Here is a 60,948-nt window from a genome sequence, read left to right as displayed (position 1 = left end):
TATTAGAACAAAATAATAATAATAATAAATGACTGCCACGGAAAGAGATATTGCTGTTAGACAGCGTTTTGGTTTAGGGGTCACTATAAATTTTGATTGGTTCATTACATCTTCCCAAGAACTCACGAAACACTATGTACTTTTTTTTATTTTTTTCATCTAAGGGTCGATTTGAATACAACTTATTTTTACTAAAATTGAAAATTAAAAACACTATAATAAAATAATTTTTAAAAGTATGAATAATAATTTTTAATGAAAAAGTTATTAAAAAATGAGGATCGTGGGTCTCATCAACAATATCATACGCTTATTTTGCTGTGAACAGTTACGGGTTGAAAAGTCAAAAACAACGGCTGAAAAAAAAGGAAAAAGAAAAAGAAAAACAAACGTAGACGCAAACGATGGCAAAATGATCCGGATCCAAACCGCACCTAAAACACAACCCACAGCCTCTCTGCGGGTTTCTCCACACATATTCAAAATCTCACTCAAACACCGATCACTTCAATCCTATTCAAGTCCTTACACAACCCCCGTCTCTCTCAACTTTCAATGCCTCTGCAATTTAAGGTCAGATAAGTAACAATTTTGAAGTTAGGGTTCCAATTTTCTTCAAAGTAAAGATTCTAATTTGTTTTTAAATTGTCTAAGATCAGGGTTTGCTATCAACTACGGATTTAAACGATGTTGGCTTCGTTGAACCTGGGGAAACCCTATAGAAGATCAGATTCTACGTGTGCTTCGTCTCTTGGCGTTTTAAAGAATGGTTTGTGATTGATTTCAGGTTCAGGTACTATGTTTTTGCCCTTCTGATTGATTTCTCATAGTTCCGAAAATCCCCCTACAAAATTCTCTAAGCAGAAACCAATGGCTGTCTAAGTGGGTGTGTATTTCTTATTTGAATTTTGATTGTGGGAATTATTGTTGATTGAAGAGATTGCCAGTAAAGATTGGGTTTTTAGGGTCGTTTTTGAGAAAATTCAAATAAATTTTTTGGTGTGTTTTGTTTGATTCTTTGTTTTGTTTCATGTGTTAACTTATTAATGCTTTGGGATGTCATATAAACTTCAAACTTTTTTTTTTTTCGTTTATGAATATTGATATAGGGAAAAAATAAACTATTTCTACCCAAAATCAAAACATAAAACAGTTTATTTTATGTTTCAAACTATTCGACTCTTTAAACACAGTTTGCTCTCTCCATCTTTTCTCAATCTCCCAAGTCACAACCTCAATCTCTTTCCATTGTTTAACCCAACTCTCTTCAGTCTCTGCAACTCTGCCCTTATGGTTATGAACACTGCAACAAATACGTTAGGGACACATGAACCATATTGTGAGTTTCCTTTTTGTGTTTTTCTTACTTTATCTTTGTTTTTATTGCTCTTGGTATTTGAAATTTTCTGTATACTTAATTGTATGTGTGTTTGTGAGATAATTTGGAGTGGTTAGATAGTAAATACTTAGTAACTATTTATATCAAATTGAGACTTGAGAAACGTAGCCTGCTTTCTGCCTGATTTTGCTCACCTACCTCTGTCTCCTCATTTATGCACTGCTCCCTCCTATCCCCTCCTCCCACCACCATCTTATTAGGCTTGCCCACCGGAAAAACCCCCACCTTGGCACCTGTAAGTTTCGGATTCACCACCAACTTCTCCTTTCTTAACTGTGTCATCTTCCCCTTGACAGTGGTACCTAACTGCTTTAGCTGCTTTCTATCCTTAACTTTTCCATGAAAGCCTTGCACAGCTTTAGCAAAAGTTCTAGAGTTTTGAGCCTCCAAATAATGCCTATGCACCTGAGGAAAAAATTTTGGAGGACCAGTTCCACCCACCACATATTGGGATGGATACAACATCTTTCTAAGTTCAAGGCCAAAAGCCCTCCAACCATTTTTCTCTATGCCTACAGGGATAATAATCGACCTCCTAGACCTGCCAGCTTTGAGTTCAATCAATAGTAAGAACTGACCAAAAGAATTGGTGCTCCGTTGGAGGGTATAAGCAATGTCACTGTCCCTGAATGTAAAAAACTGTTTGGAGTTAACCCCAACAATAGTGTGTTTGATATTCTTCATCAGCCATTGTGCTGCATTCTTGCCCATGAAGACTAATCTCATAAAGTATTTGCTCCTCTCAAAGATCCGTAGCAAGAAAAAACGTCCCCCCTTCCTCTACAACTAATTGAAAAAACTTGGATTCAATGAAAAAGCTATGAAATCCCCCCATGCTCTTATAGAAACTTATGGTGCATGCAGATCTACAAATGCTTGCAATCCTTTAGCAAACTCAATCAAAATATGAGCAAATATTATGTTCATACTAACGATCATATCATGGCTTTAAGCCAACATCAATTATTTGCTTTTCAATGATTTTTACACTTTTTTTTTTTGGTTGCTCAAAACCTAATTTCCCAACAGCAAGATGTGATTAGGCTAACTATATATTACAAATTGCAGATGATATGCATTTGCTACACCTATTCTTTGAACTTGCTTTCAAGTTTCATATGATTGTATTCTTTAAGAAAACATATATTAAAAATTTGTTGTTTTTGATTTATAACTATTATGCTACTATTTTAAAGTTGAGTATGGACATTTTTAATAATGTTCACTTTCGTGTTGTTTGTTTTACATGTACACAAGGTGTTTGATGAAATTTCTTATGAGTTCTAGAAGCCATAATACATGGAGAGTCGTAAGGAGGAAGATAGGTAAGAAATGTGATGCTCTATTGTTGATCTAATCAAGGTAAGTTGTGTTTGATTCTTATTACTAATTATCAGTTAAAAATGTATTGTATATAAATGTTTTTTAACAAGGGGTTGCTGATATTTCCTAGAGGTATGAAAGGTTTGATTAAGCATGGACAAAAAGTAGATGATTCAAAAAAAAAAATTATGATCCTGCTTTCATGGAGGAATTGAGGACAAGAAGACAAACATTTCATGAGTTTCTCATACACAATTGTAGAACCAGTTCATAAACCATAGAAATATGGAATATGCAAATGGACAAATGTCCATGTACAATGATAGATTTGCTAAGAAGTGTTCATAAAAGAAATATTCAACTTGTGGTGGTGTTCATAAAAGTAACATTCAACTAGCATTGATAACACCTACTCTTCTAAGTTTATGAAATTTTACATGTATTACTTTTGTGATCTTTTGAAATTATGTTGTTTTAGGTTTCTACAAGTTTTGTGTTTATTTTTATTTTTATGTGAACTTTTATTTTGAACAAATTGTTTTTATTTTCATATATTTTCAAGTCAATACCTTGAACAAAATAAATATATTTAATTTCTATTTAGCAATCCCGTACATCGCACGGGTTAGCGATTAGTTCTTTTAAATGCCAACCCTTTCTTCTTCTTCTTCTTCTTCTTCAGACCTTTAGTATGACTAACGCCAACCTCTCTCTCTTCCAAAGACAAATTCAATAGATACTTCAGACCTTCGGCTTTCTAACTCCAACCTCTCTTCCCTCCTTCATCTCTTCCTCTCCTTATTTAAGTGAATCATTCCTTTTGCTCTTCCTATCTTTCATGGTTTCAAAACTCCTCATTTAATTGAATAAGAAAACATCATATTTGAAGAAGAGCTTAGAAATTCTGACAGAATGTGGATGATTCACTTCAGGTATTTCACCTTTGTTCATGTTTCATTTGGGAGTGTTTCTTCTGAATGATTTGCTTAGATTGATGGGTTTGGAGCCCTGTAGTGGGTTTTGCTAATTTCAATTATTGGACGCATTGCTCTCTCTTTTGTATTTCAGTAATTCAATCAACACTCCGTTTCCTTTTGCGAGAGGCAAATTGGTCCAACCACAGGCCCAGGTTCAAGGCCACCGTCAACTTTAATGGCAAGGAGTTGTTAGCTGCCTCCTCTCCTCTGTACGAGCCGTCGATATCTACATCCGCTGCAAGGTCTATATATCAAGTTGAGATATACTTAAATTTTATTTTCTATGTATATTTAAAATTTTTAGGGCTAATTCTTCTGTGTTTTCCTGTTTGGGTATTGTGTTTATGGTCTATAGTTTTTTGTATTTTTAGTTGTTGCCGTTGGCTGTAAAGAAAAGCTCAGAAATTAGGGTAAGGAAAATTACCCCAATTTGTGATTATTTTAATTAGGCCTATATGAAGTTGAGGTTATACTAGATCTTTAGGGAGATCAGAGGAAGTATGTTCCCACCTTCCTTGTGCAGGCTGGCATTGCGAAGAAGGAACATATCAAGATTCGTTGTTTTTGAATAGCTGCAGCCTGTAGGTCAATCTCCTTATGTGGTTTACATTATTCTCGTCACGCTATAGTGGATAGTTTATGATCTGAACCTTAGATTATAGCCATAATACACGTGACTTTGTTATATATACGTATATCTTCTGTATCAATTTGGTAGTTTTGCTACTTGCTGAGTTGTGTGGGAGGGTCATTATGGATTGTACCGAAGCCTTTATCCATACCTTAATCAATAATACTAATTTCTTGTTTTATATAGATGATTGTGCATTGATTGGATGTATTTAAATGTCTAATTGATTTAATTGTCATGTAATTAGGTATTGCCACATTCAGCTGTGATAAATTGATAATAGAGTAGATAAACTAACGAAAAAGGCCAAGAGTTATTCAAACAAGAGATGAACACCTTAATAACTTCTTCTTTCATTGCAGATGCTTGCATTTTTTTTATTTTTCATGTTTGTAGTTGTACAACATTAAGCAGGGGTTACATATAATTCTTTATTAATTGTTTTTTTTTTGGTAGTAAGCTTAATTTAATTACTGCATTTTAAGTTTTTTGGGGTTACATATAATTCTTTATTAATTGTTTTTTTTTTTGGTAGTAAGCTTAATTTAATTACTGCATTTTAAGTTTTTTTTCTCCTTCGTTCTTTCTTATTTTTATTTTATTTTATTTTTTGTTTGCTCCAAAAGAATGTACTACTATATATGTAGTATGTTAGTTGGAAAAGTTAAATATTATGTTATGCTTGGTTAAATGAGATTTTTACTTATATATTTTTTTTTGGGTTTCAATTTTTATAATTTTTAGTTGTATGTTCTGCAAGGCGAGTTTCTTTGGGATTTTGTGCACAATAAATCTCTCTCTCTTCCTCTTAAATTTGCTTATTTTATAGAGTTTACCCAAAAAGTTTTTTTTTTTTTTTTAAATGAAAGAATTTTGATTTTGTTAATTTTTAAATTTTGAGCATGTTATTGGGGTTTTAGTTCATAAATTTTGCAGTTAGAATATTGTTTCAAATTTGGTGAATTTTGAGGAATGTAAGTGTGAAAATTTTATAAACTTTTACTGCTTAGGAAGCCAACTTGAGTCTAACAAGAATGCCATGAACAACTTAAGTCTAGCATGAAGGCCATGAACATCCAGGTAGTTTGTTGGCATGTTTTTGTTTCAATTCTTTTCCTTCCCCTAATATAGCTTTGTTGTTTGATTTGTTTGTTGAAATTGAAATAACACAATTTTCTTATTCTAGATAAAATTGTTTGGGTTTTTATTTTATGTATAGTTTTCAATGCAAATAACATCAATTCAATACACAAACATGAAGATGGAAATGAGAGTTCCTGATGCTCTTTTTTAAAGCTCTCTCTGATTTATTAATTTCTGTTGCTTACTGTTTCAATGTTAAGGATTCTTTGTACTATTGTTTTACTTGTGGGGAAAATTTGATGAGTTTTCTATGTTTGTGTTTTGTAGTTCGTATTGATTTGCTGGATGTGAATGATGATGTGGGGGGACTTAGACGAAGATAATGAGCTACCTGTCTTTTATCTCAAGGTTTTTGTTTTTCCTTTATATTAAGCTGTAAATGCGTAATAATTTCTTTGAAATATTATATAAATTCTATTTATAGTCATAAGTTCAACATAATTTATTTAAAGAAACTCCTATTAATTATTTTTTTTACTGAGTTATTGAATCAAACATGCATCCAAAATCTGTTTTAAATGGAAATAATTCAACTGATGATTATTTACCTTTTTTTTTCTAGACTATAGACGAATGTTTACATTGAATTGTGTACCTAATGGTGCACTCCCACACATAGATAGAGTGGAAGAAAACCATAATTTGGAGTTCTTGAAAACTTATCTCAAGTTATGATTAGGAGTTCTATGATGATTATATGTAACTTATTATAGAAAATGGTGGAAAAATTGAATATAAAGGAAAGAGGAACCGTTTTGGATTAGTGCATGTTGACAAGTTTGGGGTTTGATGGTGCCATAGAAGTTTTAGTGGAAGTCTTTTCTTAGTTGCTAAGCTATCATGTATGTAAATTAGGCTAGATATTGAAAGTTCTTGCTGAATGCTATAGTTACTAAAAGCTATGTTTAGTTACTAAACTACTTGAGATGTTCCTTTAAATTTTGGGATATAAGTTAATAAGAAATGTCTTTTACATTATGTTTTCAAATACAATTTTTATTCAACTTTGATGTTGGTTTTTATTCCCTTTTAGATTTTATAGAGAAGTAGGAACACAGGTTTGTATTTTAATTTTGTGTGTTTTTGTGTATGCATATCCATGTTCCTGCACACAATAAATACACTATCAACTTATATAGTTGCATGGCTAGATAGTTTAGCAAATACCTATTAGTCTTAAATGGGGTTTTGCATTTTAATAAAATTTAATGAATTCAAAGTGGAATTTTGTTAGATAGCACCGATTGTGTTTTCAACCAATTGATTTTTCAAGAAACATTTGACATTTTTTTTAATGTGTTAGCTTATATAACATGCCTCGTTAAATAGATCAATTTTCAAATATTTAGAAACAAAAATGTTCAAAAAGAAAATCCTATATGGTCTTTGCAGTTATTATACTTCTTCATATGCATATTTCAAGTGCTGCATTATGGGTGGTGTTCGTAGTTTTTTTATTGAATCCAAACTTTTTCAACTAGTGGTAGAGGAAGGGGGATGGTATTTTTCTCTAAGGATTTTTGAGCGGAGTAGGTACTTCATGAAGTCGGTCTTCATGGGTAAGAAAGTGGCACAATGGCTGATGAAGAGTTTAGAGCAAATAGTTGTTGGGAGCAGTCTGAAGTATTTTTATTCATTCAGGGAAGGTGATTTAGCCTACACCCTCCAATGGAGCTCCAATTCTTTTGGCTTGTTCCTACTGTTGATTGAACTTAAAGTTGGCCGGTCTAGGAGGTCCATTATTATTCCAGTAAGCAGAGCAAAGAATGGATGGAGGGTTTTTGGGTTAGAGCTAAGGAAGATGTTGGAACCTGCAAACTATGTGAATGGTGGGACTGGGCAGTCGAAGTTTGTGGCTCAGCCTCATAAGGTTAACTCAGGGGTTCAACCTTTTAAATCCTTTGCCGATACGGTGCGTGGGCATGAGATGTAGGTCAGGGGTAGAAACCAGTCAAAGAAGCATAACCTAGTAAGTAAACAAAAAATGTTGAACGAAGCGTCGATGAGCTTACTAGGTCCGGCGACTCTAGAGGGTAGAGTTGTGGGTTCTCGGCGTAGTGTAGAGGAGTTTTACGTTGGAAAGACAAATCTGGTAGGATATAATAGGGGATCTTTGTTGAATTTCAAATAAAATTGGCTTGAACATGGTTATGGAAATAAATGTGAACTGGGGAGTTCTGACTAGGCAGGAAAAAGCTTGACTGTTGAAGTGAATGGGGAAGGAAAAAGGAGGGTGGCATGGAATAAAGGTGGACTGAGGACTTCCTTATGGGTAAAAAGGGATCAGGAGCACGTGCCTAGTTCATGAGTTCACAAATCTCCTTTGGTGGGCTCAGGTACTCAAGTGGGCCTTCCAGTGTTCTTTGGTCTAGAGCCCATTGGCCCAATGAGGCTAGAAGTGGGTGAAAGGCCAACTATGGGGGGCTCGAGACTTTTCAGGCAGGAAGCCCACGCACCGGTGATGTTCAAAGCTCCTCACGAAGCTTCGAAGGCTTAGGACATCACAAGTGCTGATGTCAATCTCGTTATGGAGTCACTGATGCCACTGGTGAAGGCCGGCACGGTGCGACACCAAGCTCTGACGACGGTGGCGAGCTCGGTGACCCAAACCAAGATGGATCATTGTCCGGCGAAGGCATCGATGATGGTAGGTGGTCCTTTTTTCAATGGGTTTCATGCCGAGGCTTCATTGGCGACACGGGATAGGGCCGATACATCTCTTTTCCACACCACGAGGACAGATTTGGTGGCTATTCCTCCAACCGAGCTTCTGGGTTGCCTTGCGGAGACTTCGACGGAGGTTGATAGTCTTATTTCTGGTGGGCTTTGCGCCGATGAGCCTCCGTCCACACTGGGTAAGGCAGAAACAAAGGGTGACAGGGCATTAATAGGTCTTGAGCTTTCCAATTACGTTCTGAGTCCACCGAGAGTTGGGTTTGAGGAATGGGGTGTTTTGGGTGGAGATGAAGGTGATCGGGTTGAGGGTGCAAGTGATATTCAGGGGATAGACACCTCCATTCAGGCTAACCAGTTGGTGTCGGAATTGACTGATGTCAAAACAGCTTATGTAGTTGAGGCCCTGGGTGATGTGGAGAGCTCTTCCCCCTTGATGTCTATTAATCCCCTGGGGGAGGGGGGGGGGGGGTGACGGCTGATTTGAATTGTAATACTAAGGTGAGGAGGTTGGATAACACATCGACGGTGTCTAATTGGGTGAAATATAAACTCCCCGGTTTCAGTAAGATAATGGGGCTTTCTTTGGGTCCACATGAGAAGAGGTGTATTATGGTATTACAAAGACTTGAGACAGGGATTGAGGCAGCCAAGCTGGTGCATAGGAAAGATGTTGCCTACCAAAAAGCTGTCTCCAAGGATAAAACGAAGAGGGAGTTGAGGAATTTGATTTCCTCGGTTAATTATGATGGGAGATAGTTTTCCTTTCTTTGGCTGCTTGATTGAGGTTGTAGTAGGGAGTTTACAATTTCAATGAAGTTAAGAATGGTGTGATGGAATGTTCGAGGTTTGAATGATGCGCGGAAACGTTTGGTAGTTAGAAATTTATTACGGGCATGGAATTGTGATGAAGTTTTCCTTCACAAGAAACTAAGCTTGTAGGCATGGATAGACAGTTGATTTGCAGCTTATGGAGTTGTCCTTATGTAAACTGGGTAGCCTTGGATGCGGATCAGACAGCTGGTGGGGTTTTGATGATGTGGGATAGGAGGGTTTTAGAAAAGCTGGAGGTAATGGTGGGTCAATTTTCCGTATCAATTTGGTGGCAGGGTTTGGGGGATGGTTTTATTTGGGCTTGTTTTGGGGCTTATGGTCTGAATGATAATAACTTGAGGGGGCAGTTGTGGGATGAGCTGATTGGAATTCAGCAACTTTGGGAAGTTCGACGGTGTTGCATAGTATTTCAACATTGTTCGATTCCCTAGTGAACGGTTGGGGGGATCACGACTGACCCCAGCTATGAAGAATTTTTATGAGTTCATTGAGGAGCTTAGCTTGATAGATTGGCCATTGGAAGCAGGGAGTTATACATGGTCGAGTGGCTCGGATCAGCCTTCGATGTCTAGGATAGATAGGGTTCTGGTTTGTCATGATTGGGAGGATTACTATCTGGATATGACCCAACGGGTTTTACCTCATCTTATTTTTGACCACGTCCTCATATTAGTGGAGGTAGGAGGGATATTAAGGGGGAAAAGTCCTTTTAGGTTCGATAACATGTGGCTAAAGTCGGATGGGTTCAAAGATAGGGTTCATTCTTGGTGGAATCGATATTCTTTCTCAGGTACCCCCAGTTTCATACTTGCTAAGAAGCTGAAGGCATTGAAGGAAGATATTATTTAGTGGAACCGGAGTGAGTTTGGAAATGTAGAGCGTCAGAAAAAAGATTTGCTGGAGGCTTTGAAATTATTGGATGTTAAGGAAGGGGAGCTCGGCCTTTTTGAAGTGGAGTTAGGTGAGAGGGCTGAGTTGAGATCTCAAATACAGAACCTTCTCTCATTGGAAGAAGCCTCGTGGAGATAGAAATTGAGGATGCTTTGCATTAAGGAAGGAGACAACAATACCAAATTTTTCCACAAGATGGCCAGTTCTCGGAGAAGGCATAATCATATTAGTATGTTGGAGGTGGATGGGGTTATCTATGAGGACGAATCCGAGATGGCTGACCAAGCTGTACAGTTTTATAAAAAATTGTACAAGGAGACAGAGGAGTGGAGGCCTTGTGTGGAAGGTTTGGAGTTTGATCAGATAGAGGGATTGGAGAGGGATTGGCTTGAACGGAGGTTTGAACAGGAGGAGGTTCTTTGAGTTGTCAAGGAGACGGAAGGAGATAAAGTACCAGGTCCTGATGGCTTCTCTTTGGCTTTCTATCACCATTGTTGGGAAGTTGAGGAAAGAGATGTCTTAGTCGTGTTTGAAGAGTTTTATCAACATAGTAAGTTTGAAAAATCTATGCAACTGTGATAGCCTTAATCCCTAAGAAGAATGGTGCTTCCAATATTCGAGATTTTAGACCTATTAGTTTGGTGGGGAGTGTTTACAAGATTTTGGCTAAGGTGTTGGCAAACCGCTTGAAAGAGGTTTTGGATCAGCTGATATCGGAGTCTCAGAACAATTTTGTGGGTGGTAGACAGATACTTGATTCAGTTCTCATTGTTAATGAGTGTGTTGATAATAGGGTGAAGAGTAAGATTTGGGGGGTTATTTGTAAATTAGATATTGAGAAAGCCTATGACCATGTGAATTGGGAGGCCCTTCTTGATTTGATGAAGAGAATGGGATTTGGGGTGAGGTGGTGTAGGTGGATCCGCACTTGTATATCTACAGCCCAATTCTCTGTCTTGTTTAATGGGTCTCCAATTGATTTTTTTGGGAGCTCGAGGGGGTTGAGACAAGGGGACCCGCTACCCCCCTTGTTGTTTCTAGTTATGATGGAGGTCTTCAGTAAGATGATGAAAGGAGCTGAAGGGGCTGGTTTGTTTTGAGGCTTTAGGGTTGATGGTATATGGGGTGGAGGGGTATGTGTCTCGCATCTTTTGTTCGCAGATGATACGATTCTATTTTGTAATGCTGATGAAGGGCAGATTCTACATCTTAGGATGCTTCTTCTTTGTTTCTAGGCAGTGACTGGTTTAAAGGTTAATGTGCTGAAGAGTGAGATGGTTCCCATTGGGGAGGTTGATAATGTCCATGTCTTGGCAGAGTTTTTGGGATGTTGGATTGGGTCTTTGCCCATAACCTATCTTGGTATGCCATTGGGGGCGTCCCGCAAGTCCCCTAATGTTTGGAATCCTATCTTGGAGAAAATTGAGCTCAAGTTGGCTGGTTGGAAGAAGTTGTATTTGTCAAAAGGTGGAAGACTAACGTTGCTTAAAAGCACTTTATCTAGTCTCCCCACTTATTATTTGTCTCTTTTTACCATCCCTACGCATGTGGCCAATAAAATTGAGAGGTTGCAAGGGGATTTTTTGTGGGGGGACTCCAAGTTACACTTGGTGGGGTGGGATAAGGTATGTGCACCTTTGAAAAATGGTGAGTTAGGAGTGAGGAAATTAACTACTTTTAATAAAGCCTTACTAGGGAAGTGGTTATGGAGGTTTGGGATTGAGTAGACAAGGCTTTGGAGAAGGGTTGTAGCTCTCAAGTTTGGGGAAGAATGAGGGGGATGGACTTCCAAGCTAGGTAGAGGGGTTCATGGGTGTGGCTTGTGGAGAAGTATCCGCATGGGATAGGAGGATTTTAGCAAGAATATTCGCTTTGAGGTAGGGGTGGGGGATAGAGTGAAGCTTTGGATAAATCAATGGTGCGGGGATTCTCCACTTCAATTGACTTTTCTGAATGTGTATGGGATTGCATCCAATAAAGGGGCATCGGTGGTCGCTTCTCTTGAACGGTTGGGGATAGAGGAGCGGAGAAGCTGGGATGTTCATTTTACTTGGAGGCCAAATGATTGAGAAATGGGTGGTGTGGATGATTTTCTCCGTACCTTGGGCTCAAATCTACCTCCCATTGAGAACGGAGATCGTATGTGATGGAAGTAGACAAAGAATGGGGACTTTGATATTTGATCGTTCTACAATAAGTTAAGAAGCCCCTTGCCCATTATTTTTCCTTGGAAAGGTGTTTGGAAGGTTAAGGCTCCTCGGAGTGTTTCCTTTTTTGTGTGGACTGCTGTATGGGTTAGGATCCTTACAGGTGATAATTTATGGGGTAGAGGGTTAGATTTTGTTGACTGGTGTATCATGTGCCGCAGTAATGGGGAGACAGTGGATCATTTGTTACTACATTGTAGAAAGGCTTATTGGTTGTGGACTTTGGTGTCTAGATCCTTTGGGTTCTCTTGGGTCTTGCCAAGATCGGTTGCGGATACTCTATTTGGTTGGTGGAATTGGCTTGGAAAGCATTTGTTTAGCATTTGGAATTTAGCCCCATTATGCTTGATGTGGTGTCTTTGGAGGGAGCGAAATAGGAGGATGTTTGAGGACATGGATAGTTCGGTTGACTAGCTATTGGCCTCCTTCAGTGGCACTTTGTTTGACTGGTTTAGGGCTTGGGGACTCACCTCTAGTGATTCTCTCCCTATGTTCCTTTGCTCCCTCCTGTGTACTTAGTATCTTTTCCTTTCTTTATCTTTAGACTCTTTCTTTTCCCTTTGTATTTTTCTCTCTGCCTTATGTTTTTCTGCATAAGTTAGTGTTCTTGAATATAAACCTTTATTACCTATCAAAAAAAATATTTAGGAACAAATTATGAGTAGCATGTAACTTTGCAATATGAACTAAACATTAGACTTGCATCTCTCTTTTCCAACTACAAAATGTACCAATATTGAGAAACACTATTTGAAAGGAAATTTAATTAGAAAATAATTGTGCTTGCTAAAGGAGGAGTAAAGATTCATAAATTTATTTTTGTGAGTCTGGAATGAAGTATTTTTAAAGGTTATGATTATGGATTCATCAAACTTGCAACATTTAACCATTTAAACTTGCTGTTTAAGTACATGAATAATAGGAATTAATCTTACAGCTTTCATCAATCTAGAGGAAGATGAATTAAAAAAAATGAATTTCTTGAACATTTTTCTGAATTTTCCCGTGTATCGCATGGGTTAGTTACTTGTTAAAACATAATTTCCATGTCAAAGCATTAAAACCCAACAGTTTTGCTACAATTAATTTTAGAGAGTAAATGAACATACATTTAACACTAGCATATAGAATTGTAGATTTGACATACTAGCTAAAGCAGAAGTATGTTGAACTCACACAAATACTGACCTGGTCCTGCAACTCCACCACTTCCTGGTTTTTTTTAACTAAATGTAAATCTCTGACAAAATCCTGCAAAAATAATACGTTCAAAAGATAAATATTCACAAGTCAATGAACAAGCAAACTTGTTGCTAAAACCAGCCAATTAAATTAAATAAGCAAAAAAAATTCATTATTAACCCTTATATCTTCTATCTGCTTGTCTCTTTCTTTAAGTTCCTCATTCAGTTCATCTATCTCCAATTCCATCTATACAAGGAAAATACAAACACAGAATAATCCGTCAGCTTTGTTAGAATCACCTAATGAACCCCAAACACAGGAAATACAGAGATAAGCAAGAATAATTCATTATTAACCTTTATGTATTCTATCTGACTGTCTCCTTTTTCAAGTTCCTCATTCAATTCATCTCTCTCCATTTCAATTTCAGTCTATACAAGGAAAATACAAACACAGAATAATCTGTCAGCCTCATTAGCATCATCTAATGAATCCCAAACACAGAAAATACAAAGGCCCAAATATCATAAGCAAGAGGACAATGTAACAGTAAATGATCCACAGACCTTAGAATACACTTACATGCAACAGCAATTAATAAGATCAACTAGTGTCAAGATTTTTCCCAAAGAAGCTGTTCACACAAAAATACTCGTCCACAGAAAATGACCTCAACATGCACCCATTTTTATAAAGAACGGACTGTGAGCTTATAATTACCATTCAACATCCATCTCAGCCAGATGCTCCAACTTACAATCATGGAAATCTCAAATAAATCTAAGGTTCCATTGACGTGGTCCATCCATCCCCCCTCTTAAATTCAAGGGGGAAGATTACTCATCTTTATAGTCAGTTATCAAATATAAATTAGGATACAAATCCTTTAGCACCTGCCCCCATGCTACTCATCATGTTAGAATTTGACCTTCCTCCTTTTCCCTATTTGAAATAGATATTATCAACAAATTTCTTCCAACCAGCTCTTATACCTTTCCAAAGACCACAATCATAATGTCTTCTAACCACCTCAAAAGTCCAATCCCCCAATGACACCCATATTACATCCCAATAAAGTGTCTTCAAAACTGATGGCTCTCCTCATCAAACCTTCATAACCACCCAACAAAAATATATTAGTAGTATCAACTTCTTCATCCTCAAACCCCAGATGGGATACCGCATTCAAGTGGCATGTGAATTCCCCATCTTCTAATCCCATATAATATTCCATTGAAGCTTTCCATTCTATTTTTTTTTTTTTTTGATAGGTAATAAAGATTATATTCAAAAACACTACCTTATGCAAAAAAACATAAGGCAGAGAGAAAAATACAAAGGGAAAAGAAAGAGTGTAAAGATAAAGAAAAGGAAAGATGCTAAGTACATAGGAGGGAGCTAGGGAACATAGGGAGAGAATCACTAGAGGTGAGTCCCCACGCCCTTACCCAGTCAAACAAAGTGCCACTGAAGGAGGCCAATAGCTGGTCATCCGAACTATCCATGTCCTCAAACATCCTCCTATTTCGCTCCCTCCAAAGACACCACATCAAGCATAATGGAGCTAAATTCCAAATGCTAGACAAATGCTTTCCGAGCCAATTCCACCAACCAAAAAGAGTATCCGCAACCAATCTTGGCAAGACCCAAGAGAACCCAAAGGCTCTAAATGCCAAAGTCCACAATGTAGTAACAAATGATCCACCGTTTCTCCATTATTGCGGCACATGATACACCAGTCAACAAAATCCAACCTTCTACCCATCAAATTATCACCTGTAAGGATCCTATCCCATACAGCAGTCCACACAAAGAAGGAAACACGCCAAGGAGCCTTAACCTTCCAAACACCTTTCCAAGGAAAAATAATGGGCAAGGAGGAGCTTCTTAACTTATTGTAGAACGATCGAATATCAAAGTCTCCATTCTTTTTCAACTTCCATCGCATACGATCTCCGTTCTCAGTAGGAGGTAGATTTGAGCCCAAGGTACGGAGAAAATCATCCACATCATCATTTCCCAATCATTTGGTCTCCGAGTAAAATGAACATTCCAGCTTCTCCGCTCCTCTATCCCCAACCATTCAAGAGAAGAGGCCACCGATGCCCCTTTATCGGAGACTATCCCATACACATTTGGAAAAGTCAATTGAATTGGAGAATCCCCACACCATAGATTTGTCCCAAATCTTCACTCTATTCCCCACCCGTACCTCAAAGCGAATATTCTTGCTAAAATCCTCCCATCCCATGCGGATACTTCTCCATAAGCCACACCCATGTACCCCTCTACCTAGCTTGGAAGTCCATCCCACCCCATTATTCCCCAAACTTGAGAGCGACAACCCTTCTCCAAAGCCTTGTCTCCTCAATCCCGAGTCTCCATAACCACTTCCCTAGCAAGGCTTTATTAAATGTAGTTAATTTCCTTACTCCTAACCCACCATTTATCAAAGGTGCACATACGTTATCCCATCCCACCAAGTGTAGCTTGGAGTCCCCCCACAAGAAATCCCTTTGCAACCTCTCAATTTTATGGCCACATGCGTAGGGATGGTAAAAAGAGACAAGAAATAAGTGGGGAGACTAGATAAAGTGCTTTTAAGCAACGTTAGTCTTCCACCTTTTGACAAATACATCTTCTTCCATCCGGCCAACTTCCGCTCAATTTTCTCCAAGATAGGATTCCAAACAGTAGGGGACTTGTGGGACGCCCCCAATGGCATACCAAGATAGGTTATAGGCAAAGATCCAATCCAGCATCCCAAAAACTCTACCAGGACATGGACATTAGGAACCTCCCCAATGGGAACCATCTCACTCTTCAGCACATTAACCTTTAAACTTGTCACTGCCTGGAAACAAAGAAGAAGCATCCTAACATGTAGAATCTATTTCTCATCGGCATCGCAAGACAGAATCGTATCATCCGCAAACAAAAGATGCGAGACACATACCCCTCCACCCCGTTTGCCATTAACCCTAAAGCCTCGAAACAAACCAGCCCCTTCAGCTCTTTTCATCATCTTATTGAAAACCTCCATTATAACCAGAAATAACAAGGGGGATAGTGGGTCCCCTTGTCTTAAACCCCTCGAGCTCCCAAAAAAATCAGCTGGAGACCCATTAAACAAGACAGAGAATTGGGCTGTAAATATACAAGTCCAGATCCACCTACACCACCTCACCCCAAATCCCATTCTCTTCAGCAAATCTAGAAGGGCCTCCCAGTTCACATGGTTATAGGCTTTTTCAATATCTAATTTACAAATAACACCCGGAATCTTACTCTTTACCCTACTATCAATACACTCATTAGTAATGAGAACTGAATTAAGTATTTGTCTACCACCCACAAAACTGTTCTGAGACTTCGATATTAGCTGATCCAAAACCTCTTTCAGGCGGTTTGCCAACACCTTAGCCAAAATCTTGTAAACACTCCCCACCAAACTAATAGGTCTAAAGTCTCAAATATTGGAAGCACCATTCGTCTTAGGGATTAAGGCTGTGAAAGTTGCATTAAGAGATTTTCAAACTTGTTGTGTTGATAAAACTCTTCAAACACGGCTAAAACATCTCTTTCCACAACTTCCCAACAATGGTGATAGAAAGCCAAAGAGAAACCATCAAGACCTGGAGCTTTATCTCCTTCCATCTCTTTAACAACTCGAAGAATTTCCTCCTGCTCAAACCTTTGTTCAAGCCAGTCTCTCTCTAACCCCTCTATCTGATCAAGCTCCAACCCTTCCACACAAGGCCTCCACTCCTCTGTCTCCTTGTACAATTTTTTATAAAACTATACAGCTTGGTCGGCCATCTCGGATTCGTCCTCATAGGTAACCCCATCCACCTCCAACATACCAATATGATTATGCCTTCTCCGAGAATTGGCCATCTTTCCATTCTATTACCAATATGTGTAGCTAGAGCAATGTTTGAGCAATACATGTAACTTTCTTGGCTGTTGGACCAAATAAAAGAACCTCCTAAATGAAGATCAAATGGATTTTCATTGAAAGATGAAATTAAGAAATGTAACATATCATAAGAGTACGTCTTGCACCCTAATCTTTCAATACCACATTAAAATCCCTAGCACTGCACCAATCCCCACCCATTTTGCATACACCTAAAATAGTTCCTCCCATAATCCACTCTTAGATTGTTACCATTTGGACCATACACTCTTAAGCACACCCAATCAAAACCATCTACAACATTTTTTGAACAGGATACAGAAAATCTTCTCACCACCACATCAATGCTTTCAATCACCCTTTTGTTGCACAAATCACAATTCTGCCTACTGTATTGTTAGCATATAATGTTACTGATGTTGGACAAATAGAGAAATTTCTCTACATGTGGATTTAGGGTTAGAAGAATTTGTGCATCAATGGTTTAGAATTGTTGAAGGAAGGGTTATGGTATTGTGTTAGGAATTAAATGAGTTATTTGATGGCAATTTGGTGGAATATAGAATGTGAGGTTTTAGGATTTTGAATGACAAAGGAAAAGATGGGATTGTATGATGTTTAAAGGCTGTATCAACGGTATCTGTGAACAATAAAGAGAAGAAGAAAAGTGAGAAGAAAACTGGAGAAAAGAACACATAAAGGCCAACATGCCTTAATGCTTAGAACACTTAATAATTTTATTAGTCAACTCCATCCTTCTTTGATTACAGTTAACACAAGTATGTACAAATGACTCTTTCTTGTATTAATAATATTAGACCTCTTATTGTGACTAGTAAATTGAAACCAATTAAAGGCTAACTTGGACCCCAAGAATATAAAACCAAACTTTTTCACTTGATTTACTTATACCCACATCAACTTTCATTGGTAATTTAAACATGCACCCAATGGATCTTGAAACTTCTACACACATCCTAATTCACCATGGACGATTTCAGAGTCATCTAAAAATCCTCGTTGCCATGACCTCATTATTCCACTTTGCATACTCACTTATATTCATGATTTTTTCTTTGATGGCCTGAAAAGTGACAACACCTAATCCTCAAAACCTTCAATTGATGTACCCTTATCTACTAAAACCCTTCATGTTTTCAACACCATTCGAATTCTAAACCCCAATATATATATATATATATATATATATATATATATACATATACCATTAAAAAAAAGTTCTGTTTGAGTTCAAATACTAGGCCTTAGCCACATACAATTACTGCTCTTTTAAAAAAGAAAACTACTTATCCTTATTATCACTTATTATTATTGCAGAGAGAATCTATAAATTCTTCATGCTTCTTGGAAGCTCATTCCAGGCCAATTTTTCCCAAACATTTGACTCCACTTGCAACAAGGACAGTTCAAGTGTATTTAACTCTCTCTTGGATTCATGTATCATTGAATGATTTTAATTCCAAATATGTAGTTTCATTCTTCTAACTCGATTATACTGGGTAATAAAAAATTACTAGTTTTTTTTTTTTTTTTTTTTCTTTTCTTTTTTTCTGGGTTTGTAGGTGGAAAAGCAAATCCTTGAAGCAATCTAACTCTTAAGATCATTTATGAGATATCAAAGTTTTTTTTTCCCTCCTATCTACTAGCTTCGATTTTTAGATCGAAATGTTTGACTGGTGTTAATTTGGCTCATCAGTGAACATTTTCTATTACCTTTAATATTACATGCATAGAAAAATTTAGAATGTATAGATCTTTTTGAAGGACTTGCCCAGGAAGTACATTGGTTGAATCAAGTTAAGAATTCAGAGGGATTGAATAGAAAGAGCATTATAAAATAAAATCTTAACTCTTATCTTTCCAGTGATCCTCTCACGCAATTTTTTTCTGAGAAAAGTAGAAGGTCTATATCCTCTCATCTTTCCTGTAATCCTCTCACGCAATTTTTTTATGAGAAAAGTAGAAGGTCCCTCTCCCACAGGATATAATCTTTACACCCCTAGCTTTGTAAGTCAATAAGAAGAATTGTCAATTTTTTTTTTTTTTTTGGCTTGTCTATCATACAGAGCATTCAATTGGTTCACTTTTTTTGGTTGAAACATACATGTAGCCAGTTTTCTAGAATGATGCTGCTAAAGTTTTGGATTTCAGGTATCCAGAAGTTCAGGCGACGCCAATGAAGGGGAAGAGTGTGTTCAAGGATCCATGACTTGGAACTAAAGTGCTATATTAGTATATCTTTGGTATTACTTTAGTTTGCCTGTGGATATGGCTGTCGGATGTGGTGTGTATTAGTAAGTTATGGCTAATTGTAATCTGTGTAATCTTTTTTCTCCACATATTGGTAATTTTTTGTTCTCTGAGCTCTTTTTACTCGTTAATTTTTCTATCGTTTGAGCAAACCTAAGCTTGACGAGACTTTGGGCTTTGTCAGTAGTTTCTATTGGTAATTTATACCCACACAAAAATTCAGGATTAATCCAGCAATTGAATGAGATGAAGTCAACTGGTATTTGTAAATCTCAATATAGTTCGCAGCCAATCCCAAACCTGGAGAAAAGAGAGGTTGCAGTGGTTGAAGGCCAGTGTAAAAAAATTGGTTACTTTTCATGAGTCGATGAAAAATGCATAATAACTCTGATTGGTTTGCCGATAGTCCACAACTAATTAAGACTTTTAATGTATTAGTTTAGGAAAAATATAAAATAAATTTGGCATTTATAGAAAAGTAAGTTTCATTCCTGCGAGTAAAACTTGTGCAAAGTTTTTCTTGATAGTGTTGAAACTTTTGAGGAATGCAATTACCACTAACTTAATCATGGTTTTTTTTTTAATTGACAAATGGCTACAGTCAAATTATGAAAAACTAGGCTTTAGGTGAATAATTTTTTGTGCTACATCTTAAAAAGAGAAGATTTAACATGCATAGTGTAGAACCATTCAATGTAACTTATGTTGTACAAATTCTAATTCTAATTATATAAGCCTCCACATGCTCACATGCATGCTCAAAACACCTTCTTTTCTTTCTTTTTTCTAAAAAGTTTATAATTTTCGTTTATCATAATTTAGAGTTATTACAATTTCAAATTCCAAAAATACACAAAATTACCTAAAGGTGTGATGAGATTTATCAGTTTGTGGATTAAATAATTTTGTTGTCACATTCTAGGTATTTTTGTGATTGGAAAATGTAATAACTCCAAGTGAAAATAAGGAGAATAAAAAATGGGGTGAGAAAATAAGAGATATTTTGAATGAGATGGGTGTTTGGTTGGAATGATTTTGTGAGGAAGAAAATAATAGGACTCGGCTATTTTTTACCAAACCCACCAATTTTCAATCCCCCAAATTGGAGAGAAATTTGGGGGGTAGAAGGGGTTAGGTGGAAATTACCCATCTATTACTTCCCCTTTTCCTATACTAAATGACAATATTTTTTTTTTCTTTTTATTTTTTATTTTTTTTCCTTTATGGTTGAACATGGTTTTAAAATGGGATTGGATTGGTTGGTTGACAGGTTCAATCGAGAACAGGACATGAAACCGATTCAAAAACACAAGAATTGTCGGTTCAACTACAGTTTCAACCGAACCTATTTTCCGTTTGATCATTTGGTTGCTTTTTTTTTTTTTTTTTTAATCCAATAGTACTTTTTTCCTTTCAAATATATATATATATATATATATATATATATATATATAAGTTACGAAATAAGGCATGAGAGTAAAAAATAGGAAACTAAAAATCGCATATAATTTTCCACTCCAATTGACTCGATCACTATATGAATTTGAAATTGATTCACTAATTCTACATTTCGTATAAACCAATTCAAAGCTGAAAACAAAAGACAAAAATAGAAAGCAAAAACCAAATCAATGATTTAAGAAGAATAAGAAGAAGTTCATACTGGTTCAAGATAAATGTTGTCGTGATCGTTGTTGTACACTAAAATGCCAGCTGAGTCTTCAGAGTCTGTAGCAATGGCGGAGCCAGGAATTTAGGTTAGGGGGAGCAAGATTAAAAGTAAAAAACTAATCTAAAAAAATTAATCAATATTAATAACAAAATAAATAAACAACTATAAGCTAATGTAATTCTCATATAGAATCCAATATAAAATCTAAATTTTAATTTGTCTTTTCACACCTAGCTAAATTTACACAATTGCCCTCAACGATTTTTCATATTTTAAAACCGCTGTATGATTTATTTACACTCAATAGTTTTGAACATATCTTTCTAATTTCATTTTGCTATAGGATTTTTTTTTTTTTTAATCATTATTAGATGGGTCTCATTCCCACATGATTTCCTATTTCCTTATAGCAATAGGATGATGTTGTGTGATTCCTATTTCATTTTGCTGTAAAATCTTTTTTTTTTTTTTTTTGTCAAACCATTATTAGGTGGGTCTCCCACATGATTTCCTATAGCAGTAGAATTTTGTGCACAACTATGCCTAGTGTCTTCTTTTGTCAGGGAGGGCATAATGATATATGTACTATATTAGCAGTGAAAGAATTTGGAAGCCTCCACCCCTGGTCTATAGAAACTCCCATTGTTCGCTCAATAAACTCCGTGAAACTTCAAAGAAAGAAAGTAACAAAGAAATGGAGCTAAACTCTAGGATGCTAGGATTTTGAAGGTGAAGTAATACTGCCAAATGTTAGGGCGTAATGTTGTTACAATAATATTATTTGTATTTTTTGGAAATACAAGAAGAAGAAAAGATATGTAATAATACATGTAATTGATGTTTAAACGCTAAAAATTGATGTTTAAACAACGGTAACAGGTCCTTAATCTTTATCTCTATTTCTCTACGTAAGGGCCTAGCGCATGTCATTTACTGTCCAATGGGGTCTGTTTGTTTTAAAATAATAATAATAACAAAATCTGGGCCAAAAAAGTTTCATATAATAACAAAATTTGTAATACATATCCATCAAAAAAAAAAAAAAATTGTAATACATAGTTTTTATTTATTTATCGGAAGAAAATACACTTTTTTTTTTTTTTTTTTTTATAGGAAAGAAAATATATAATTGGTTACAAAGTTTGCTTAGTACTCTTTGGAATGAAGTTTCAGCCTATTGGTACTTATAATTTAAAAAATGAGCTGTATTTTTTTGGTTAAGTTTCATGTGAGTCTATTGGTCTTAAAGTTCAAAAAATTAGTTGCATTAATTAAGAAACCAATAGCGTTCACTTGAAACTTCACACACTAAAAAATATCATTTTATAAACCTTTTTTTATATATAAATCATGATCATTAAAAGCAAGAAACAAGACCATCTTTCCTCACCTCTATGAACACTGAAGTAGGGAGGGAGAACATGTTACAACGTATATACAACCTATTGCTTCCCTTTTAAGTTCTAGGTTCTAGCCCAACTAAAAGCACAATAAACAAATCTACTACTAATCTCAAAGTGTTACTCAATAGTGTACATATAAACCACTCTACATTAGATAAGCTAGACTTCAAAGCATGAAAACAAATTTTAGCATCTCCTTCCATGATGATCTTATGAAATTCCTCAACTTGTGCTAACTGTAAGGCCCACAGTATGGTCGTAACTTCTACTTGCACTGGGTCACAAAAAACATATTGCCTAGCCCAAGAAAATATCACCTCACCCTTCTCATCTCAAGCCACCACAACCAATGTTGTGAATTTATTCGTGATAATCACATCAACATTCAACTTCACTATTTCTATTGGGGAGGTTTCCATTGGATTTATTGTCTAGGAATTTGGACTTGAGATTGTGCTTAATCTATAGCTAGTATATATTATTGTGGTCGATGATGTTGGAATATTCACCTTTTCCTTTTGATAAGCAACAAAGTTCATTAGGTTCCAAATGGCCTTAAGGATTAAAGCAATAAGCAAGATTCACATGCTGAGAATCTTCCTTTGACCATTGAGAATGCCCCATGAACTGAATTGGAGGATCTAAGACAAAGTCTTACTATGTCTTCATGATTGGTTATTGTCAAATTATCAATCCTAATTCCCAAACTACTTCCCAAACAAATTGCTCTTGCTACTGGGGCAATAAAAAAAACAGATGAGAGCACGATTCAGTTGGAGCAGAACATAAGTAGCATCATTTATCTACAACTCCAATACTTTGCTTCAAGTTCTCCGTTGGCAATGTGTTGGCACATATCCTCCAGGGTAGCATTTTGACCTTTAATTTTCCAAATTTGATTCCAAAGCAGGGCTTGTGTGGTTGTGTTGAATTCTTGGTTCACTCTATAGGTAGATTTTACTAAAAATTTTCCTTTTGAGTCTCCTAACCTGATCAGCCTATCGGGCTTGGGAGGGGATTCTTTTGATTGCATTCATAGAGTCTGTATCACACAGTTTTGTCAATTTGTCTTGTTTCCAGCAATGAGATGATGAGTTTATTAGGCTTGACACCATCAACGGATCCAATGGAATTGAATCATCTCTTGGTCTAGGCATGTAGTCATCTATCCAAGGTACACATTTATAGATTGGTCATCACTGATAAGGTAACAAGCACCCTTAGCTATTATTTTCTGTTGGTCCAGATACAATATTAATCAAAATAACATAAAGAGAAACTAAATATTACTTTTGAATATTACTAATTTGAAAATAAAAAATACATAACACTATTTAGACGCCTCAGCACTCCCAAATGGCCTTAAGGGTTAAAGCCATAAGCAAGATACATGTGCTAAGAATCTTCCTTTGAGGACTGAGAATACCCCACTGAGAACCTTCCTTCGAGGACTAAGAATGCCCCACTAACTGCATTGGAGGATCTAAGACAAGTCTTACTATGTTTTCATGATTGGTTATTGTAATGAGCTAACCTAATATCTAAATTAATACATATATTAACCCATTAAATCACAATTAAAAAGAATAAAAAAATCTCTCTCATTTTTAATGTGAAAATAAACATTCCACTAACTTCTTATTTTTCATATTAACTCTTACATCTTTACATTTATTTTATAATATAAATTTATTTTAATTAATTAATATTAAAATGCTCCAACATCTTCTTAGCCTTCTCATTTGCCCTCCAAATTGGGGAACACATTCTTGACATTGCTTTTCCAAAGTCAATCCTCATTCACTTTGTATTTGCACCTCAGCAACCTCATGCATACCTCATGCATATAGACTCTCTTGGAAGCAACCATCCAGGATAGTTCTACAACAAGGGCTCTATTGAACTCTTTTATTTTTCTTAAAATTAAGACCTCCCTCTTTTCTTGGTAGGCACAGTGGGTCTAGTATTCTCCATTTGGGTTCATTGAATTATATATATATATATCTCTCTTGGAAGCAACCATCCAGGATAGTTCTACAACAAGGGCTCTATTGAACTCTTTTATTTTTCTTAAAATTAAGACCTCCCTCTTTTCTTGGTAGGCACAGTGGGTCTAGTATTCTCCATTTGGGTTCATTGAATTATATATATATATATATATATACTATGTCCATAACATTTTCACAATAAATTTTAAGTGACAAATTGTTACTGGTTGTTATTGTTGGAGTAAAAAAATAATCTCAATAGTAAGTTCAAATATGAACAAATAACAACTAACCAGCTAAGATTTATTATAAAAATGTTGTGAAAATATTGTAGACATAACACTTCTCACATTTACATATATATATATATATATATATATAAAAGGTAAAAGGATTCTAAGAGTGGGTTTATGGTTGGTGTTCTTTTCTAAGTTTTCTTTGAAAAATAAAATGAAACAAGACGATAATAGGTTGGCTTTTGCTACGAGGCATTGAGGAGGAGCTACCCTTATTCTATCGTGATGGTTAGATTTCTGATGTCTTTGTTGTTTTTAGATTATGGAATATGAGTTACACTAAGGCTATATTGTTTTCCACAGAGAGTCTGTATTCACTTAATAACAACCATTTTCTCTTTAAACAGTAAAATATAAAATAAATAAAAAGTGGAAACCAAAAAAAATTATATAAAAGTAAAATAAAAAAGGGTTTTGTAAAACTATGTATGAAATAAGAATGATAATTTTTCCCCGCCTCGCTTAACCTGCCCCTCCCCGCTTCGCCCCACGCGGGTTTTCCCCGCTCCGCAAAAGTGATGGGGTGAGGATGGGCAAGATTTTAACCCCGCACCACTGGGCGGGGCAGGGACGGATTTAAGCTTTTTAGACCCGTCCCGCCCCATGTTACTAAAGGTTATAATTGTAAAATTTTCATACCCTAAAACCCTACTATTTAAACAAACATATTAATATTAGCAGATTTTATTTTACCCAATGTGATTCTCTACTTTTATTTTGTTATGTCCATAACATTTTCACAATAAATCTTAAATGACAAATTGTTACTGGTTGTTATTGTTGGAGTAAAAAAATAATCTCAATAGTAAGTTCAAATATGAACAAATAACAACTAACCAGTTAAGATTTATTATAAAAATGTTGTGAAAATATTGTAGACATAACACTTCTCACATTTACATATATATATATATATATAAGTTTAAAGGATTCTAAGAGTGGGTTTATGGTTGGTGTTCTTTTCTAAGTTTTCTTTGAAAAATAAAATGAAACAAGACGATAATAGGTTGGCTTTTGCTACAAGGCATTGAGGAGGAGCTACCCTTATTCTACCGTGATGGTTAGATTTCTGATGTCTTTGTTGTTTTTAGATTATGGAATATGAGTTACACTAAGTCTATGTTGTTTTCCACAAAGAGTCTGTATTCACCTAATAATAACCATTTTCTCTTTAAACAGTAAAATATAAAATAAATAAAAAGTGGAAACCAAAAAAAATTATATAAAAGTAAAATAAAAAAGGGTTTTGTAAAACTATGTATGAAATAAGAATGACAATTTTTCCCCGCCCCGCTTAACCTGCCTCTCCCCGCTTCGTCCTACGCAGGTTTTCCCCACTCCGCAAAAGTGGTGGGGTGAGGATGAGGCAAGATTTTAACCCCGCACCACTGGGTGGGGCAGGGACTGATTTAAATTTTTTATACCCATCCCGCCCCACGTTACTAAAAGTTATAATTGTAAATTTTTCATACCCTAAAATCGTACTATTTAAACAAACATATTAATATTAACAGATTTTATTTTACCTAATGTGATTCTCTACTTTTATTTTGTTATGTGTTATACTGTAAGATTTTTATTTATTTATTTATTTATTTATTTATTTTTAATGATTGTCTTGTTAAACACTTGGGTATATTATTCAATTTTTTCTAAAAATTGATTTGATTTGATGGGATAAATTTAATTGTAATTTCAAGTATATTTTTATTAATGAAATAAGTTTTATTAAAAAAATTGTACTAGCTGTAAGGCATATTAAAAAGTAGAGTTTTACGAGGTGAGACGGGCTTCGTGGGGCCCCAAGAGACGAGGGATGAGGTAAAACAAAACCATGCAAGACGTGAACGAAGACCTCATCCTTCGGCCCCGCCCTACTCCATTCCCCGCCCTGCTCCATTGCCATCTTTCATCCCCACCCCACCCCATTGCCATCTCTAGTATGAAACAATCGATATGGGTTGAGTTTGATTCTCAACTCAATTAGTGGTTCCTCAGAAGTTCACTTCTAACCCATACTACAAGTGAAAGAGAAAATATAAAGACTAACATTAAAGCAGCCCAGGCAAGATCTACTATATCCATGTGCAGTGGCGAAGCCACAGGGCCCCCCAAAATGTTAAAAAATTATTTTATAGTATATATATTATTTACATTAAAAAAATGTGGCAGGTAAAAGTTAAAGTTGGCCTTTCAAATTTTGAGTCATTTCAATGATACTCTTAAAAGAAAGAAATTATATTAAAATCATATAATTTAAGAGGTTCAACAAATTAAACTATGTAGAAAATGATAAATTTTTGTACATGTCTAATAGAAAAAATACATGACTTTATATGCTCATTAAAATTTAAAAGATGATAAATTCTTCTAGTAAATTAATTTATGTGTGTGTAGAAGTTTGTCATAACTGATATATAAAGATCACAACCTGTCCCCTGGCTCCGCCCCTGGACTATATACCCTGTCTCCATAAATATGTAGGAGTTATATTCAGCAAAAAAAAAATATATGTAGCTGTTATTCCATTACTCTTCCTGATCAGTGGCAGAGATGATAAAAAACCAATCTGACGGGACCCATTCTCCTGAGTTGTCTCTATCAAGTCAGACCCACCCCACGACTGGCTCTCTCTTTTTTTTTTTTTACTCTCTTCTTCTTTCTTCTTTCTTTCTTCACACCCATCTGGTGCTTCTTTCTTTTTTGGCGAACCTGAAATCTAAAGCCACTGGTGCTTCTTTCTTTTTTGGCGAACCTGAAATCTAAAGCCAATTGCACATATAGTATACCGATGTCTCAAACCCATAAACACATGGCTACCGATCAAACACAGAAACACAAACCCACAACCATATTCATCATAAATCTACCCAGAAACACAAACCCAGTACCGATCAAAAACACAAACACATGTTTGTCATAAATCTACCCAGAATCACATACCCATAAACACATGATATCATTCAAACACACAAACACAAACCCACAACCATGTTCATCATAGATCTATCCAGAAACATAAAACCATAAACACATTGGTACCCAGATCCATAAACACAGATCAAACACATAAACACAGATCCATAAACACAGATCAAACACAGATCCACAATTAAACACAAAACACAAACACAGACGCATAAGTCTACAAAATTTTTCTACCAACACAAACAAACACAGATCAAACACATAAACACAGATCCATAAACACAGATTAAACACAGATCCATATACACAAACCCACAATTAAACACAGAACACAAACACAGACGCATAAATCTACAAAATTTTTCCACCAACACAAACAAAACCCAGAAGTAAGAAATCCACCAAATCCTTAAACGAGAAAAAGCGAGAGAGAGAAAAGGAAAATAGCGTACCCGCTTGAGGAAATCCACTCTGCAGGGAGAGAGAAAGGCCGCCGGTCTAGGGAGAGAGAAAGACTGAAAACAGATCTTCAGTTCTTGTGAGTTGCTGCGGGTTTGTTTGCTATTTGTGGCCTATGGGTTTTGATTGCTGTGTTGAGGAGTGCTGCGGGTTTGTTTGCTATTTGTGGCCTATGGGTTTGTTTGCTATTTGTGGCCTATGGGTTTTGATTGCTGTGTTGAGGAGAATTAAGAGGAGGGGCGGAATTTTTAGTTCTTAGGGTTTGGGGAGAAGTGAAAGAGATCTGATCTAAGTAGCGTGGGAGAGAGAAGCGCAAGAGAGGAGGGGCGGAATTTATAGTTCTTAGGGTTTGGGGAAGCAGTAAAGAGAGGAAAAAGGAAAAAAGAGAAGGGAGAAAATTTAGGCGTAAATCACGGATTTTTTCCCCTCTCTTTTAGGAAGAGTAAATAATGTAACCATCCCTTAAAAAAAAAAATAAAAAAAATAATATGTCTATAATATTATTATTATAACCAATTCTGAATAGCAAGTTATTACTAATTGTTATTATTAAGACAAAAAAGTAATTTTAGTGTTAGTTTTAAATTTGAATCAATAACAATTAACTACTTGTAATTTGTTGTAAAAATATTGTAGACGTAGCATTTCTCAAATAAATAATAAATAAATAAATAAAGAGAAATGATACGTCCACAATTAATTAACTAATAATAACTAATCACTTGTGATTTGTTATGGTTGGGGTAAAAATGTAATCTTAGTGTTAGGTTCAAATTTAAACTAATAATAACTAATCATCTATGATTTGTTGTGAAAATATTGTAAAAATGTTATGAATATAACATCTCTTGTAAATAAATAATGTAATCTCAGTATCAAGAAAGTATCGTACCAGTTAATTAGAAAAGTTAACTAATGTAGGGGAATTAGTTTATGAAATATTTTTTTATAAGAATGGTATTAAAAATTTTCTAAAATAATTTATAAACAAACGTCTTAAAAACACTTATTATTAATTAGACTCATTTTTATTTATTTATTTATTTTAATGAAAATTGTACTCATTTTTAATTATTAAAGAAACCTTAATAAATTTTTTTTGGAAGAAAAAAAGAACTTTAAGAAAGTTACCCAAAATTATATGAGATATTTCTTTTATCTATACTATATCATATCATATTATATTATTATATTATTATATATATAATAAAAGTTGAGTTTAGACACTGTGGTTGCGTCATGTGACTTCACCAAATTGCAGAAATTTTATTAAATTTTTAGAATTTTAAAGAATTAAAAAAGAATAGTATACTATCAGGACTCTAATTTATTCTTAGATTAACATTATTTTTTATTTTTTAGGATATATTTCTTAAATTAAGGGATAATATTTAATATACAACAATTTAATTTAGATAATATTTGGATAAACACAATCCAAATTCTTCAAGAGGTGATTAATATAATCTATCCCAAGAAGCAGTATATATCTCTAATAATTTGATAATCTCTATCTATCCCCAAAAAACAGTATGCATCTCCATTAATTTGATAATTTCTACGTTGATGGCATTTAAACATATATACATACATATATATATATATATATATATATATATATATATATATATATATCAAAATTCCTTATAGCTATCAAAAAGTTTTTGATCTTTATCAACTTCTTTGGATAAAGTAACAATAAGTGTTCTAATGAACTTCTTCTTCTTCTTCTTCTTCTTTTTATTTTTTTTATTTTAAATTTTATAAAAAAATATTTTACTAGCTTACGTTAGTATTTTTTTTTTTTTTTTGGATAAACATTTATCCTACTTCATCTATTTCCTAATAATAAAGTAACAAATTTAAAAGTATTATTTTTTCTTCTCAAATTTTTTTTCTTTTGAAATAAATAACAAAAAAATAGCTAATATTTATTAGCTTTAAGGTAAACTAAAAAAAATTCTAATAACAATCTAATAACATTAACAAATTTAAAAGTATTTTTTTTTTAGATTTTTAGATTTTAAAAAATATACATAACTTTTTTTTAGAATTTCTAAGTTAATAAAAATCTTAATTTAATTATAATCTAAATTCTTCATCTAATCCGTGTAATCCTTATTTTTTTTAAGAAGCCTAATGCATCTTGAATTGCAGCATTGTAGACTTAGTGTAATCTAATTCTTCTTATTTTTTTAATTACTATAGTGCATGGTTTAACTTAGATTGTAATCTAATTAATTGGATAATGAACCTATCCTTAAAGTAGTTGAATGCAACAGGGAAGAGTGATGGATTTAAGGTGTAGAGCCTTTCTTAAGAGAGACCATAAATGATAAACCATGTAGCTATATATTGTATTAAGCATTTTACGTTATGCAATTTTTAGGTTCTGCTCCTTTCTTCTTCTTCTTTTTACGTTAATTGTGACAATGTTATTCCTAATTGGTAAGAAATCCAACTTTTTCATCATCTAACTTCTTAGATCGTACATTTTGCGGGCATGTATTTGTCATTTTTTTCTTTTATTAAATTGATTAGGTTTTGTGTATTTCTTATCTTTTGTTTAAGATAATTTTCTTAACTTTGATCTAATTTATATGAATAATTCAATTCTCATGTGATGGTATGAGTCTCTCTACTTCAAATTTTTAATGTTTAGTAATTTAGATTGTTCTTAATTATTTAATTGAGATTTTCACCTAAATATTCTTTCAATTATTTTTTGGATATTTTTAATTATTGAATTCATGGTTTTTTCATTTGAATATGCGATGCAGAGATATACAAAGTATCAAAGTAAGATTAGCATTGTTCTTTCAATAGAATGACTGCCGGAAGGATTAAAATTCTCTTGAATTTCGTTTGGTACAAACCTCTTACCAAATCAAAATTTAGCAACTCAAACTCAAAGAGCAAGACTGCAAGAGACTTCCATATTGGATGGTAAAAATCCTTAAGACCTACATTTATCTCCTCATGTTTGGTGTATTTGATCAAAACTTTTGGCCTTCGTGATATATAATCATTGAAAAGTTATTAGATAAATCTCATTTTCCCTTTGTAGTGGGTTGGATATGAAACTTATTTTCAAATATATATTATGCAAAATTATAAAAAACAAAATCCATAAATGAATAGATGGTAAAGGTATAACCATCCAAAAATAGAATAGAAAACTATTGACATTTAATATATATATATATATATATATATATATATATATATATAATTTGCAAGTAAATGGAAATAAGAGAATAAAATAGAATTCAAGTTTCTACTAAGAATTCTTTTCATATAACGTATAAACAAAGAGCTTGGTTACCCATTGTATATTTTGAGTATACAAAAAGAATGTAAGAAATTGTTAGGGATAGATTACCCAAGTTCACAAAAGAGGAGGTTCAATAGATTTTATGTTATCTTCATCATCCTCCTTATTCTCTCTCTTTTAGCCTTATTGGTTGAACAAATGGTTTTATTCTCTCTTTATTCCAAATAGTAGTGAGAAAATTACGTGGTATATGAAAAGTTTTGCACTTTTTTTTAGTTCATTGCAAACTTTTTTTTAGTTTACGTATAAAACCATGCAACGCACGGGTCTTTCACTATCATAAAAAAACAAAACAATCTTAATTTAGAAATTTAATATATATATATATATATATATATATATATATATATATATATATATATCAAAATTCTTTATGGCTATCAACCATGTTTTTTTTTTTTTTAATTTTTAATTTTTTATATGTTACGTTATGTTGAATCAACTTTTTTTTTTTTTTTTTCATTCTATTCATACGACCTTTTTTTAATTCCAATTTTTATGGGATAAAAAAAAAACACATTGATTAGATATTTTTAATTTCAATAAGATTTATATGAATTATATTTCAAATAGTACTCTACCAATATATATAACCCTATATATCCTTTTTGGAGTGAAGCTTATTTCAATATGTGAATGTCTAAATCCCATGACAATGTAGGTATGCATTTTTTCTTCTTTTACTATTATTATTTTCATTTAGTTTATTTTCTTTAGTGTTATTATTGGTTTTTTGTCTTTATGCGATTTTAATTAATGAATTCAAAACATTCAAAAACATTGTCAAGTTTCTAAAGGCTCCTTCTTTGTTTTTGTATTTTGTTTTTATTAAATTGATTAGGTTTTTTTATATTGGTTGCCTTTTGTTTAAACTAATTTTCTTAGATTTGATCTAATTTATATGCTTAGGGTTAGGGTCTTAGAATTAATGATTAAATATGGTTAGAATTGATAGATTAATTTTAACAATTTTCTTATTTTATTTTTATGTCATATCAAATTATTAAGATGTTCTACACGTGTATTCTTGAATTATCAACTTTAATTTTAATTTATAATATTATCATTTTTGGAGTGAAGCTTATTTCAGTATATGAATGCCTAAATCTCATGACAATGTAGGTATATGCATTCTTTCTTTTTTTATTATTATTATTATTTTCATTTTTTTTTATTTTCTTTAGTGTTATTATTGGTTTTTTGTCTTCATGTGATTTTAATTAATGAATTCAAAACATTCGAAAACATTGTCAAGTTTCTAAAGGCTCCTTCTTTGTTTTTGTATTTTGTTTTTATTAAATTGATTAGGTTGTGTATTAGTTGCCTTTTGTTTAAACTAATTTTCTTAGATTTGTTCTAATTTATATGCTTAGGGTTAGAGTCTTAGAATTAATGATTAAATATGGTTAGAATTAATAAATTAATTTTAATAATTTTCTTATTTGATTTTTATGTTACATCAAATTATCAAGATGTTCTACATGTGCATTCTTGAATTATCAACTTTAATTTAAATTTTTAATATTATCAAGATTATATTAATTTTAGATTTATCAATTGTTTATTACATTTTCTTTTAAATAATTATCAATTTAAAATTCAATTTGGAATTATCAATTTAATTTAGTTTTAGGAAGAAATATTACCCCTTATTTTAGTGAGATAATTATTTACACTTGATAATTTTTTTTTTCTTTTATCTTTATTGAATCCATTAAAATATATAATTGTGGTTGCACGATTTTCCTGGCCCAACTTCTATTGATCAGGCCTTGGCCCAAAGCGCAACCCACAATAAATATTTGTAGAGGATGGGTCAAAGAACTTAGCCTCAGTGAACTTATTCGGTCTGATACATGGACAGTATTGTTTGCAAAATAAAAACACAAGAATGGATCTCTCACGTATGATTCTATTTCTTCAGTTCTTAATACAGTTTTTCCCTCCTCTTCTTTGAGGGACTCCACTACATTATATAGTTCTCCTCCTCTCATCTCAGCCTTACACCTGTTGATCATCTAAGCATCTACTTGAGCACCTGTCCCATCAGACGCCCTCATCAGTCCCTTTGTGAGTTGCAGAGGCCAAGGTGGTACTGTTGAGGGGTCTTTTCCTCATTAATGCGGCCAAGAGGGTGGTTGGGACGCAATTAATGTGGTGGTAGCTTTCCATGAGATATTTTGGATTTTATTCATTTTATATGTTGGGAGGATGAACTGAAATGGCTGGGGAGAGTTCCTCGTCTGGGCTTCGTGATGTCCGAGGAGGAGTTACTCCTCGGACAGGTTTCCTTGGCGTTAGTGGGATCGAGTAATGCTTCATATGTGGTTTTTCTTCGGACAGGACGCTCCTCGGATGGGCCTGAATTTGGGATAGCCCATTATTTTTGGGCCGGGCCCCACAATAGCCCCTCAAAACTCCGGTTTTTATCTCCTTCCGAGGAGAAAAGCGGGGTTTTGATGTTTGTGAGAGGATGGAAATAAGGAGATCGTGTGGCGCGCGTGCGGATCGTTACTTTTGACGCGCTACAATTTACGAGGCGCGGCCATTAACTTCTGGAGGCGTTATGTTCCCTTCATCCAACGGCGTGGCGTGGATCGAACGGCCATCATTTTTTCTCGTATTTTTAGGCAAGAGTGATCTTTTCTCTCTCCTCCCGGCTATATAAGACGTCAGAGGGGTTCAATTCCTTCTTTTTATCGGTATTTCATAAACCTCAAAGGACTCCAGAGAACTCCATCGAATCCCAGAGATATACGAACACTTGCGTCCGTTACGCCACCGAAGCCGTTTTTTGTGAAGTGTTTCGTCCAAGGGAGATTTCCAGGCGTCCCATTGAGCGTTTTGTGAAGGTACTAGTACATTTCGTTCTTCTCGCTGTTTCAATTCCCTCCTCGAACTCTACTTTTCTTCTCGGTCTTTACTTTCATTTCCCCAGTTCAGTTCAGATGGGTAGATTCGAAAAATTAGTAAAAACTCCAGCCGCTATGGAGGCCTTTAGGGCTAAATGCCACATTCCCCCGGGGGTTGGGCTGCGGTACTGTCCTCTTGAAGGAGTATTGACAGATAGAGGTGAGGGAGAAGTCGTTATCCCCATGATTGCTTTCATAGAGGGAGGGATGACACTTCCCATGCGTAGGATTACAAGGGAATACCTGTTCAACCATAGGTTGACGCCGTATCAGTGTGCCCCGAATATGTTCAAGATACTAGGCTGTGTAGATGTCTTAGACGAGCGGATGAATCTAGGCCTTACTTGGCACGATGTGGCTCATCTGTACGAATGTCACCGCCTCGGGGATGATGGGTATTATCTTAAATCCCGGAACGAGGACGTTAGGTTGATCTCTTGTCTCCCAGTATCCAATAAGACCGTGAAGAATGACTTCCTCATTGCTTCTGGGGAGTGGTTCGACGGTATTCATTGTCCAACTTGGGCAGGAAATCCAGGTGCGGCGCTTTTAGGATCGGTCCTTTTTGGGAAAGGATTTAGTATTGAGGGGTTATTTTTCTTGCTTTCTTTGTAATTGGAAAATTTCATGGACTAACCCCACTTTCCTTGGTTGTTTGCAGACAAAGTTCACGTCGCTCCTCGGATAAACTTTGTGAACGTGCCAGCGTTGAACTATCTTCTTAGGTCGGAGATTTACGTTTCCGAGGACGGACAGTTGCGTGCGGCCCATCTGGTTCTGGGCTATCAACCTCTGAGCAGCGTTTTCCAGGCAATCGGTCACGCTATAAGGGCTGGCAGTCCGAGGCTGGCTAGGATTGACGTGTCCAAGGACGGGTTCCTAGCTCAACACGATCTGCCACTAGTTGTGTTGCCTGGTGTCAGAAATCCCTACTTAGCAGAGCAGCTACCTCCGGTAAACGAGCCTGGCGCTGCTGTTTTGGTTGAAGAAGAAGCTGAATCATCTCGTCTTTCCCTTGAGGAAGAGATAGACGAGTTTTACTTCGAGGAGGAAATTCAGCAAAACCCCTTGGTGGAACTTTCTAATCCCGAAGCAGCGCAGGACCAACATTCCGCAGTTGGTGTTCCCTCAATCATTATCTGCTCGGACGATACTTCAGACGAAGAGGCAGAGCCCATGGCAGGAAAGGGAAAGTCTCTAAAGGAGCTGATGTCCTCCCGAGGGAAAGGTCAGTCATCGAAGGGTCAGTCATCGAAGGGACCAACTCCATCACAGGTCAAAACCCTTCCCCCCGTGGTCCCTCAGGGCGTCTCGGACCCTGGCCTTAAGGTTAATCCGGACCTGAGGAAGAAGAGGCCGGTTGACACTCCTGAGGAAGGTGAGGTGATTGCCCAGCCGACCAAGCAGCAAAAAACCACACGGGCGCCAAGGAGCAGAAAGGGTAACTCCTCGGAGAGCCGGGATGAGGAGAACCTTGCTGAAGTGCGCGCTACCCCTCGTGCATGGAACCCCAAGTTGGAGCTGGATGGGGTTGCCATCCCTTTCAATGCTTCGGTCCGAGAGTATAACCGAGGCCGAGCAGGGTACGTGGCGGATGCCTTAGAGCAACCCCTACTCCTTCCTCGGGACATGGAGGCCTATAGGCGGTTCTCTCAGCCCGAGCTCTTCCTATCCCTTAAAAGGGATCTCGCGATGGTAAGCAATCCTTTTACTGTTTTATTAATTTATTTACCCCTGTTAGATTTTTTTAAAACAATCTTGTTTCATTCGTAGATTACTCAGCAGGTGTTCGTGGCTGAGGAGTTTTGCCGTGATAGCCGTAGTCGGGCTGAGGCTGAGACCCAGGCTCGGACGGAGATGGAGAAAGCCTTGGGGTCCCTCAAGCACGATCACCTTAAACTCACGGACGAGTTCAAGGAGTCGGAGAACCGGCGCAAAAGTGCAGAGGCTGGTTTAAAGAGTGCCGAGACCTAGGCGGAGGACCAGCGTAAAGAGCTGTACTCGACACAGATTAACCTCGCCACCGAGAGGCAGGCAGTGCAGGATCTCAAGATTGCCCTGCAAAAAGTTGAGGATGAGCTGAGGTGGGTCAAAGAGGAGGCCCAGCTGATCCGAGAGGCTACTGAGGCCGAGAAGAATGCTGCTCGCCAGCTCGGGGCCGAAGAGACGGAGGCCAGGCTATCCGAGGAGATTCCCGAGGTGTGCAGGGATTACTGCAGTATTTCATGGGCTCATGCTCTCAATGCTGCAGGAGTTCCTGCGGATTCGGCACTAAGACTGCCCGAGAGCATCTTCTATCCTCAGGAGATCCGAGAGAATCCTGATGAGGCCCAAGTCGCTTCAGAGCAGGACCTGGCGGTGCCTAATGCCGTCCTTGTGCCTGATATGGCGAAGGATCCCGCCGCAGACTCTACCGTCGAGGTTCCTCCTCCTCAGCCCGAGCAGAAAGAAGATCCTCCTGCTAAGACTTAGCCTTTTAGGCTTTTGATCTTTTGTGCCTTTTAGGCTTTTGATCTTTTGTGCCTTTTAGGCTTTTGATCTTTTTTTTTTTTTTTTGAATGAGAGTCGTCTTATTTTTCCATTCTTTTGTAAGGACCTCTCTTTCTAATGTACTCGGAATATTAATATAAAATGTTCGTTTTGCTTACTATGGATGTATGTCAGTAGCGTTCTTTTTTAAACATTTGCAACGATGTAAATACAGGTAAACGGTCAAAATAAAATGGGTTTTTGGGCTGCGCATTTGAGGGTTGCGATGGTGCTACATTGTGCGCACGCATTAAAATGATTTCCTTTAAGTAATAATCTCCCAATCTATCATAAGTAATAATTTCCCCTAAGTCTGTGGTCCGAGGAACCATGCAGGACTTAGGTTCTGTTTAAAACTTATGAATAGTGTCATGAGTAGTAATTTCCCCTAAGTCTGTGGTCCGAGGAGCCATGCAGGACTTAGGTTCTGTTTAAAACTATGAATAGTGTCATGAGTAGTAATTTCCCCTAAGTCTGTGGTCCGAGGAGCCATGCAGGACTTAGGTTCTGTTTAAAACTATGAATAGTGTCATGAGTAGTAATTTCCCCTAAGTCTGTGGTCCGAGGAGCCATGCAGGACTTAGGTTCTGTTTAAAACTATTAATATTGTCATGAGTAATAATTTCCCCTAAGTCTGTGGTCCGAGGAGCCATGCAGGACTTAGGTTCTGTTTAAAACTATGAATATTGTCATGAGTAATAATTTCCCCTAAGTCTGTGGTCCGAGGAGCCATGCAGGATTTAGGTTCTGTTTAAAACTATGAATATTGTCATGAGTAATAATTTCCCCTAAGTCTGTGGTCCGAGGAGCCATGCAAGACTTAGGTTCTGTTTAAAACTTATGAATAGTTGTCTTAAGTATTAATTTCCCCTAAGTCTGTGGTTCGAAGAGCCATGCAGGACTTAGGTTCTGTTTAAAACTTATGAATAGTTGTCAGTAGATCAGCAAGCAGCGGATAGTCATGAAAGAAAACGTATGCTAAGCCATTCTCATTAATAACAATATCTTCTGAGGTTATTTACATTCCATGGTCGAGGTACAGCTTTTTCATCCAAATCTTCTAGGTAGTAGGCGCCTATTCCGGCCACGGATGTGATACGGTACGGTCCCTCCCAATTGGGCCCCAACTTGCCCCAAGAGGGATTCTTTGCGCTGCCAAGAATCTTCCTCATCACGAGATCACCTGGACCCAGAGGCCGCAGTTTGACGTTAGCATCATACCCTTGTCTCAACTTCTGGTGATAATAGGCCATATGAATCATCGCTTTTTCCCTTCTTTCTTCAGCTAGGTCCAGACTCCGTTCTAATAACTCATCGTTATCGTTTGGGGTAAATGATCTAGACCTTAGTGTGGGAAAGTTGTTCTCGATCGGGAGCACGGCCTCAGCCCCATAAGTCATCGAGAAGGGGGTTTCACCAGTCGATCGTCGTGGCGTCGTCCGATAAGTCCATAAGACGTGGGGGAGTTCTTCTACCCATCTCCTTTTTGTCTCGTCCAGTCTCTTCTTCAGTCCGTTCACTATGACCTTGTTCACGGCCTCGACCTGCCCATTTCCTTGAGGGTAGGCGGGGGTGGAATATCGGTTAATGATTCCAAACTCGCGGCAATACTCCCTAAAGTTCCTACTGTCGAACTGCAGACCATTGTCGGAAATGAGTGTACGCGGAGTCCCGAAACGGGTGATGATGTTCTTCCAGATGAATTTTTGGGCGTCCACGTCCCTAATGTTGGCCAAGGGTTCAGCTTCCACCCATTTAGTGAAGTAATCAGTTCCGACTATTATGTATCGCTTGTTCCCCGCAGCTTTAGGGAAAGGTCCGACTATATCAAGGCCCCATTGTGCGAACGGCCATGGGCTAGAGAGGGGGTTGAGAACCCCTCCGGGTTAGTGGATATTCGGGGCGAATCTTTGGCACTGGTCGCACTTCTTAGCGTATTCTTGGGCTTCTCTTTGCATGTTCGGCCACCAGTACCCTTAGGTGAGTGCCCTGTGCGCCAACGACCTTCCTCCGGTGTGGCTTCCGCAAATCCCCTCGTGTAACTCCTCAAGTAAAGATTCGGACTCTTCTGGATGTATGCAGAGTAGGTACGGTCCAGAGTAAGAGCGTCGATATAGTTTGTGGTCCTCTGATAGCCAGAACCGAGGAGCATTCCTGCGTATCTTCTCGGCTTCCAGTTTTTCCTCCGGTAAGATGTCGTTTTGGAGGAAGCTCTTTATGGGGTCCATCCAGCTGGGACTTTTTCTGATCTGATGGACTTGAGTTGGGTTTCCACGGATGGGACTTGCCTGCGATAAATCTTCAACAAGGATCATTCGCGGCAGATTATGCACCGAGGACGTGGCGAGAGTGGCCAGCGAGTCTGCATGGGTGTTTACGCTCCTGGAAATGTGCGTCAGACTAAAGGATTCAAAACTCGTCTGTAGCCGTTTGACTTGTCCCAGATACTCTTGCATCCTAGTATCTCGAGCTTCAAGCTCGCCCATCACTTGTCCGACCACTAATCGGGAGTCCGAGAATGCTTCTATTATTCTTCCACCCAATCTTTGAACCATCGCCATCCCCTGAAGTAAGGCTTCGTATTCGGCTTCATTGTTCGTAGCCGAGAATCCGAGTCTTAACGATTTTTCAATGGCAGCGCCGTCCGGCGATATTAAAACTATCCCAACTCCTGATCCTCTCTGGTTGGCCGCGCCATCCACGTAGACCTTCCAATGCATGGTCCTCCCTGCTGAAATTGCGCCAACCAATTTTCCACCCAGGTCTTTCTTCTCGGTCATTATTTCTATAGAGGGCTCAGCAAACTCCGCTACCAAGTCTGCGAGGACCTGTCCTTTGACGGAAGGTCTGGGCATATATTTAATATCAAAGGCCCCCAAAAGAGCACTCCACATGGCGATCCTTCCTGTGTAGTCAGCGCTTCGAAGCACGGCTCGAAGGGGAAGCTGAGTTAGAACGATGACCGTATGCGCCTGAAAGTAATGAGGAAGCTTCCGGGTTGCATGCACTATTGCCAGAATTGCCTTTTCTAAAGGTAGGTATCGCACCTCGGCCTCATGTAGTGATTTGCTCACATAGTACACCGGTCGCTGCACCCCATTATCATCCCGTATTAGTACCAGGCTTACAGCGTGGGGAGCTACGACGATGTAGGCAAACAGCACCTCATCTGCCTCAGGACTGGACATGATGGGTGGTCGGGACAGGTAGTCCTTAAGCTGCTGGAAAGCCTGAACGCAATCCTCCGACCATTCGAAATCTTTCCACTTGTTTATCAGGAGGTAAAAAGGCCGACATCGATCCGCCGATCGCGATATGAACCGGTTTAATGCCGCAATCATGCCAGTGAGCTTCTGCACCTCTTTCGGATTCCGAGGAGTCTGTAGGCTGTTGATGGCTTTGATTTGGTCGGGACTTACTTCTATTCCCCTGTGGGTGACCATGTACCCTAGGAATTTCCCAGACCCGACCCCGAATGAACATTTGGAGGCATTCAGCCGCAACCGGTGCTCCCTTAAGATAGCGAAGACTATTCCGAGGTCTTTCACGTGCTCGGACACCCTTTTACTCTTCACAACCATATCGTCTATATAAACCTCAATGATCTTGCCCAGTTGTGGCTCGAACATCCGAGTCATCATCCTTTGGTAGGTTGAGCCCGCATTCTTTAGCCCGAACGGCATCACCTTATAATGATAATTTCCGATGGGCGTCATGAAAGCCGTTTTCTCTTGGTCCTCTAGCGCAAGGGGTATCTGATGATAGCCCTGGAAGGCGTCCAGGAAGCTCATTCGAGGGTGCCCCACGGTTGCATCCACCAATCGATCGATTCGGGGTAGGGGGAATGGGTCCTTGGGGCACGCCTTGTTCAGGTCTGTGAAGTCCACGCAGACCCTCCACTTCCCTGTCTTCTTCCTTACCACCACCGTGTTCGCCAACAATTCGGGATAAAAGACCTCTTTGATAGCCCCTGCTCTTTTTAATTTTGCCACTTCGTCCCTTACGGCACTAGCGTGTTCCTTTGAAGGGCGTCGGGGTGGCTGCTTCTTCGGAGTGGAAGAGGGGTTGACGTTCAGGTGGTGACAAATGAGGCTAGGATCAACTCCCGGGGCGTCATAGGCGTCCCATGCGAATACGTCGACATTTTCTCTGAGAAATCCGACCAGTTCCTCCTTTTCTTGAGAGGGCAATTCGGAGCCGACCTGAAAGAACTTCTCCGGGTCATCGTTGACAGCAATCTTATCTAAACTTTCACACCTTATCTCCTCGGCCATTCCATCGTCTTGCCTTGCCGAGGAGGCTGGTTGCTATAAGCTCTCTAGGACCAAGGACTCGACTAAGGGCCGATGTAAAATGGCGGCCACCATACACTTCCTGGCCACGGCCTGATCTCCTCGGATCTCTTCTACTTGTCTTCTGGATGGGTATTTTACTTTTTGGTGAAGTGTGGAGGTCACGGCCTCTAGGGCGTAGATCCATGGCCTTGCAACTATCGCGGTGTAGGGTGAATAAGCGTCGACCACGATAAAATTCACCTCCACCACTTCCGCCCCAGTCTATACAGGTAGTCGGATTTGCCCCTTTGGCGTAACAATCCTTCCCTCAAAGCTGAGAAGGGGGGAGTCATAAGCTGTCAAATCTTCCGGCTTCAAGTTCAGCCCCTTGTATAGGTCAGGGTACATTATCTCCACCGCACTTCTCGAGTCTACTAACACCCTTTTCACATCGAAGCCCCCAATCCGCAATGTGACCACCAAGGCATCATCGTGAGGTTGAACAGTTCCTCTCTTATCCTCATCCGAGAATCCCAGTATCAAAGAGCCTCCCTTTTTTGACCTTTTGGGCTCCCTTTGCCTGCCCTCGGAGGGGAGCCGATCAACAGCTAATACCCTGGGGATGGGTGGCCCGGTTCTTCCTGGTGCAGTGAGGATAACATGTATCGTCCCGGTGGGGGGTCTCAAAGACACGTCCCTTCGAGGCTCTTGTGCTGCTTGGCCGGGATAGCCGCTCGATGGGTGCAGCAGGTTACGTAACTTTCCTTCTCGGACCAATTGATCTAGGTGGTTCCACAGATTCCTGCAGTCCTCAGTAGTATGCCCATGGTCCCGATGATAGTGGCAGTACAGGTTCTGGTTATGTTTGGAAGGGTCTCCAGCCATCTTTCCCGGCCACCTGAAATAGGGTTCATCCCTTACTTTCTCCAGTACCTGTTGTACTGGCTCTCTGAATACGGCATTCACTGTTTGCGGGTTGCTCTGCCCAGCCTGTCGCGGAAAATCTCTCATCGGCTGACCAGGATTGTGACGTTCCGACCTGAAATCATTTGCTTTGGGGGGGATAATCTTCTCCTTTCCCCTCCCTTGCAGCTGATCTTCCTCTACTCTTTTGTACTTGTCGATCCTATCCATTAGCTGTTGGACGTCAGTAACTGGTTTTCCGGTGAGGGACTTCCTTAAGCCGTGCTCGGTGGGGAGACCGCTTTTGAACGTGCTGATAGCAACATTATCATGGTTGTCATCTAAATCGTTATACACCTCCCAATACCTATCCGAGTATGCTTTCAGGGTTTCTCCTTTGTGCATGGATAAGGATAGTAGCGAACTGAGAGGTCGAGGGACTCTGGTGTTTGTAATAAAACGGGAGCAAAAAGCTTGAGTGAGCTGCTTGTAGGAGCCTACGGAGTTTGCCTTCAGGCTGTTGAACCACCTCATTGCCATCGATCCCAAGCTGGATGGGAAGATTTTGCACATTAGGGCTTCGTTTTGCGAATAAATCGCCATTTTTTGGTTAAACTGACTCACGTGCTCTACCGGGTCTGCTCTGCCGTTGTAGATGGCGAACACCGGTTGGTTGAAGCGTCTTGGCAGCTTAGCCCCTTCGATTCTATTCGTGAAGGGTGACCTCGAGACCTGATCCAGCGCCTTCTTCATGGCGTCGTTCCCCGAACCTTTGCTAGATGGGCTCTCATACTTCCGTACAGGGCGTGGTTCCTTTTCGTAAGAAAAGGTTTCACTTGGGGGGGTCCTTGACCTTTGTCTGTAACTCACGTCCTCCGCATTAGAAGACTCGCCTGAGTCAGAGGGAGATCGTCTTCGCTGCACATGTCGTAACTTCCTTTTTAGGTCATCTATCTCTCGCTGCATGGCCTGGTGACTATTTCGCCTCTGAGACACGTGACTTCCTATCTGAGTGTAACTCTGGCTCGTCCGGATAGTATGCACACTTCCCTCACGATTCCCCCTGCCGCCTGGGTTGGTTGGGTTATTTTGCCTCTGGGACTCGGCAGGTTGTGTCCGTTGGGAGTTAGCTTGGTGAGGATCCTCCTGGTGCGGACCTAGTTCTGCCATGCTCGACCGTTGCACTAGCTGATGCCTTAGTTCTTCCCACAGACGACGCCAATTGTGGTTGCACGATTTTCCTGGCCTAACTTCTATTGATCAGGCCTTGGCCCAAAGCGCAACCCACAATAAATATTTGTAGAGGATGGGTCAAAGAACTTAACCTCAGTGAACTTATTCGGTCTAATACATGGACAGTATTGTTTGCAAAATAAAAACACAAGAATGGATCTCTCACGTATGATTCTATTTCTTCAGTTCTTAATACAGTTTTTCCCTCCTCTTCTTTGAGGGACTCCACTACATTATATAGTTCTCCTCCTCTCATCTCAGTCTTACACCTGTTGATCATCTAAGCATCTACTTGAGCACCTGTCCCATCAGACGCCCTCATCAGTCCCTTTGTGAGTTGCAGAGGCCAAGGTGGTACTGTTGAGGGGTCTTTTCCTCATTAATGCGGCCAAGAGGGTGGTTGGGACGCAATTAATGTGGTGGTAGCTTTCCATGAGATATTTTGGATTTTATTCATTTTATATGTTGGGAGGATGAACTGAAATGGCTGGGGAGAGTTCCTCGTCTGGGCTTCGTGATGTCCGAGGAGGAGTTACTCCTCGGACAGGTTTCCTTGGCGTTAGTGGGATCGAGTAATGCTTCATATGTGGTTTTTCTTCGGACAGGACGCTCCTCGGATGGGCCTGAATTTGGGATAGCCCATTATTTTTGGGCCGGGCCCCACAATAATTATTTATACATTTATTTTATAAGTTTTTTCATAAGACCGTGCAATGCACGGGCCTATAACTAGTCTATATATATATATATATAAAACCGAAGCCTCTGCTGGCACCACAATTTTCCACGTCAGCGCAATATTTAAAAATAAAAATAAAAACATTATAACATCTCAAAACCCTAGCAACCTTACCCCTCTCTCAAGTTAAGAAATAAAACCCTAGCAACCTTACCCCTCTCTCAAGTTAAGAAATATAAAACCATAGTTTCTGCAAACTCTCTCTCTCCAAACATAAATATCAAATTCAACCCCTTTAATTTCTCTTTATATTTTTTAGGCTTCTATAGAGTTATAGTGAGTTATGCTGATTTTGTTTTTTGTGTATGTGTGTATAGATGGTTATAATACTCCGGTATTCCAAGAGAAGTTTGTGTTTTCGTTAATTGAAGGCCTTAGAGAGATAAGTGCTGCAATTTGGAAAAGCAATACAAAAGACGATTTCATTGGCAGCGGAAAGTAATTACTTTGTCTCATATTTTTGTTTTTTGAATTGATTTTGTGTGCTTTTTAGACCTTTTTGGATCAATTTTGTTAATTGGGTTTTTTTTTTTTTTGATAGGGTCCAATTGGGGAAGATTCTTTCAAAGGGCTACGACGATCGCACTTGGTGTCTGTATACTAATAGTGGGGGGTAAGTACTATAAATTACTAACCCTTTTAAGTGTATTAGTTAGAATTATTTTCAAATGATTGTACCAATGAAAGTGAATGTGTATAAATTTTGTTTAACTATCCTGTGCATCGCACGGGTTAGCGAATAGTATATATATATAACCGAAACTTCTGAAACTCTTACAATTTTTCATTTCACTGCTATTTTCTTATTTTTTTTATTATAGGTTTTATATCTTATATATTTATTATTTCTCTTCAATGTGTAATTATCTTTTCAATGTTACAATAGTTTAGTTTAAGTAAAACTTTATTAGATATATTTTGTTGACCTCTCCAGAGCTTATCACATCATTATTATTATTTATAATGTATATATATATATATATATATATCATATTATTATATTATATTATATTATCATGTTATATTATATATATATATATATATATATAAAATAAAAGTCGGGCTTAGACGCCGTGGTTGCACTAAGTGGCGGCACTAAATTGTAAAAATTTTCTTAGATTTTTAGATTTTAAGGAAAAAATATATATAAGTTTTCTTCAACTTCTCCTATAATTTCTAAATTGATAAATATATTAATTTAATTACAATCCAAACTCTTCATCTAATTGCAGAAAATCTTGAAATTTTTTTTTTAAAAAAATAGATATAATTTTTTTTGTTCTTATCTTCTTCTCCTATAATTTTTAAGTTGATAAAAATTTTAATTTGATTACAATCCAAATTCTTTCATCTAATCCTTTTATTATTAATTTATTGTTTTATTAATTATTTTTACTTAAATTATATTACTATACAATCATATATATATATATATATATTAAAAAAAAAAAAAAAAAAACAGCAACAACCCAAGTCCGGTATTTTATTCCTACCGATTTACCGAACTGTTTTTTTGGATAAAGTGAAAACAAAAAATTGTATATAACGTAATAGTGAGAGTTTAAAGTAAACACTATATGTGAACTATTTTTTTTATTCCACTATTTATGGAATAGCAATAAAAGGCATTGATTAGAAAACAACATGATATGCGGTGCAGTTCTGTTATGCGCTCCTACCAAAAAAAAGAAAACAATATGATTTAAGTTTAAAATTTAGTTATGATTTTTATTCCATAATTGGCAAGTATGATCAATCCTCATTACTTCTGGTATGTATTCTTTATTCTTTTGCCTAAGTTTTCTAAGGAGAAAAAAATGAAAGTATTCATGTTATTAGAATTTTGAAAGTGATTATTTAAGCTTAAATTGTCGGAACTTAATTAACTAGATCTTCATCAACCATAATCTATTGGGATATGATCACAACAAAGGATTCTCAAGAGAGATAAAAACCTTAAAAATTAAAGTGTAGTTGGCTTAGCAAGTTTGGGTCAACTGAAATATACACTGGAATTGGATAAGAAAATAATTGCTAAAATGAGATTTATTGAAGGTGTAGGGTTAAAAAAGGATATTGGTCAAGATATGGCATGATCCATTGTAGTTTTAAACACATTGAAGTTATAATCTACATTCCAAATGCATTATTTAGTCATAATTTAGATTGTTGTTCACAAAATTAGCCTAGGAGGATGTGCAGACCTCACAAAAAGGTATTACTTTTTAATTCTTATGACATTTCAATGCTAATGAAGCTATTTTCAATTATCATTGCAAACTTATTGCCAAGGTCTTAACTCTTAGTATTTCTCAAAAATATTTCTTGAAGTTTATATTTACCCATTTGTTTTAATAGGTTGAAATTCGGTGCCTCCTCCATCGCATTCAAATACAAAAATTCAATTCTTATGTAAATCTCACTACTTTTATTTATTTATTTTGTTTAGTAATTTGGGTTGTTTATAATTCTTAACTATTAAATTGAGTTTACCACTTAAATATATGTTATTATTTAAATTTAATTTAATTAAAAATATTTATAATTTTCTTTAGATTTTAAGAATAGATATATACATATTTTTTAGATAAATATGACAAATCAAGTAATGAAAGAAAGTAGTATTTGATTTACAACTATAATAGTTATGTCCATCTAAAATGTTATCAACAAAGTCTAAAATCAATAGAATAGAATTACCTAAGGATATAATTTAAATAAAAAAGAGAGATAAAAAACGTAAAAGAAAAAAAAGATAGAATTTGCATTTTTTTCTTATGTTTCTTTAAAAAACGTAAAAGGAAAAAAATGATAGAACTTGCATTTTTTTTCCTACGTTTTTTTTTTTTTTTTTTTTTGGTGGATAAATTGGCATCTTATGTCATCTTTTTCCTAATAATAAAGTAAAAAAAAAAAAAAAGTATTTGAGTTTCACCTAAACTATTTCTTTTTGTTCATATCATCTTCTTTTTGTTCTTATCAATTTGAGTTTCATTATTTCTACTACGTACTTTACAATTATTTGCTATATTCTTTTTTTCTCCTCTCTACCCTACCTACAACCTTGCAGGTATTTTTTTTTTCTTTCTTTCATCAAGTTGAATAGATTTTGTGTATTTGTTGCCTTTTTATTATATATAATATAATATTTTATATTGGATTTAATTTGTTATGGCTTTTGTTTGGTACTTTGTTCCATGTAATCTATATTCTTTAATTAAAAACAAAATTTGCTGTCAAACATGAAATTGGATACGAGAGAATCCATCCGTCCAAATTTCTATGTAACTCTATCTTTACTTAATTCTGTTTTTATTTTTTATTTTTTTATTTTTTTTAAGTTCAAAAATTTGGATATTTTTTCATTAATGAATTGAGGTTTTAGCTTAATTTTGTTTTCAACTATTTCAATTATTGAATTCATTACTTTTTTCATGTGTAATATTAATATCTGTGTTTTTTTTATGATAAAAAAAAAAAGTGTTCTTAAAGGCTAAAACACAATACAATTACAAACATTATTTTAAGTTAGGATGTTATATTTATTTATTAGTAAGTTGGAATATTATATTAAGTTAGAGTATTATATTTTTATTTATGTATTAATTTAGAATGTTACATATGAATACATATGCTGGTTTAAGGTTGATATAACTTATAATCATTTGAATGAAATCAACACTAAAACAAATGATTTAAATATCAAAATAAGAAACAAAAATTAAATTTCTTTTAAGTGTGTACCAGTATAATTTATTTTTTAATCTTAAATTTTTAATTAATTCTTTTTTCATTTTATTTGCTATTAAATTTAATTATATTATCAAAATATTTTTTATTAAGCCGTGCATTGCATGGGCATACTAGTATATAATAAAAGTTGGGCTTAGACACTGTGGTTGCGCCACGTGGCTTTACCAAATTGTAGAAATTTTATTAAATTTTTAGATTTTTAAAGAACTAAAAAGGAATACTATACAACCAAGACCTAATTCATTCTTATCATTAAATAAAATTAGATTAACATTATTTTTTTATTTGTTAGGATATATTTCTTAAATTAAGGGATAATATTTAACATACAAAAATTTAATTTAGATAATATTTATCATCTAATTAACATTATTCTTTTATTTGTTAGGATATATTTCTTAAATTAGGGGATAATATTTAACATATAAAAATTTAATTTAGATAATATTTATCATCTAAATTTTCAAAATTTTAATATTATTAAATTAATATTATTTTATCAGAATATTAAGCTACAAAACTTGATTATTAAGGGATAAGCACAATCCAAATTCTTTAAGAGGTGATTAATATAAATCTATCCCAAGAAACAGTATATATCCCCAATAGTTTGATAATCTCTATCTATTCCAAAAAAACAATATATATCTCCATTAATTTGATAATTTCTACGTTGATGACATTTAAAAACTATATATATATATATATATATATAGTGATAGTGTAAATGAATAAGCTGGGCACTATATTATACTGTGCTTCCGCCTTCAGCTGTGCGTCCTTCCCCCTTTATGATATTAGAGCCATTCTTTTCTGGCCAGTGATAGTGTTGTTGTGTCTTTGTTTCTTGTCCATGTCTACCCGAACCTTTGGTACTCCGTTGTTGTGTTCCCTTCTTACTGTCGTTGGCGCCACCCTAGTCATAAAGTGAATTCCTAGAACCGAACTGTAAGGCCCATTTGAGCCAAGAGAGGGCGTGTAGGGCATGAGAGGTATAAGTTTGGTCAGGGTAAGTGTTACGAAATATAACGGTTGTGAGAAAAACATGATAACTGAGTGTTGAACCTAGGATAGTATGGATAGGTTGTGGAGATCCAACTCCTCTATCAGCTCTAGGACTAGTTGTCCTCCTAATATCGTAAATGAAGAAGATCACACTATTGATGATAATGAGTTGATCCCTGATTTTCGTAATTGGAATATTCCTAAAGTTGATACTAAAACTATTTATAAAACTAGTTTTGTTGAAAGTGCTTTTCATTCTGCTTACAAAGCCAGAATTGTTGAACAAATTTTCTCTATTTCAAAAGTTCATGAAAAATGTTGTTTGTTCACTAAAAGAAATATTAATGAATTCCTTGCTGCTAAAAAATTCAGTTATTTGCATATTGGTATGGTTCAAGTTGCTATTAAACCACTCACCCGAAAGGGTATTAATGCTTCTGTTCTTATGTGTTTAAGAGATGCTAGATTTAAGATCTTTAAAGATAACATTCTTGGTATGATTACTGCTTCTATGTATGATGGTCCTGCTTATTTTAATTGTTATCCTGATCTCACTCTTGCTTTGGATGATCCAAATATTGTTAAAGCTTTAACTTTGAACATTGCTTCATCTGGTTATCACATGGAAGAAGGTAGTAAGACTTTTGCTTTGATTTATCGCATTTATTATAGACTGTTGGGTACTCAAATGAACCCATGTGCTAAGATTCCTAAAGAACCTTTTGGTAAAACCATGTTAATACAATGTTCAACCCCTGATGCTAAAATTCAGGTTCCAAAAATAATTCAATGGCAAGATGTTAAGCTTCCTAATGATTGGTTGTTGGAACAAGAATCCCCTCCTGCTAAACCTATTTTTGATGAACTAGATCTTACTCATATTCAACAATATGTTGATGGTACTGTTAAAACAAGTTTTCAAAACAATCCACCTTTGAGGATCAACGAAGGAAGACATTCCTTTGCTGGATCTGAAAGTATTTCAAAAAGAGATCAAGAGATTAATGATTTTTTGAAAAAGAATTTGGAAAAACCCTTTGATTTAAAGCTAAAAGGTATTTCAAGTGATAAATCTCAAATTAGCTCTATTTACTATTCTACTAAACCTGAAACTTCCTCTCCATTTAGTAGAACTGTTAATGAAGAAGAAGATGACACTAAATCTTTTTGTCCTTCTAATTCTGATTTTCCTCCTATTGAAAACTCTGTTTACCAAAATCAATTAAGAGTTTTGACTATTTTGGATGAAAGCTTTAAAGTTGATTTGGTTTCTTTGTATGATGAATTTATGCTTGCAAAAAAAAGAAACAAAAGAAAATATTTCCAAAATAATTTTGCTCAGTCTGAAAAAGACCATGTTAAAAGAAAATGGTTAGAAAAGATGAATCAATTGAAGAAACATATTTTGTTTTTTGATTTTCTTGAAAACCATTATGTTTCAAATGATGAAGTTTCAATACAACATTTAAATGTGATAAAAAAAATCAAATTTTGTTAAAGCAAATAAAACTATTGCCAAGTCTACTCATCCTCCTCTTGAAACAATTTTAATTACTACTAAGAAGGATGTAGTGACAAAAGAGGAAGTGAAGGCCTCTCCTTTCAAAATTGCTGATGATCAAACTCCCATTGTTAGTCTTATTGAACAAAACAATTTTACTGATCAATCTTTGCATATTATTGGTCAACAACTTAACCGTATTGAAGAAAAAATTGTTGTTGAAAAACCTGTTTCTGTTAAAACTGAGAAACCTTTGATTGATTTACCCAGTCAAAGAGAAAAAGTTATATTTAAAACTTCTCAGTCCAAGACTCTTGAAATTGTTGAAAAAATGCTTTCTGATTTAAAAGTTAAAACTGAGGGTACTTCTACAAGTACTCCGACTGCTCGAACCACTACGAGTACTCCAGCTGCTCGAACTATTTCTAAAAAAGAAATTGTTTCTGAAGAAAATACAGATTTTGATACTGTTTCTGTAAAACGAATCTTTGATGATGATTTATTAGAAATTAAAAGATTTGTTGGAAATTCCAAACCCATGTCTTTTACTAAAAACTGGTATTCAAAACCTACTCCTCCTGATATGCAGTTCAAAGAGAGATCTTTTCAAACATAGTTTTCTGTTTCTGCTGATAAGCTTTATGAATGGAATATTGATGGTTTGTCTGAACAAGAAATCATTAATAAAATGAGTCATATGTCTATGGTTGGTATTACTTATCAAAATAACCATGATCTTGATCAACCTAAAATTGTTAATTTACTTGTTACTGGTTTTTCTGGAACTCTTTGTGGATGGTGGGATTCATATATCACTGAAGAATCCAGAGAGTTTATTAAACATGCTATTAAAAAGAATGATGAAGGTTTGCTTATTTTTGATGAAAGTATTGGTCGTGGTATTCCTGATGGTGTTAATACCTTGATCTATGCTATTTTCAAACATTTTGTTGGTACTCCATCCAATATTTCATCTCGTGTTTCTGACTATTTAAATAATTTGAGTTGTCCTACTATGTCTGATTACAAATGGTATCAAGATGTTTTTACTTCCAGAGTGATGCTCCAGAAAGATTGTCATAAGCCTTATTGGAAAGAAAAGTTTATTGACGGTTTGCCTCCTATCTTTGCTCATAAGGTTAAACAAGAGTTAATGGGTAAAAATGATTTTATTGATTATGATAATTTAACCTATGGTGATATTTTCAGTACTATTAAAAAACTTGGTATCAATATGTGTAATGATAGAAAATTGTTAAAACACCAATTAAAGAATAAAAGAAAAGCTAAATATGAAATGGGTAATTTCTGTGAATAATATGGTTTGTCTCTTATTGCTCATTCCAGGCAAAAAAGTAAAAAACATGATAAAATCCATAAAAAATATAAAAAAATACGGAAATAACTTTGTTAAACCTAGGCTGGGTTTGGATCCACGTTTACTCTTGCGTTTTGCGTTTTGCGTTTTGCTTTTTTTTTTTTTTTTTTTTTTTTTTTTTTTTCTACACGCGTTTCAGACTTTCAGGAGACAAGCGAGTACTGTTTGGTACTGTTTGGCCCTGATTTTTTGACTTTTCTGTCAATCAGTGGGTCCGTGCACTGTTCATGGACCCACAAATTTCATTTTTTATCAATTTTTTCATTAAAAATGGGTCCCACAATACTATTCACACATTTAAAAATTATTTTGCTACAGTGTTTTCAGTTTTCAGTTTTCAGTTTCAGCAAAATAAGTTCTATCCAAACACACCCCTAATGATTTCTATGCTAAGAAGAAAAATGTTTCTAAAAAATATGTTAAACAAAGATTAGGTAAAGGTAAATGCTTTAACTGTGGTAAACCTGGACACTTCAGTAAAGACTGTAAGGAAAAACTTGGTAAGTTAAAAAACAAATTTAACATGTTAAATATTGATGATAAAGAGCAAGAAGAATTATTTAGAATCCTTGAATCAAACAACTCATCTGATTCTTTGGAAGATGATTTTTCTTCTTCATCTGATTCTTGCTATCAATCTGCTGATGATTCTTCTGATTCTCCTAATATTAAAATTGGTTGTAGAGATTCTTGTTGCAATGTTGTTAAAACTGTTAATGCTCTCACCAAGAGTGAAGAAAATGAAAAATTAATAATTCAACTGATAAATCAAATTCAAAATCCTGAATTACAAAAACAATATTTGGATAAGTTTAAGAAAAAATTGATGAAAGAAGAAACTGGTACAAAACTAAAATCAACTATAGGCTTTGAAGAAATTTTGGAAAGATTTAATCAAAAGAAATCTAAAGAATTAACTGTTAATGATCTCCAACATGAAATTAATATTGTTAAACAAGAGATAAATGAATTAAAACATGAATTTAAAAGCATGAAAAGTGATAACAATAATCTCAAACAAGAATTGATAATGTTAAAAATTGATAAAAATGTTAATAAATCTGATAATGAACAAGATAAACAAGATGAGCACAACGATGGAGCTGAATCTAGTCAACAGGCTCTTCTTTCTAATAAAGGTATTGCTGATGCTTTCACTGATCCTCAACTTGCTCTTGTTAATAAAATACTTCCTCCAAAATGGTTTACAAAAGTTAAAATTGTTATTTCTCCTGATTATCATTTCACTGTTATTGCTATGATTGATTCTGGTGCAGATATGAACTGTATTCAAGAAGGATTGATTCCTTCAAAATATTTTGAAAAATCAACGGCAAGATTGGTTTATGCTAATAGTTCCCAAATGAAGATCAAATATGAATTGAATAATATTCATGTTTGTCATGATAATGTCTGTTTCAAGATTCATTCTGTTATTGTAAAAAACATGACTGATAAAGTAATTCTTGGTCTGCCATTTATAAATGCTTTATATCCTTTCCTCGTTGAGCATGATGGAATTACTACTAATCATTTTGGACAAAAAGTAAAATTCAAATTTGCTTTAAAGTTTGAAATTGACATTGATAATCTGTCCTATAAGAAAGACTCCCCCATGAATGAACTCATTCAAGAACTAGTGATGAGTTCTTGCCAAAATTTCACTGATGATTATAAAGGTAATATTCATAATACCAAAATGTTAAGTACTATCAACTATTCTAATATTATCAATGTTTCTTCGTAGGAATTGGAGAATGATTCGTGGATAAATACCACTAATAAGTGGAATAATACTAATACTTATACCACAAGTAAGTGGATTATTATGGCTTCCTCAATAGAGAGGAAGAACAAGGGAAAAGCACTAGCACAGGGCTATTCTTAAGACAAAAGGCTCCTAGTGGGACAACCTTTTAAAGTGCTTGAAGGCGCATCTTCTGGGGTAAAACCTAGTGGATCAACATCCTTTCAAGGAGATGTCCCGGCAGAGGTGACATACTCCAGTGGTGATATAGTAATTGCTTTACAAGAAGTTTTGTCTCGAAATTTACAATTCCACAATAGAATCTATTCAGAGTTACCAGATTCTATTAAATTCATTCTTGATAACCTTCAATTTGCTTTTACTACAAATCACCATAACGTTTTCCAAAAAACCCTTAGAGCCCTTGAAATCCACCTTGTTAACCTTACTGCTCAAAATGAGGCCCTTACTACTCAAAATGAGGCTTACATTAGCCACCATGATAACCTTGCTCCAGTAAATGATCTTGCTCCAGAAAACATTTTTGTTTCAGAAAATAACCCTGTTGCAGAAAATGAGGCTCTTCGAAACCATCTTAAAGCCTACATTAGTCAACTCTTTGGCAAAGAGGAAATCCATTCAATGGATAATGAGACTATAATGGGCATTGATTATGCTAGATTAAGTCTTAAGACCCAATCTCTGTTAAGAAGTGCTGTTGCCAACTTGCCGACAGATATACAATTATGTATTTTGAGAAGCAAGGCTATGTTTAGGTCTGCTGACCTATGGTTCAAATATTTCAAAAAACTTGTTACTACCACTATTCCTGATCCTGATGAATTAGACAAAGGTGATAATGTCTTTATTCAACTTGATTGGGAAGAACACTTTGGGAGTATACTCTCAGAGTGTATGAAAAGAAACACCCATTTCCTGGCCTCTTGATAACTTATGATGATGGTTCATATGTTGCTGATGATTTAGATGATGATGATGACAGGGACCCTAACTGGCTTTCCCAAATGTTTGAATATGGCTTTATCAGGTTCATAAAATTAACAAGCCATTATCAAGCCAGCCAAGTCCCACAAATTATTTAGGATGCTATTAAAGGATTTAACAGTCCTTTTGTTTCCATCAGATGCTGGAGTATGTTGCCAAAATGGGAAAGAGATAACTAGATGAATGTCCAGCCCTCAAAGCATCTCATTCTCATTAATGGTCACACTCACCAAGGGCCATGGTTTGAAGGAAATTCTCAATTGTCCTTTGATGATCCTTTTGCTCTTGCAGAATGTTGGAGAAATTATTTTAATAACCAAATTATTAATGTTGCTCAGAATTTATGGAAAAATTATCATTTCATGGGAAGTACAGATAGGATTTCTATCTTTGGTCCTAGACCATATTCTGATGCCATTGCTTATTTGAGAATTGCTGATCATTGTAATCCAAGAAGTCTTCTCATCCCAGGGAAAACTCCAATGTTTGAGCCAATTTTATATTGTGGATTTTGTAATCAGTATGCTATCTACCATGAGCATGAATGTGATTCTCCACAAAGCCCTTTTGATTCTTTTTATGGTTATCCATCCGATACTCCTTCCACTGATACTAGAGTCACTCTTTTCTGGCTAGTGATAGTGTTGTTGTGTTCTCTGTCTGTCTACTCGAAACTTTAATATTCCGTTGTTGTGGTCCCTTCTTACTGTCGTTGGCGCCACCCTAGTCGTAAAGTGAATTCCTAGAACCGAATTATGAGGCCCGTTTGAGCCAAGAGAGGGCGTGTAGGGCATGAGAGGTATAAGGTTGGTTAGGGTATGTGTTACAAAATGCAACGGTTGTGAGAAAAACATGATAACTGAGTGTTAAACCTAGGATAGTATGGATAGGTTGTAGAGATCCAACTCCTTTATCAGCTCCAGGACTAGTTGTCCTCCTGATATTGTAAATGAAGAAGATCACACTATTGATGATAATGAGTTGATCCCTGATTTTCGTAATTGGAATATTCCTAAAGTTGATACTAAAACTGTTTATAAAACTAGTTTTGTTGAAAGTACTTTTTATTCTGCTTACAAAACCAGAACTGTTGAACAAATTTTCTCTATTTCAAAAATTCATGAAAAATGCTGTTTGTTCACTAAAAGAAATATTAATGAATACCTTGCTGCTAAAAAATTCAATTATTTGCATATTGGTATGGTTCAAGTTGCTATTAAGCCACTTACCTGAAAGGGTATTAATGCTTCTGTTCTCATGTGTTTAAGAGATGCTAGATTTAAGATTTTTAAAGATAGCATTCTTGGTATGATTATTGCTTCTATGTATGATGGTCCTGTTTATTTTAACTATTATCCTGATCTTACTCTTGCTTTGGATGATCCTAATATTGTTAAAGTTTTGACATTGAATATTGCTTCATCTGATTATCACGTGGAAGAAGGTAGTAAGCCTTTTGCTTTGATTTATCGTATTTATTATAGACTTTTGGGTACTCAAATAAACCCATGTGCTAAGATTCCTAGAGAACCTTCTGGTAAAACCATGTTAATTCAATGTTCAACTCCTGATGCTAAAATTCAAGTTCCAAAAATGATTCAATGGCAAGATGTTAAGCTTCCTAATGATTGGTTGTTGGAACAAGAATCCCCTCTTGCTAAACCTGTTTTTGATGAACTAGATCTCACCCATATTCAACAATATCTTGATGGTACTGTTAAAATAAGTTTTCAAAACAATCCACCTTTGAGGATCAACAAAGGAAGACATTCCTTTGCTGGATTTGAAAGTATTTCAAAAAGAGATCAAGAGATTAATGATTTTTTGAAAAAGAATTTGGAAAAACCCTCTGATTTAAAGCTTAAAGGAGTTTCCAGTGGTAGTTCCCAAGTTAGCACTCCTTTCTATTCTACAAAAGCTGAATCTTCCCCTCCTCATGGCAATGTTGCCGTTGATGATGAAAAAGACTCTGTATCTGTTACTCCATCAAACTTTGATTCTCCTATTGAAAATCCTCCTGTTTACCAAAATCAATTAAGAGTTTTGACTATCTTAAACGATGATTTTGAGATTGATTGGGATTCTTTATACAATGAGTTTATGCTTTCAAAAAATAGACCTAAAAGAAAATATTTCCAAAATAATTTTGCTCAGTCTGAAAAAGACCTTGTTAAGAGAAAATGGTTGGAAAAGATGAATCAATTGAAAAAACATATTTTGTTTTTTGATTTTCTTGAAAACCATTATGTTTCAAAAGATGAGGTTTCAAAACAACATTTAAATGTGAAAAAAAATCAAATTTTGTTAAAATAGATAAAACCATTATTAGGTCAAGTCATCCTCCTCTTGAGCCAATTTTGATAACTACTAAGAAGGATGAAGTGACAAAAGAGGAAGTGAAGGCCTATCCTTTCAAAATTGCTGATGATCAAACTCCCGTTATTAGTCTTATTGAACAAAACAATTTTACTAATCAATCTTTGCATATTATTAGTCAACTGCTTGACCGTATTGAAGAAAAAATTGTTGAAAAACCTGTTTCTAAAAAATCTATTTCTGTTAAAATTGAAAAACCTTTGATTGATTTACCCAGTCAAAGAGAAAAAGTTATGTTTAAAACTTCTTAGTCCAAGACTCTTGAAATTGTTGAAAAAATGCTTTCTGATTTAAAAGTTAAAACTGAGGGTACTTCTACAAGTACCTCGGCTTTTCGAACCACTACGAGTACTCCAGTTGCTCGAACTATTTCTAAAACATAGATTGTTTCTAGAGAAAATACAGATTCTGATACTGTTTCTTCTATTTCTGCAAAGTGAATCTTTGATGATGATTTATCAGAAATTAAAAGATTTGTTGGAAACTCCAAACCCATGTCTTTTACTAAAAACTGGTATTCAAAACCCACTCCTCCTGATATGTAGTTTGAAGAGAGATCTTTTCAAACAGAATTTTTTGTTTCTACTGATAAGCTTTATGAATGGAATATTGATGGTTTGTCTGAACAAGAAATCATTAATAAAATGAGTCATATGTCTATGGTTGGTATTGCTTATCAAAATAACTATGATCTTGATCAACCTGAAATTGTTAATTTACTTGTTACTAATTTTTCTGGTACTCTTCATGGATGGTGGGATTCATACATCACTGAAGAATCCAGAGAGTCTATTAAAGATGCTGTTAAAAAGAATGATGAAGGTCTGCCTATTTTTGATGAAAGTATTGGTCGTGGTAATCCTGATGGTGTTAATACCTTGATCTATACTATTCTCAAACATTTTGTTGGTACTCCATCTAATATTTTATCTCGTGGTTCTGACTATTTAAATAATTTGAGTTGTCCTACTATGTCTAATTACAGATGGTATCAAGATGTTTTTACTTCCAGAGTGATGCTCCGGAAAGATTGTCATAAGCCTTATTGGAAAGAAAAGTTTATTGACAGTCTACCTCCTATCTTTGCTCATAAGGTAAAACAAGAGTTAATGGGTAAAAATGATTCTATTGATTATGATAATTTAACCTATGGTGATATTTTCAATACTATTAAAAAACTTGGTATCAATATGTGTAATGATAAAAAATTGTTAAAACACCAATTAAAGAATAAAAGAAAAGCTAAATATGAAATAGGTAATTTTTGTGAACAATATGTTTTGCCTCCTATTGCTCCTTCCAGGAAAAAGAGTAAAAAACATGATAAAAGCCATAAAAAATATAAAAAATACAGAAACAACCTTGTTAAACCCAATGATTTCTATGCTAAGAAGAAAAACATTTCTAAAAAATATGTTAAACAAAGATCAGGTAAAGGTAAATGCTTTAACTGTGGTAAACTTGGACACTTCAATAAAGACTGTAAAGAAAAACCTGGTAAGTTGAAAAATAAGTTCAACATGTTAAACATTGATGATAAAGGGCAAGAAGAATTATTCAGAATTCTTGAATCAAATAACTCGTCTGATTCTTTAAAAGATGATTTTTCTTCTTCATCTAATTCTTGCTATCAATCTTGAAAGTTCAATTAGTGTATAAAACATTATGAACGTTTAGACCCCCAATAGCAAAATTACCAATTCAAGCTTTATGAAAAACAATAAGTGTACGAAAAATGAGCACAAGCTATAAACAAGATTGGTAAACAATCTAAGTCAATTAAAATCACATCCACAGCAGAAAATAAAAGACGAAGATTAAGGGAAGAGAGATGCAAACACAATGACAACACATGATCTGTTATCGAAGAGGAAACCGAAGCCCTCGGCATAAAACCTCTCCACCACCCTCTAAGCGATAAATAATCCACTAGAAAATGTAGTTGGGATACATGAACAGCAATAGACTGTCCAAGCCTAATCTACCCAGTGTACCTAAGCCCTCCAAGCTTCTTGCTCCAACAAGGTTGCGCTAAACCTATTTCTTTTCTAGCTTCCCGGATTCCGCTACTTGACCATAGCATCAACCAATGTGAAATTGGTTCCTTTCTAACTGCTTCCTAAAGCACCAAACAGCCCTCTCACAGAAATGGATATGGTGAGAAAAGGTTTTGGTGAAAAGCCTCTTAAGGATTTAACAATGGGGAGAAAGAGAGTTGAGGAATTTGAAGAGTCTCTTAATGAAGATTAGAGATGAATCAATCTTGTTTTTCTCTAGGGTTTCTCTCTCAAAATTCTCTCTGGAAGCTCTCTTTCTTTCGTGGGTATAAGGGGTATATATACTAGGGTGAGAATGGAATGTGAAGAGTCAGGTTTTTCAAAACAGGGCTGGCTCGCGGCTTGGCTGAGTCACGAGTTCCAGCCGTGAGGTAACTGAATGGCCAGTTGTCCTATTTTGTCCTGTAGTGCTCCAGCTAGCATGACGCTTCAACTTCTGGCATGCCTTGCATGTGTGCAGTTTCTAGCGGTTTGCAGCCGCGAGTTGCCCGCGAGATCCAGTCACGAGTCCTGGTTTTTCTTGCACACTCTTGAGCATTTCTTCACAGTATCTCACTCACTACCCTTACAAGAATCCCACCTAAATACAGGGTCACTAATTGCTGAAATACAAGCAAATTTGGCATGGAATAAAGCCAACAAGATGGTTGATTAAATTCAACCTTACAATCTCCCCCTTTGGCTATTCCATGACAAAACCCTAAAATAGACTCTAGACTTAACATGTGAGTTGGGAACAGTTGAACATAACTCACTCACACCTAACTCTAGAAACTATAAAGCTCTTGAATCATATGAACATGAATATCCTGAAACACAACAATACACCATGATCATTGAATGCAGAAAAGCATGAAATGCATATGAAGCAGGCATGATGTGATCAAGCAAAGATGAAGTTAAGAAACAGACCATGGCTTGATCAAACAGGCAATCACTACATGGTAGTGACCACAATGCTTATTCACACTTGGAATGAACACTTGGACATACAAGCTAATAAGATCAATGCAAATCACTTGCATGCCCAACACTCAACCAATGCATAATACACTAAGTATATACATCTAGGAACAATCCTACAAGGGCACAAGAGTGACAGTACTTAAAAAAAAATGCATAACATTTAGTTAGAAATACTGATTTAACAAAGCATAAAGGCTGCATAAAGCATGGTACAAACCATAAAGCCTACAAAATATGAAAACAAACCCTAAAAGCTTACAAAAGCAACATGGGTACAAAACACATTATATACTGAAAAACATCATCAATATATAAAAAATACCAAAGTTTCAAAATCATCCATGAGTTATGAGTTTAAACCAAACATGAACCATAACCACAGTGTATCAAACCCATAATAACAACAATTATCCAAAACATAATACCATAACCATAAACATAAACAAAGTAAACAAGATAAACACTGTTTTTGACTGCTTCCCCTTAAATTAGTACTCCCCCTCAAGAGTTGCTTCTTAAAAACTTCTCCCCCTTTTTGACCGGAATGGCTAAAGGGTCACTGCTCATGATGTGTGGTGATGCTATCAAATTTTGCTAAGAGAACATCAAGCTAGTCCTGCATGGCTGCTATCCTCTCAAACTACTCGGTCTGGACCTCTCTGAGTCCATCAAGTCTTTCCAAGATGGCCTGAAATGCATTTGGAGGTATATCTGAAGAAGTTGATGCTCTAGTCCTCTTTCCTCTCTTTCTGGGTGTTGAAGTTGATGTTTGACCTGCTGCCTCTGCCTCAGCCTCCTTTGGGACACCCTTTCCTTCATCACCTTCATCTTCTTCACCTGGAAGACGAACACTTATCCTTTTGAAGGTTTGCTTGTTAATTGCTGAAGGTGTAAACATGGGACTGATGTCTCGAGGGATTGCAACACCCTTCTTTCTGAAAATCCTCATGAGTAGGCTAGGGAAGATCAGCTTAGGCCTAGAAGTGGTTCTAGTCTCATCCACAATAGTATCAAATATGTGGGAGTTGATATCAAGG

At 35.9% G+C, this 60,948-nt stretch overlaps 2 long non-coding RNA genes across 7 annotated transcripts; one reads left to right on the top strand and one right to left on the bottom strand.

The window, feature by feature from the left end:
* The first annotated feature begins 385 nt into the window (after nucleotides 1-385).
* LOC126717472 (uncharacterized) lies at nucleotides 386-19,709 on the top strand. Of its 6 annotated transcripts, XR_007652614.1 has the most exons (8): nucleotides 386-573; nucleotides 660-793; nucleotides 2,657-3,954; nucleotides 4,071-4,109; nucleotides 4,223-4,280; nucleotides 5,741-5,821; nucleotides 18,521-18,615; nucleotides 19,355-19,709. It is a non-coding gene; the product is annotated as an uncharacterized LOC126717472 (long non-coding RNA). The 6 variants fall into 6 exon arrangements; XR_007652610.1 differs by lacking the exon at nucleotides 18,521-18,615; XR_007652613.1 differs by lacking the exons at nucleotides 4,071-4,109; nucleotides 4,223-4,280; nucleotides 18,521-18,615 and having other exon boundaries at nucleotides 2,657-3,654; nucleotides 3,791-3,941.
* A 7,381-nt stretch (nucleotides 19,710-27,090) lies between these two features.
* On the bottom strand, nucleotides 27,091-28,595 carry LOC126720058 (uncharacterized). The gene is made up of 2 exons (XR_007653231.1): nucleotides 28,193-28,595; nucleotides 27,091-27,574 (listed from the first exon to the last, which is right to left on the bottom strand). It is a non-coding gene; the product is annotated as an uncharacterized LOC126720058 (long non-coding RNA).
* Between the last annotated feature and the right edge of the window lie 32,353 nt (nucleotides 28,596-60,948).

Source organism: Quercus robur, chromosome 3 (genome assembly GCF_932294415.1).
Source record: "Quercus robur chromosome 3, dhQueRobu3.1, whole genome shotgun sequence".
Lineage (NCBI taxonomy): Eukaryota > Viridiplantae > Streptophyta > Magnoliopsida > Fagales > Fagaceae > Quercus > Quercus robur.
The sequence above is the reverse complement of the archived record's forward strand: the minus strand, read 5'-3'. Positions and strand labels throughout refer to the sequence as shown.